The 58,489-nt window shown below is 31.0% G+C and overlaps 8 protein-coding genes across 12 annotated transcripts; 1 reads left to right on the top strand and 7 right to left on the bottom strand.

Annotated features, from left to right (window-relative positions):
* Window positions 1-1,149: 1,149 nt before the first annotated feature.
* Window positions 1,150-3,675, top strand: LOC114423581 (formyltetrahydrofolate deformylase 1, mitochondrial-like). 3 transcript variants are annotated; one of them, XM_028390408.1, is made up of 8 exons: window positions 1,150-1,368; window positions 1,464-1,576; window positions 1,657-1,807; window positions 1,944-1,981; window positions 2,093-2,252; window positions 2,517-2,615; window positions 2,714-2,800; window positions 3,383-3,675. In XM_028390408.1, the coding sequence occupies exons 1-8, from the start codon at window positions 1,204-1,206 to the stop codon at window positions 3,527-3,529; spliced, it is 960 nt and encodes a 319-aa protein (XP_028246209.1). In that variant the 5' UTR covers window positions 1,150-1,203; the 3' UTR covers window positions 3,530-3,675. The 3 variants fall into 3 exon arrangements, 2 of the variants coding, with proteins under 2 accessions (XP_028246209.1, XP_028246201.1); XR_003668862.1 differs by having other exon boundaries at window positions 1,151-1,368; window positions 1,908-1,981; window positions 2,714-2,874; window positions 3,383-3,491; XM_028390400.1 differs by having other exon boundaries at window positions 1,151-1,368; window positions 1,908-1,981.
* Window positions 3,676-4,958: 1,283 nt separating this feature from the next.
* Window positions 4,959-8,151, bottom strand: LOC114423567 (VAN3-binding protein-like). 2 transcript variants are annotated; one of them, XM_028390389.1, is made up of 7 exons: window positions 7,849-8,151; window positions 7,459-7,756; window positions 6,769-7,156; window positions 6,280-6,438; window positions 5,919-5,965; window positions 5,764-5,821; window positions 4,959-5,414 (listed from the first exon to the last, which is right to left on the bottom strand). In XM_028390389.1, exons 2-7 carry the CDS (start codon window positions 7,723-7,725, stop codon window positions 5,176-5,178), a joined length of 1,158 nt encoding a protein of 385 aa, XP_028246190.1. In that variant the 5' UTR covers window positions 7,726-7,756; window positions 7,849-8,151; the 3' UTR covers window positions 4,959-5,175. The 2 variants fall into 2 exon arrangements, with proteins under 2 accessions (XP_028246190.1, XP_028246183.1); XM_028390382.1 differs by having other exon boundaries at window positions 6,280-6,456; window positions 7,849-8,149.
* A 10,215-nt stretch (window positions 8,152-18,366) lies between these two features.
* On the bottom strand, window positions 18,367-24,881 carry LOC114423556 (phosphatidylserine decarboxylase proenzyme 1, mitochondrial). Of its 2 annotated transcripts, none has more exons than XM_028390371.1 (12): window positions 24,621-24,881; window positions 24,215-24,303; window positions 23,641-23,694; window positions 23,465-23,530; window positions 22,988-23,048; window positions 22,717-22,826; window positions 22,384-22,625; window positions 21,532-21,638; window positions 20,327-20,394; window positions 19,538-19,615; window positions 19,030-19,152; window positions 18,367-18,721 (listed from the first exon to the last, which is right to left on the bottom strand). In XM_028390371.1, the coding sequence occupies exons 1-12, from the start codon at window positions 24,769-24,771 to the stop codon at window positions 18,587-18,589; spliced, it is 1,284 nt and encodes a 427-aa protein (XP_028246172.1). In that variant the 5' UTR covers window positions 24,772-24,881; the 3' UTR covers window positions 18,367-18,586. The 2 variants fall into 2 exon arrangements, with proteins under 2 accessions (XP_028246172.1, XP_028246164.1); XM_028390363.1 differs by having other exon boundaries at window positions 18,367-18,725; window positions 24,621-24,877.
* Window positions 24,882-26,391: 1,510 nt separating this feature from the next.
* On the bottom strand, window positions 26,392-28,527 carry LOC114423547 (60S ribosomal protein L15-1-like). The gene is made up of 4 exons (XM_028390350.1): window positions 28,391-28,527; window positions 27,369-27,535; window positions 26,890-27,087; window positions 26,392-26,803 (listed from the first exon to the last, which is right to left on the bottom strand). The coding sequence occupies exons 1-4, from the start codon at window positions 28,392-28,394 to the stop codon at window positions 26,558-26,560; spliced, it is 615 nt and encodes a 204-aa protein (XP_028246151.1). The 5' UTR covers window positions 28,395-28,527; the 3' UTR covers window positions 26,392-26,557.
* Window positions 28,528-33,327: 4,800 nt separating this feature from the next.
* Window positions 33,328-34,323, bottom strand: LOC114397167 (transcription factor MYB32-like). Its single transcript, XM_028359299.1, has 3 exons — window positions 34,185-34,323; window positions 33,939-34,068; window positions 33,328-33,780 (listed from the first exon to the last, which is right to left on the bottom strand). The coding sequence occupies exons 1-3, from the start codon at window positions 34,321-34,323 to the stop codon at window positions 33,501-33,503; spliced, it is 549 nt and encodes a 182-aa protein (XP_028215100.1). The 3' UTR covers window positions 33,328-33,500.
* Window positions 34,324-39,609: 5,286 nt separating this feature from the next.
* LOC114423539 (peroxisomal acyl-coenzyme A oxidase 1-like) lies at window positions 39,610-46,493 on the bottom strand. The gene is made up of 14 exons (XM_028390340.1): window positions 46,164-46,493; window positions 45,557-45,665; window positions 45,372-45,433; window positions 44,896-45,105; window positions 44,622-44,709; window positions 44,381-44,543; window positions 43,300-43,498; window positions 42,938-43,135; window positions 41,952-42,083; window positions 41,422-41,542; window positions 41,163-41,273; window positions 40,647-40,716; window positions 40,102-40,285; window positions 39,610-40,006 (listed from the first exon to the last, which is right to left on the bottom strand). Exons 1-14 carry the CDS (start codon window positions 46,302-46,304, stop codon window positions 39,797-39,799), a joined length of 1,998 nt encoding a protein of 665 aa, XP_028246141.1. The 5' UTR covers window positions 46,305-46,493; the 3' UTR covers window positions 39,610-39,796.
* Window positions 46,494-48,532: 2,039 nt separating this feature from the next.
* Window positions 48,533-54,927, bottom strand: LOC114423520 (E3 ubiquitin-protein ligase HOS1-like). The gene is made up of 10 exons (XM_028390316.1): window positions 54,633-54,927; window positions 53,497-53,887; window positions 53,118-53,252; window positions 52,844-53,019; window positions 52,006-52,407; window positions 51,740-51,898; window positions 50,756-51,253; window positions 50,121-50,258; window positions 49,190-49,890; window positions 48,533-49,012 (listed from the first exon to the last, which is right to left on the bottom strand). The coding sequence occupies exons 1-10, from the start codon at window positions 54,741-54,743 to the stop codon at window positions 48,838-48,840; spliced, it is 2,886 nt and encodes a 961-aa protein (XP_028246117.1). The 5' UTR covers window positions 54,744-54,927; the 3' UTR covers window positions 48,533-48,837.
* A 1,026-nt stretch (window positions 54,928-55,953) lies between these two features.
* Window positions 55,954-57,799, bottom strand: LOC114423529 (homeobox-leucine zipper protein HAT4-like). Its single transcript, XM_028390328.1, has 4 exons — window positions 57,514-57,799; window positions 56,980-57,269; window positions 56,638-56,717; window positions 55,954-56,571 (listed from the first exon to the last, which is right to left on the bottom strand). The coding sequence occupies exons 1-4, from the start codon at window positions 57,635-57,637 to the stop codon at window positions 56,259-56,261; spliced, it is 807 nt and encodes a 268-aa protein (XP_028246129.1). The 5' UTR covers window positions 57,638-57,799; the 3' UTR covers window positions 55,954-56,258.
* Between the last annotated feature and the right edge of the window lie 690 nt (window positions 57,800-58,489).

The following is a 58,489-nucleotide window of genomic DNA, read 5'->3' as shown; positions in this document are numbered from 1 at the left end:
GCTAACAGATAATGTAATTTTGATCCCCTTATTTTATTCATTTTGCAATTTTTGTTTCTCCATTTTCAAATAGAGGCATTTAGTCCTCTTATTTTAGAAATTTTATAATTATAGTTAAATCGTCAATTTTGCCTATGATTTATTTCTTTTATTTTGATACTGTTGAACCTTAGACATAACATATTTGTTTAAGGTATCATAAAAAATGATTTAATTAATTATAATGTAAGAAATAAAACATAGATTAAATCAAAATTATAAATTTTTTAAAATATAGGAGCCAAAATTGTAAATTTTCTAAAATAGAAAAACCAAATGTTTGTATTTTAAAATGAAAAGACTAAAATTGTGGATTGAAAAAAAAATCAAAATTATATTTCAACCTATTCAAAATTTTGTATAAAATATTTTTAAGAATTTCATATTGACGGACAATTAGTTTTTTTTATTACTTGCATACGTTAATAAACAACTAGTTTAATAATAATAAGTATAATACGTAATCAATAAAAAGTATAATTATCATAAATAATTGTTAATTATTTTCATTATTATAATTATAATTATAAAAAAACATGGTTGTAATCAATTATCATAGTTACATTCTAATTATCATAAATTTATAATAGTTTTTTTAAAAAAATAAAATCAAATCAATTTATTGGTTAAAAGTCTTGAGAATATTATGTGTAAGCATTCCTGCTGAAAAATATTTTCGTATATACTATTATAGATAGATATAATGAAAAAGGGTAGTTTGGGATGATAAAAATTTAAAAGCACATGGGATGAGAATAACAATTCCCTCTGCTCTTTTGTCTTAGCAGATAATATATGAGAGTACTAACTACCAAGGATATGTCTAGCTGCACTAAGCATCTTCTGTTAGCGGATGCCCTTCTTTAAGATTGTAATCCTTTTTGAGTTTACGCTTTTATTTTGTTGAGAGATTCAACCCCTAAAGAAGTTAAACTCGGCTGTATATATGTATTAATCCAATTGTTTTAGACCACACATGTATAGATTTAGGTAAATAAAATTTCAATTGTTTTAGACCACGTATATAGCCTATTGAAGTCCTTTTCTATAGTTTTAGACCACGTATATGTTTTCCCATTATTCTTTGGTACAAATAAAGCCAATACATGCGTAGTGTGAGGACAAACACATACCCACCAAATAGATTAATTTTGAGATAGCCAAATGAAAATGGGCATCGTCCAAAGACTGTGTTCTAGTTGGAGTAACGTTTTCAGATTGGGCAACAGGAACAGTTACAGTTCTTTTAATAAATCTGTTGATCCCACAAACCCATCATGTTCCAGTTCTTCCTTCCTCACGCATGGAATCCACGTGTTTCAATGCCCCGTAAGCCACAGATGTTTCTAATATTTCTACGTTAATTAATTTTTATACTATTATCCCCATACAATTCCAGTTGAATTGGTTTTATCTTATGATAGGATGCGGTTGGAATTGTAGCCAATCTATCGGATTGCATTGCTTCTCGGGGTGGCAACATTCTCTCTGCTGATGTTTTTGTACCTCAAAATAAACGAGTCTTCTACTCCAGAAAGTACTCTAAATATACTCTTTTATATGCATCTATTGTGTGCACACACAATCCAATTTATTTATCTTGTTCAACATCTGCAGTGTTTTTGTTTTTGATCCTGTCATGTGGCCTCGAATGCAAATGGAGGAGGATTTCCTAAGGATCTCTAAAACATTCAATGCCATGAGATCTGTTATAAGGGTGCCAGCTCTGGATCCTAAATATAAGATTGCTATTCTCGTAGCTCAGCAGGTATACATTATTGTTTCTTCTCTTGTTATCTTTTTAATATACACATATTTATGTAACGTAATGTTTGTGTTAAAATAAAGGTTTCTTTCTATTGTTGCAGGACCACTGTCTGATTGATTTGTTACATGGATGGCAGGATGGAAGACTCTCAGTGGATATCACTTGTGTAATTAGGTGGAATTTCAGAAACTATGTTGCTAAATTAATTTATGTCTCTTTATTTTATTTGATTTTTAATCTATTTCAATATTTAGTTATTATTGGCTTATGTGATAAATTTAACAGTAACCATTATCGAAGTCCAGAAAATGAGGTGATTCGTTTTCTTGACATGCACGGTGTTCCTTATCATTATTTGAGAACAACAGCAGAGAATAAAAGAGAAGAGGAGATCTTGGAGCTGGTTCAAAATACTGATTTTTTAGTACTTGCGAGGTCTATGCGGGTAAATAACTTGATGAAATTATGTTTATTACTGTTCCAATATATAACTGATTGTGGCAATTGGTTTTAACTCTTGAAGTTAGGAGGCTCTTTCTCAAAGCTCTTCTCTGCGCCTATAAGTTGGGAAAATATGAGTTTTACTTGTGATTATCATCTATAGTATATGTTATATTACTGTTTGATTGTATTGGTGCTGAGGATTAAATTGAAGAGGAACATCAGTTGTTTATGTTTCCTTATCCTTTTTATTGATTTATTTGTGCAGATACTATCCAGCTTCTTTTTAAGGAGTTATGGGAAGGATATAATTAACATCCACCATGGCCTGTTACCATCATTTAGCGGTAGCAATCCATCTAAACAGGTGGCCTTTTATCGCCAATTCTAATAATTTGTTGTGTGCTGGTCATGCTTCCTTCCTAATCGTGTTAAATGTTTAATATGATTTGGTTTTCTTGGCAGGCCGTTGATGCAGGTGTGAAATTAATTGGTGCAACAAGTCACTTTGTGACTGAGGGACTTGATGCTGGACCTATTATTGAACAAATGGTGAACATAAATGCCATTACCTAGAAATTATGACAGTCTATAAGATGGAATCAACAGATTATTAGCTGCCACTGGTGTGATATATGATCTGTGCCAGTTGAATTTGATTCTAGCACATTATGACTATGAGTCTCCTTTTACATTTTTTTTCTGTTGTGCGTAAACTGTTTTCATGATTGTATTAGGTTGTGGGGAAAAATATACATTGTACTGGCCAAATCTCAAAGCTGACTTCAGTTTTAATCTCATGCAAATTTTAACTTATGCTCTTTGGGGGTAAATTTCCTTACAGATAGATGTTCATAGAATTTAGTGTTTTCTTATCCTAAAAATAGAAGACATTCGCATTTACTATGCGTTAAGATTCAAGGTTTGCATTGACAACAGAAATAAATACTGATGTACATGAATCTGTATACCATTAACTTTTTGTCCTAAGTCCGTAAAATCTACCTATATCACAATTTATTTGACTATTAGAGGCATAATTTGTTTTATAATTAACTGATAGCCTTAAGTATGCCTTGCCCTGCCCCCCCTTTTTTTTCTTTTTAATGTGAACTGGCTGAATCTGAATTGCAGGTTGAAAGAGTTTCCCATAGAGATAACTTGCAGAGCTATGTGCAGAAATCAGAGAACCTTGAGAAACAATGCCTCACAAGCGCTATCAGGTCTTATTGTGAGCTTCGAGTGTTGCCATATGAAAAAAAGAATACTGTCGTATTTTGAGGACAAACAACAATTATACACTCTGCCAAATGGGGGTATATCTCAATAAGTGCATATGATTATTTACTTCAAAAGCCCACGCTATGCTTATATTTGGATAAACTTATCAATAATTACTTAAAAAAAGTTGTTAAAATGAATTAAAATGGGGCATATCTCTATAAGTGCATATGATTATTTACTTCAAAAACCCATATTATGGTTATATTTGGACAAACTTATCAATAATTACTTAAAAGAAAATAATTAACTTCTCTCATAAGTTACAGTTAATGTACGCATAAGTTAAAAGAAAAAAAAAAATAGTGGGGTTACACGCGCGTGTCGTGGTCTCTATAAAGATAATGTTTTTTTTTCTTTATTAGGTTTTCTTTTCTTTTGCCGAGATTTTTTTATTTATTAGAGAAACATGAAAGGAAAGCTACAATATGACTTGAATCCCATTTAATCGTGAAAGGATTGCAAAGAAATCTGTGAAACTAATTCCGCAACTTCCGAAGTTCGTGACTCCGATTATTGGTCGTTGTGATTACATCCAAACATGTTATCATTATTATTGAATAAAAATAAGGGTTTTAAAAATAGATAGACACTATTACTATAAAAACTTAAACTAACATCGAAACATCTTTTTATATACTAGAAATTTTTAAGGTATTATTATAAAATTTTCTTTAAAAAAAAGTATTATTATAAAAATTAAATTTAAGGTAAGTTAAACAATTTTTCTTACACTCTCTGAAAAAAGAAATAAATACTCTCTAAAATAGGAAATGAATGCAGAAGACACTGACTGCTCCATAGGTTCCTCTCTTCAATCTTCATTGTTCAATCTAATTTCACATTCAATAGAGGAGGCTATTTGTGAAGGGATTTGACTAATGGTGATATGGAATTTATATTGCTTTACTATTTCCTGAATAGTTCTTGAGCCATCACTCATCTAAAAAAATCTTGGTAAATGTTAATCAATGTACTTGGAGCATTGGTCAAAAAATTTAAAAGATCATTTTTTTTGTTAAAATATGTAAAATTATGTTATTCATGATTTTTTTTGCTTTTTTCTATAAATTGTATGATAAATATTTTCTCTTTTTAATTCATTAATCAATGGCCAAAGAACAAGATTAGTAAAACCCTAAAATCTTGGACTTAAAGGAAAAAAAGAAAAAAAAACCCTCAATAGACTGAATGGAGTATACTCCCTTTGGAACTTAATTTGTGGTACTGGAAAGCATTTGCCATTCTAGACATAATAAATATGTATTTATATAAACTATTATCATCATATAATAATGATGATTAAGTGATTTTTCTTTCATAGAGTTATACGGTGGTGTGGTTTTGGACATAGGTTCTATTTTTTTATCTTTTTAAAAAAGTTATAATAAAATAAGCTATTCTAATTAATAATTTAAATAACAAAAGGTTGACGTCGAGAGATGCAGTAACTTTTATATCTTAAACAGGTTTTAACATCTATCAATTGGTATTACCGTATTACTATTAACAAGCATGGTCACAAGCAACCCCTACAGTGAACAGTATTGTTTCTTTGCTTATGTAATGTAGAGGTAGCATTTGTTTGACAAAATTTTTTATGTTTCACTCTTCTAAATCCTATCGGCATATACAATCCAAACAAATCATGTACTGGTACTAATACTTACAAATTCTAGAGAATGCTCTGTTGCTTCAACAGAGTTGACCCTACGAAGTAAAAATTCTATTCCATCAACCCATTTTTGCTTGTGGAGTTTGTTCTGGCACTTAAATTCTAGAAGACCTTGTGCAGTTTTCAGGCCAAAATAAAGCTCTTCTGATGCTTCCCTTTCTTTTCTATATGGCCATGCATTATCTTTATCACAGACTCCATACACCACACCTGTTACAACTTACAACATAATTTACCCGGAATTAGAGAATCTGCCAGCAATTTAGAGCCAAAAGGAAAAAATAAAAAAACGGAACAGAAGCTTCTAAAAGAAAATACTTTGTCAGCGTTTAATTTTTATAACTTTTACAATGACAATTCTTACACTATGAACTAATTAAATAACATCTTAAATACTACCACCTTTAATGGTAATGATCAAAACAATCAATAATTGTCAATAATTTAAAAAATAATTAGATGATATTCCATCACATTGTTCTTATAATTGAAATAAATAAATGCAAATTAAAGGATAGGGGCATGGTTGCTTAGAGTTTTTAATGTTAATAATGCTTACATTTGTTCTTTTTGGAGAAGGCTCCTCCAACGTGCTTGCTTTTGATCTTAACTTTAACCTGAAAAATAAAATAAATGAGATTGTTATCTAAAAGAAATAACTCGCCACCCCATGTAAAAACATACTAGTTTGTAGGCCAGGTTTTAATATGGCACCTGACATTTCTTGATATAAACATGGACATGTCTCCATCGTAAAGCACCTGAAAAAAAATGACCAAGCATTGATTTAAACAATGACAACCAAGTAACTAGTAATACACTGAATTACTCCTTAAAATTAGTAATATCATGAATTTAATTCTTGAAACTAAAACATGTTATTTAATTTTGTAAAATTACCAAGCATTGATTATTCGAGGGATGGAAATGCTTGTCAGGATTAAAATAATATTTTCATAGTTTTAAAAGCTAAATTAACCAGTGTTCATAATTCGAGAGACAAATTTAATATACAGCGAAATAGAATATTATGAACAAATATTAATGTAAGCATAATCTTAATCAATTACAGCACCTTTTTCTGTGAGCTGCAACAAATCCCCCAGGCACGGAGGATAACGTTCCAACATCTGACCGTCAAACGCACGAAGCCATTGCGTTTCCGCTATCACTTTATCATACGGACTTATTGACGCATTTTTCTTTGCTTCTTTTGGCATTCTCGCTGTCAGAGCTGCATCTCCTCGCAAAGCTGATATAATGTTATAATGTAACAATGAATCATCATTCATCAATAATTCAATTCAATATATTTTATTCCACAGCACATCTCACAAATTCAAAAACATTTTTCAAGTTAGATCGAACGTAAGTTTGTTTAAATTTTTAAAAAATAATTTTAAAATAAATACTTTTTATATAAATATTTTATTGAAAAACAGATAGAATTTATTTTTTAAAATAAATAAAATTCTTTTTTAAGTACAAATAAATTAAACAAACAAAAATCTACTTATTTTATTAAAATAAATATTTATTTTCACAAATAAATTTAAGTAATTACCTGTTGCAGCTGCAGCAGTGAGAGTCATTAGATCTCCTGGCGTTTGAATATCAACCGCAGACCTAACTGTGGAAGCCACGCGCTGGCGATCCGCGCCAACTATCTCCGCTATTTCAACGCAATAAGAAGCCAAGAGTTGCGTGGCCGAAGCGAGAGCAACGTCCAATTTAGAACGAGAGCCACCGCGAGGGTCCTCTGTTGCCGCCACAGCGGCCACCGCAGAGGCTAGCCCCGCAATGGATAGCGCAGAATGCACGCGCGCGTTTTCCACGCGCGCCCGGTCTTTCTTCTTAACGGAAACGTTCGTATTGCCGTACTGCTTCTGATGTAACCATTTCCCAATCGCACCCATCCTTCGACAATTTCCAGATACTATCATCTTCCCTCCCTGCAAAAACACACTCACAACTTGTTAAAATTATTACAAGCATCATTCATTTAATTTAAGAGACAATTTTGATGGAATCAGATAAAAATATCTTTAAAAGAGATATAACAGAAAAGCTAAAACTAATAAATAATAGTTATCGATAAAATAAAACATAGAATATCTATGGATATTAATTAACAAAACCATAAGAGGACTTAAATTTAAAATCGCTAGTTAAACTAGAACAAATCTGGTATCAGTTGATTGAGATACAATATAATGGTATCTTTGAATTTAAATTTGATTAGTGTGTGACTTACTGCTAATTGAGGAGCGGAAATAGGTTCGGGCAATGTGTCTGGGGCCTTGTTATCGAGGAAAGTTTGCTTTTGTTTCTCTGAGAGAGCCTTTGAGATTTCGGAGGCAGAGAGACTCCATGACCTAGATAAGAACTCCATAGGTTCACGGGGTGTCGGTGGCTCAGCCAAGGGTGGCAGCGATTTCAATTGCTCACTTTCCTTCACGTCCTCTGAAGCTAACTCCTGCCAAGGCCCATTCTTCCAAGGTGTAAAAAAACCACCTTCCATATTTGCTAGCTTCTATAAAAACTTTGATAATCTAAAACAATAAATGAGGAATTAACTCAATTACCACTGCAACAAATTTCTGTCTTCTACTTCCAAAAGAAAGATATGGAGAAATTAATTGACCTTTTTTTCCACTAGCTTGAGTCTCAAATATAAACGAGACAGGACTTGGAAGCAAGCGATGAAGCAAAATGGATTATAATCCAAGTATTGTGCTCCGAATAACCACAATTGAAGTTAATTAAACAATAATCCTAGACAGTCCAATATTTACCAAGCTCGAAAAACAACGTTTGCTGTAAATATTAAGAAAACACAATCCTTGGTTGGTGCACACTGCACAGCTAGCACTGTTGCCGATAACAGAAATATTATTGATAATTTGGGAAAAAGTGGGGGGATAGACTTAGAAGTAATGGTGAAGAATACATATAGATGTGTCATTTTACAACGTGGATTTAAATCATTTAATTGACGCGCTAGCTACGTGTACGTACTTTCGGTTGTTGGAGATTGGAATAAAATGAGTGTTGTGCAAGACTATTAGTAGTGGCTAGTCAATGACGGTGCAGGTCGGTGATGCCTCACTTGCTATCTTTGGCTATCATGTGATGACTATATTAGAGAATTTAAGATTAAGTTGCAACATGATTTTAAATTGTCATTCACAATCGCAACTGTAACCGTAACGCAAGATATTTTGATCTTCTGTAATCGTAATTGTGATCACATTGGACACATATTTTTACAATTATTTGTTATGTAAAAGATGTTCTCGTTTACCGTAACACGACCGTAACCGTAATTTAAAATCATGAGTTACAATTATAATGAGGGCCAAAATCACAACGCAACCTTCTTTAATTCCTTGTATGTCTTATAATGGTACTAATGCGCCAAAAACAAATAAGTCTAGTTTCGCCAATTGCCATTAAGTTTCAGCTTTCAACATTACAACACATGTTTGGTATTTTGGCATATGCAATGGTCAGGAGGCCATGCAAAACGAGCGTAGTATGACCCAACAATTTCCTTTTCAAATGAATGACCACAAATTTAAAGTTTTGAACTATTGATCATATGCGATAGGGATAACACTACTCCAATCCAATGGAGTTTTGGAAGTACTGATAAGGTTCGAATGCAAACATAAATAACTAAACATAATTAAGTGTGTCTCCAGAGTGTACTATCCAATACTAACAACATTGATACGTTTGCACACCAGTCCAATGTGATAATTTGAATGGAAATAACAGCATTTTTTTTAAGCACAATAGCAATACTTGGTTTGCTTCGACCTGTTGCTATCATTCAACTGGGTAATACTATTTAAAACCTAGGATTCCACACACGGATCTAACGTACGCTGAAACAAAAGAGACCACATAGAAGAAGTGTATTTGCATTTTGAAGGTCTCGAGAAAAGCACAGAACAATTATATGATTATACTATCCAATATCCACGTGCTGTCTATGTTATGTATAAACTTGCATTTCTGTGACAGTCAAATGCTGTCTGCTAATTAGTCAACCTCCCAATAGTAATATTAATATCATGAGTTGAAAAGTCATTGCTTAATTTCGAGTTACGCCAGTGTCGCAGCGTATAATGAAGCAGAAATATAGAGAGATGCTAAACAAATGAGAAAAATTGGAAGAGAAAAAATTAATACTCAAATAATAGTTATATATAATATTATTTTTATAAACAACATATATGTTTTATTGGAGACAATTTAGTTATATATATTTGTAAGTCATAATTTAGGCGGCAAAATTCTCTTTTCCATCTAATTATTTATGACAACTACATACTTAATTCGTATTTGATTTCATGATTAATGATTAAGCAAAAATAATTTAATACTAATTGATTTACTGGTTTGATGGTCAATAATGATTAGTAATATATATAATATACAACATTAATAGTGTGAAATATTTCAACGCTACATTCTTTGATGTGATTTGACGTCTCAAGAAGTGTATATAAATAAAGGTTAAATTATAATTTTATTTTTTTTATAATTTTAAATTTATAATTTGATCTCTTTAATTATTTTTAAATCAAAATATTTATTTTCTCTATTTTTTAAAATAAACAATTTTAGTCCTTCTCTCCGTTGACAACAGATCTCAATAGAAGTTAAATTCATGATTTTTCATTTTAATACAAAACAATAAATTCTTAAGTCACTTAGTTAATTTTATAAATATTATTTTATATGTATCACTATTTAAGAGTTATTTTTTTAATTAAAAAAAATTATAAACTAAAATAAAATATTTAAATATATTTAATATTAAATTTTACATGTATTTATTTTTATTATAAAAATTTATTTTAATATAAATTAACAAAAAAATTGTTCTTAATTTATTATAATTTAATAAAAATACGTAAACTAATATATAGATAATTTAAATAAATTATTTTATGTAACTTATACAAATGACATAAATTTAAAATAATATTTAAATGGTATAAAACTAGAAATTTATTAATTTTTATAATTAAAATAATTTTTTATCATTTTTATATAAAAATAAATATACATAATTTTTATAAATTACATAAAATAATTTATATATTAATTTAAGTAATTTTATTTATTTATATAATTGACATTAAAAACTTATTTACTATTAAAATGTAAATATTAACATGTAAGTTTCTTAAATATTAAATATTAAAATCTTATTAATTTATATAATTAGAATAAAAATAGTTTATATATTAAAATAAAGTTACAAAATAATTTAAGAAATTTAATTATAAATTGATAAAATAAAAATAAAAATATGTAAACTATTTAATATATATATGTATGAAATAATATAAAATAAAATTAAAAAAAATTATATGTTAAATATTTTTTAATTTATAAAATTTTATAATTAAAAAAAATAATAACTCTAGACTAATGATACATATATTTATAAAATAAAATAAAATAAATAAATATGTTAGTAGTTTATTATCTTATCTTTAAAACTTTATTTAATTTTTTTTTTTATTTTAATTAACCTCTTGCTACATAAACACTATGTCAATAATCTATAAGGGTTGTGTTAAAATTAATACGTCACATTAAAGTTAATATTGAATTTTAGATAATTAACTTAAAAGTACTTATTTTAAAATATATGAAAATCAAAATTAGCTTAAATAATATTATATGTTTAACTTTAGATGATGGACTGATGGGAGTAATCAAAATCAGTTATTCCGAAAATTTTAAATTACATTTTACCGTAAATAATACAATATTGTTTGAACCTTGTTTAATAAAATAACCTGTCAAGTGTCAATGTCAATATGGATTTTAGAGTTTAGATTCTTATAGTTGTTACATATTTAAAAAAATAAGAACTCTGTCAATTATATATGTCCCCTGTTTACACCAGTATATGTATGAATGAAAGGTTATATAAACTTGAATTTAATTTTTATATGCTATTTGTATAATTATTTTTATACTCTTGATTAATTAAAAAAAATATCTTAAATATAAGTTTGAAGTTAATTATTATAAAAAAATAACAACTTTATTATACATGACCGGATAAAAGTAAAGTATTTAGACTATGAAGACAATTTAATTAAATTGTATAAACTTTTACTTTTGTCGTTTACTTATTTTCAGTTCCTGAATTATTACTCGGAATAGGCAAGTTAATTGGTTATCTTTGATGATCCTGATATTTCATGTTAAAATTCCTACAACAAAGCATACTATTTTATTTTATTCAGTAACTGTGAAGGAATCATGCATGGTAAATATCTTATCTAAATTGTATAATTTTGTAGCGAATAGTGTCTTTTCATTTTCATATATAAAGGTGAGTTTGAATGAACTGTTTTGGTGGCAACAGCAGGCACTCGCTTTCAATGGGCCACTGTGAAAGGTAGTGATCACAAGAATGTGAGAGTTAGGCGCACAAATACATAATTCATGTGACATTGTCCTAAAAGCACAACTGGATGTACGACTTACTTCTGAAAATTACATCTTACCTACTACATCATCATATTCGTCAAGAAATTTCAACTTCATATTTAACTTATATGTACAACATCAAAAGGGTGAAGATGGATTAGATTAATTGTGGCAAGTTTTTTCTCATCTAATTCTCAAATTAAAAGGATTGAGTTTAATCTATTTATTTGTTGATATACAAACCACAATTTCAAATTTATAAGTCTAACCTGAAAACTTATTTAAAAGCCTAATTTATAATAAGATTATCAAATAAATTTACAAACATAATTTTAAACATAAATTAATGAATCTGTACTTGTATATAGACTAATAAATTAAGTCTTTAAATAGACTAACAAATATATAATATCACAATATTGTAATAAAAATTAATATAATCATAATATTCTCGTATTTTTATATTCATTTAAATCAGTTGATTTGTTATGGTTTAATTTTTTTAAATGGTAATAAAAAAAGTTTTTTTAATGGACCAAAATCTAAATTTTTAATTAATTAAACCTTTTAAAAATATTGATTTAATTTATTTAGCAAATAACTCTAACTTATAAGAATTTGACAAGCGGTCCACAATATTAAAATGTTTTAGGTGGCCATATACTTTTCAGGAAAATTCCATTTCAACAACTTTTTCTGTAATTATTTTTATAATTAAGAGAAATATTTATAAAAGATAAAATATGTAAAATAAAATGAGCAATGTGAAGAAAAGAGATTATAAAATTATAAAAATAGTTTAAAAAATGTATCGAAATAATATAATTGTAGTTTTTATGGTAGGACTATATGATACATTCCATTACAATAAAAGGAATTGGCCGCACAGTTTGGCGAATTATATATATAAAAAAACAACTAAAAACCTTATCAGATTAATTCTCCAAAAAATGAAATCATGCGAATCAAACTTAGGTAAAATCATGAAATCGATTCGTTTTTATACAAGTATTGATAAAAAAAATTAAGATGTATTAAAATGATAATAAAGTTGAAATATTTGCAATAAAATTGCTTTTAATTGATTATATTTAATTATATGCTCTATGGTCACTTTTAAATTATTCTTATGAAATGAGTGATGGAATCTTTTGATAAATAAATGAGTGAAGAATTTGAATCTTAAAATTCTTTTTGGATAAGACAGGTCAAGTTAAAAGGATAAGGATACAACTTTTCGTAGAGATCAGTCTTAAGTGAAGGGTTAATTTAATTAATAGTATGTAAGATGATATATTTATTAACTAAAACATCATACTTCATTAATGAAAAATGAAAATGATTCAAATTCATAATTTTTTTTACTGGGTTCAAATTCATAAATAAATATCATATTTCATTAGTGAAAAAATGAAAATGTGTAAAATTAACTCAAATTTTATTTTTACATAAATAAGCATCATTAATTTTTATTTTGTCTTAAGTAATTCTTAACTCTACACCAAAAAAAATAAAAAAAATTAACTACATGCCTACTATTATCTCGACAAATTATTCTGCTAACTCGAAACTAACTCATTATCAATAACTGAGTTTTGACCGTTAATCTATATGTTAAACTCAGCCATTAATTTTTTATTTAACAATTTTTTTATATTCTTTTAGTGTATGAAGAAAAAAAAAAGGTCCTCCTCCACCCGGGTATTCTTGGAAGTTAACTATGAGCTTGAAATCACGTCTAGGTTATTGCTGCACCACCATATAAGAAGTAAGCTGCGAAAATTTAAGACCACGTACTAATTTAAATTAGAAGGAAGACGGGAAAAACGTAATATAGAATAATACATTAAACAATAATTGAATTAGGTGCAGGGCTGAGATGTCCTTGGAATGTATTGACATTGAGAGGGAAGGAGGGAGGAGCGTCAAGGGGTTTTGAGCAGTTAGAAATATGTATATCATTCAACAGATAGGCCCAGCTTGCCCAATCATTAGAGTTAGTCATGTTGGTGAAATTTCTACGACGGAAGGGATTTTGGTGAAGAATTTGGGGCCGCTGCAGAATCTGTGCCTGAAGTTCTGCAGTAGAAGAGAAAACGTTTTTTCTTTTTCTTTTTTATGAACAAGAGATCTTCGGTGTTTTATGACGGTTAGGTCTGAAACTAATTCGGCCCACGGTGTGTGATTATGATTGAATTAAACGTGTTTAATTATCAATGGTACTTGAGCATATGCATTGTATAAAATATTTTTTTTTGTGTGTTAGGAGATTGGGGAATAAAATATTATAGAGATCCTTATTAATGAGACATGACATATCACACAAATAAAATTAATATTATGTTTTAACTTAAAATCTTAAAACATTAAATTTGCATGTCTTTCTATTTATGTTGTTCAAATTATCCATTTTTATCTATAATGGAGCTTCATCTTTATCCTTAAACTCCAACATACATGACATATGATGCACAAACACGTTAAGTGTATATAAAGGGATCACAATGAATTAAACCAATTCAAAAATAGTTCAAAATTTGGTTTGATAATTAGCTCATCAAATTTGGTTCATGAATAAAATAAGTTGAACTTGACTAAAGATTAAACTCATTAAATAAACGAATTGAACTTGAGTTATGTATAATTCAACTTGTTTGGCTCATAAATCAGCCTATAATATATATATATATATATATATATATATAATTGATTGAGTCTTTTATTCTTTTATATACGCAGGGCAGATAATTTTTATCTATGTAAATATTGGTTGTAATTATTTTTTGTCATACTTTGTGGTCCTACAAAACTAATAAAATAAGTTTAATTTTACTTTTTATTTTTTTTAAAAAAATTAAATTAATCATTTTATTTCCTAAAATCTACTAATTGAAAATTTGAAATATATAGGATTTAAAAATTTTGACTTTTGGTTCATGTGATTCAATTTAACAAGCTATTCTCGAGTTTGAAATAAATCCCGTTCAAGTTGAAAAAAAAAAAAGAATTCATGTAAAGATCAAGTCAAATTGCAAGTTGAACTAAACATTAATGAGTTAAGTTGAATTGAATTGAACTCGACTCATTTTCAACGTTTGTATATGAGAGATCATACATGTCCAATACGATAATATAATTATTTTAAAAATATATAAGATAGGATATGTGTAACATACATATTTAAAAATATATAAAAAATTATAAAAGATAATAAATATATAATTACAATTCTACAAATCCAAATTAAAAACATATTTCTTAAACATTACTAAAAATATTTTTTTTTTTATAAAATCTCATTCCTTTCTTGAAATCATTTATAAAGAGAATAATTTTCATTTTTTGTTCACTAAGGAACAAATGTCTCTAAATTATGCATATTACGTGTTTTATGTAGTTGTATTAAAATTTTAGAAAGCTTGGATATATCAAAAACATGTATCGGTGAAGTATCCAAAAGAGTATTAATATAAGATACGCGAAGCAAATTAAATATTCGGTTCTTCCTAGATTTAAACGAATATCTTATATGAATACCTGAATCAAATTGAAGTATGGAAAGATTTAAATTTTTCATGAATTTGCAAAGAGGAACTCGATGCTTATGTTGTGTCTCCTTTCTGCGATAGCGAAGCGGTACACGACATTCGACATTGGAACCATTGGAAAGTTGCGATGCTTAAAATTTTAATTAACGGTTGTAAGCAAATTTTAGTGCAAAACTTGCGAGTTTTTTAACTAGTTCTAGTTTTATCTTGATAGATGTTGCAGTAAAGTTTGCATGCAAATTATTGAGAGAAAAAAATCAAATTGTGACAGAAAAACAACATAAAAAAAAACACTTATAAAAATAGTATCTAAATTTTATTCTGTATACTCTTCACATATTAGAGGCAAATCTGTTTTCTGTTTCCGGCTTTCCTGTATACAATATAGATATTAGATAATGCGTCCAAGTCCTTTTTCGCATTGCAAAGTAGATCGAATAAAGATAAAATTATTTAGTGTTTTCAATTCATCACCATGAATTTTGCTGTCAACATTTGGTGATCAATTTCGAAGTCATGAGTTGCGATGCAGATTAGGACGTTCACAAATGTGGGCCTACCAAGCTCACTTAGTCAAATCTGGGATGAGAATGAGAATGGGAAGGATCCACATAAGATTTTATAGAATCTGATCTTTTCTTACCTGAGCTAAAAACCTATATTTAGACTCATATTTGTGTAAATAATAACTTTAATCCTCATCTTACTCAGTAACTATATACTCATACCTGCATGAGCCATCCATACTTTACTTTACTTATATATAAAGTTAATACATAAACAAAAATATATTAATTCAAAAGTTATTCTAAGTAAATTAGAATTTCACTCTTAAATAATCTAAACATAACATTAAAAACAAACAATCATAATATTAATTTGTCCAAACTTAATTTATAAATAAACAACATTATAAAGATAATCATCTAACATTACAAAGATAAGTCATTAAATAAGTATTATTCATCACTACTAATTGAAAGTATCAAATAATATAAAATATTAGCTCATAAAAGTTCATCTTAAATGAACTTGTCAATAAAATCATAAGTTTATACGTAAAAGCAAATAATAATTTAATATTTTTAAGTAAAATATGAAACAAATTTAATATAAGATATATTAAATTTAGATTCACTAGTCTCCTAAATTGTTATTGTTAATCATCAAATTAGAAAAGCATAATTTTTTTTTTGTAAAAGAGTATATTTATAATATAAATTATTTATTTTAAGTAGCATTTTAATTACATTAATATATAATATAAATGACATATGTGAGGTGGTGCGAGATCAATATTATAATACCCTATCCATTCCATCAAAATATTACGGGTAAATACACTCCATTTCCAGCTCCAACGAGCAAATAATTACTCTCCATCACTTTTATGCTGACTTTTTTTTTTTGGCCTTTGTCCTTTGGACAAAGGAATGAAAAGGCAGAAAAAAAATTGAAATCATCATCTCTTTCATTTTCCTGGTTGGATTGAAGAGACAATAGGTCCAAAATTAGGAATCTTTTACGTATTAGAATATATTGAACGATGCAAAAGTTTGGCCCAGGACTAATCTTGACACTGTGCTGCTATTCCAGGAACAAGGTTTTGATATGCTAAAACGTCGTTATGATATAAAGAGGGCCAGAATTTGTGGATTTGGAATTATTGAAATTTTCATTTAGTTTATAGTGGAAAATGTAAAATTAGTTAAATTGAAAACTACTTTAGTCAACCACAGAGAGTGTGAATCATCTAGTAATGATCTTGAAATTTAATTTTGGATATAAAATTATACTAAATATTTTCAATTTATTTATTATGAAAGTCAACAAACTTATCACTTATTATTTATCATGTATATAATTTGTGATTGAATGAAAATAATATTATACAAACGGAAATAAAATAGTGTCACATCAATATCTCAATATCACGTCAAGTCAGAAGAATTATCTTAAATAGGAAGTGATCGATTTTAAATAAAAGTCTTTTGTCAATTCATTTTGGTCACGATACTAGAAAATGAAATCCTAAAATGTCACCTTATATATCTACATAGCCTAAGGGTATTCATATTATAAATCTTATTAGAACTGCTTAGTTTTCATCAGGAGCTTGTGATTTAATTTTTGATGCAGCAAGTGAGAAAAAACAATTCTTAATTGTTGGTACAAAAAAAAAAGCAGATTCAGTAGCACCGGTGACAATAAGAGCTCGTTGTCATTATGTTAATTGGCGGTATGTTAACAAATTGGTATACTACAAAAACACGACTTCAAAAGTTCAAGGACTTGAGAATGCAACAAAAGACAAGAAGACTCAATAATTTTTTTAAAAGAGATACCGTTGTATTGAAGAGACATTTAGCTCATTTGAAAACATATCTTTGCGGCATTAAATATATGACGAGATTACCTGATATTGTAATAATCGTCGATCAACAAGAAGAATATACAGCTCTTCGAGAATGTATAACTTTTGAAATTCCAACAATTTATTTAATCGATACCATCCGGACCTCGCCAATAACTGGCTTTTATAAAATTGTAAGTGTATGCTTCACGGCAGATGTTTATGTAAGTCATGAAATTCGTGTAACAGTCTGTTTTAATCAAGGCAAACGTTGATGTAAGTCATGATTTTTTCCTTGTTAACACTTCTGTATATATACTAGAGGAGCTTTCAGTTGGGATCATCACGTGTTAAAATAAAATCATTGTTTGTATAAGCTCATGAGTTCTTTCTAAGTCTCTTTCATAATCTCCTCTACTAAAGAACCACTTATGCTTTACACTTGCCGTTACAAAAGATACCGTGTCAGAAAGTTTCTAACTTACTATTCATATAAAAATGATCATCTCTATGTTTGAGAAAACAATTGGTCTGAGTAATAAAAGTTTTACGCCAAAGGAGTGCTTGAATATGACTCGAGGAGAAAGCATTCTCTCAAAGAAAAAAAGGTGAAAGCATATTGTCTTCTTAATTATGAGGGATATAATATTTTCTCTATTAGTATTTGTGTTAATCTTATAGCATTATGATAGTCTATATTGATATTATTTATTTTGAAACATATAGTATAAGATAGATCTTAATTTTATGTTTGTAAATCTACGTCTCGCTATATCATGGGCGTCGATCATACATCTCCACGAAAGTTCTATGCTTTCTGGATGAACAATAAAACATCAACACCGTCAAAAACTCAAAATATCCAATGCACCATTAATATCAATTACTAATCACAGTTTTCAGTTAGAGGTATTAAAGATTCCCTATATAAAATATCGAAAACGCTTTCAAGTTTCACCAACAGTCAGGGGAAGCGTATATTCACAAATATGTCTGTCACGAACTATGCCACCTTCCTAGAGCCTCACCAACACGAATTCTATCCCCACGGCCGACGCAGAACCTGAACTCTTGAGATGAATCGCCCTCAGGGAGTTTTGAAATTGGGGCTTGGAAAACAAGCACAACTGTTGATCCCATGTTGAAAGCACCTAACTGGGATCAACAAGAAGAAAAAAGGAACTAAATTATGCCAAATCTATTTTGTTAGCACATAGTTCAGAAGTAATTTAAGTACAATGAACAAAAAAGAACCCATATTCAACTGCACCTCACTACAGTCTATCTACTAATTCTTAAAAGGAAAAAAAAATTGACACATTTTCCCAAGTATGCTAATTCAAATATTCAATTATGTGCCTCTTAGATAGTTATGTATATTTTGTACTCGGTGTTTACTTTAATTTGTATCAGTGAATTGCCACAGAAGTTTCAACAACAAAAAAACAACACTTCTAACCTCATCCCCTTTCTTGAGCATTCTGCCTACACCTTCACATTCATAAATCCGTTCTTCAGGAGGCTCTGAATGAAGAAACTTCTTCCTTGGCCTGTTTGTATGAAGTTCGGGCTCAATGAAAAGCTGCCATGTTAGAGTTAAGACTAAAGACATTAATGAAACTTCCAGTCAATGACAGGACATTAGCAACTGTAAATACAAAGAAGTCATCCCAAGCCAATGGTTATCTTTAAATATTGGGTCTGATAGCTTTAATTTTTCAATTCTAGTATGAGGTATCATTATTTTTAAAAAGGAAACTTGCCGTTGATCCATGAAAGTTGATACAGACAGGCATAGTTACAGGTTATAGCATGTTTAGTGAACTCAATGGGAAAGAAACGTAAGATTTGCAAAATTAGCAGATATTTTAGTCTTTTCCTAGAGTTGCTAACACTTTATATATCCCTTGTTTTTACTATGGACATTAGAGTACTATAATTATATCCTTAAGGAACAATGGCCATACCTCAATTGACCCAATATTTGTGGCACCAATTGCAGCAAGTGCCATAAACCCTTCCTGCCATAGACCTTCAAGAATAACCTGAACAACTTATAGACTCAATAGTCAGTAGGTAATCATAAATTGAAGACTGAAAGAATTTAATCAGAGTGTCATAAATCAAATCCATTGAGAATTGTAAAAGTAAATAACATCCAAGGCAAAATAAAGGCTATAATTCTAAAACACAAGTGTGATGAAATTGTTTATGAAGTGGTGAACGATAATGATTTTATGATGGAATTCACCACTAGGATAATGGATTCATCATAAATAAGTTCATTAGTTCATCAAGAAATAGTAATTCTCTCCAAAAAAAGAGCAAGACTGGCAGAAGAGAAGATTAGGATATTTCCGAGTTTATATGGAATACCAAGTACACCTAGATAGAATGCCATTCCAACCAAGAACTAAAAATTAAAAATAATTTAATTATTTCCCTAGAAAAATATTCAAATGAGAAGAATAGGTATTTTCAGTGAAAGAGTCCCATGCAGTTAGACAATTAGTTTTACAGCTTCTAGTTTATTTGAGGAAATAAATTTATCTTTAATCTAAAGTTATAGATCAATGTGCCACTAAGCATAACTCAAGCAGTGAAAGTTGGGTAGAATTAAGGTAGAAGTCTTGATGTTCAATCTTAATTACATTGCCAAAAATAAATAGATAAAAAGAAATGTGAGGCATTGAAATGAAAGCTAAAATAAAGGCACAACACAATGACATTGACCAAGGCAATCCGATATAAAGTACCCTCTCGTTCTCAATATAGAGGTTTCTAATTGTTCTTGTAGCACGTTCATTCAAGGGATAAAGACGACCTGCAATATAAACAATATAGACCAAACAGAAAATAAGAATATAGTAAAACTAATTACAAATTGATTCATGTGATGCATATAACCAATATATGCAAAACATGAAAATCTACACTTCTACTTAATTGTTTTCTCCCACACAATTGAACAACTATTTACATGATATGTATAACAAAGAGGTAGATATGCAGAGTTTTATAAAACAATTATCCACCTTAAATCTAAAATCTGCACCTGTACCCCTCAGCAATCAAATGTAAAAGTTTCCCTAGAAGAGGAAAACAAAAAGGAAGAAACAAGGTAAAACAATTTGAAATGAAGAAGCCACAAAAGCAAGTTATGGTGAAGCTTTTCATTGTTTCGTTGCAAGGTATACTCCTTATGATCACTGGCAGAAATTAGTTGGCCCTTTTGGATAAACAGAAGAGAACACAACAAACAATGAATTAGATTTTTTTATTTTATTTTTAACTCAAGCACTAACAAACAAAGAGAATAGCATATATGATGAACTATTACGGAAAGGAATTTTCACCCCATGTTCCTTCAGGAAAGGGTTTCTGTGATTTTTTTTTATCAGTGGGAAATAAGGGAGTTTCTGTTATGATTCTCTTAGATAGTTCTGAGTTGTCAATCTGTTAGTAGAGATTTAATTTGTTACTTAACTGTTGGTATTTGTTAGTTTACTGGACTAAGATAGAAAAGAATTAAGGCTGATTGCTATAAATAAGAGGAGGGGATGGAAAGAGAGGAGTATCTTGTCCTTTGTGAGAAAATTGGGACCTTTGGGCATTGCCGCATTGGGAGGTGCTAACCCTTGAAGTTCTACAAGTTAAGCATCCATTTAGGGTGGTTCCACTCCTTCCCATGTTGCTCCCTTTGTACTGGCTAGCTCTCAATGAAAGCACAAATTACAATAATTCAAGCCCATCCCCCAAAAAATTGTGTATCTGGTTGAGAGAGCCTCAAGAGCTAAGTACTGAGCCTTTATCTTTGCTCAGTAATGGATATAACAATTTTTATTTGCTCATAACAATAAATCATGGGCTAAGTGATATAGTTATACACACAGTTAAAACAGATTAACTGAAGGTGTTATTCTCAATTTGTTACAGCAAAGGCATGCATGAGATGATTTACCAGAAAAATGCCTGCGTGCAAGAATGTTCCAATCAGCTGGGGAGTGTATCCGATGGTAATCTCCAGGCTTCAAGTAAACCACACAGTAAAAAAGGCCTTTCTTTGGGCTGAAATGATTTTTTTTAATGATGTATGGATTGTCAGGCATTACATTCAGCTTTTGGTGGGCCAGAGATCAATATAAAAAAATCATTTGCATTTATCAAGAAAAGGTTACAATTTTGGTAATAAACATAAAATATATCATATGGAATGCATGCTTCCAAACCATGCAAGCAATAGAAGTATTGAAATGAAAAATTTGCTTGTTATGTAGTTCAAATTACTCAAGTTTGCTTTCTAACAGTAAAACAATAATAAAAATCATACTGAAAGAGAAGCAAGGCTCATTTCTTGGAAAGAGGACCCAAAAGATTGTTAATTTTAATTAAAAAGAAAAGGATTTTTCTCATTATAAAGAGTTCACAGAATCCTCAGGCTCCTTATCCTATTAAATCAAACAATCCAGATTTCGATTGCAGCTGCGCCTACAGAAGGCTTGCTAAATCAGAAGTCTCCATTATTTGAAGGCAATAAGCATTGTATGATGGAAACTCAAATAACTTTAACACCTACCTGAAGTACTCAAATGATGATTACAAATATCCATGATAATATGCATCATGAAAAAAATCAACAGTAGATGCATGATGAAGATTTAGGTGTTAATTTGTGAGGATTAGCATATAAATATATCAATCTGTGATTTTCTTCATTAATCGGATCCTTCTTAAATACAAATGCTTACAATCAGATCCAGTAAGCGTAAGACATTGTTAGCATAAGACAAATAGAAATACATCATCACATTACCGTGATGATGTTGGGTTCCACACTTTTGGAGAAGCCAATGAAACTCTCCACCATGACTTCTTGCTCTTCACAGTAGTTGTTATTGATTCACTATGCTCCTCTTGCACATCTGTTGTTGGAAGGAAAGGGCTTGCACCAAGAAGAGAAAAAACTGAATATGAAAACCCTTTAATTTGTTCAATCATTGCTCCAGCTCCCTTCAACTCCCCAAATCTTAAAACTGTACCGTCCACAGGACTAACCTGCAGAAAATAAATATGGTCAAACAGGTTATGCATCAGCTGAAAATGGCACAAAGACATTTGAGATTTCCAAATAGCTGTTACCAGTTACCAGACACTGTGGATCAACATCAATAGGCCTGGAACCTTCTTTCAAAGTGCGAACAAAAAAATCCCTTAAAGAGGCATATTTGTCTAGAGGTAAAGCAGCTTCTTCTAAATCTGAGATGTCAATAAGATTATAAGAATTAGGATCATATTTACACAAATTATAGATCATAGTTTATCATGAACAAATTTTGTCAGTTTCATGAGATGGTGGTTATAGGAGCAAACACAATAAAATGATGAAAATGTTAATGTAACAAAAAAATCTATCATACTTGAATGGAATGCTCGAGCCCACGCTTTATAGATATGGGGCCTTAGCCAAACAGGTATTTCCTGAATTTTTTCATGAACAGATAAAATTATATAAATAACATATAACATGTAGAATCATTTTCAAACTATAGAGTTAGATTTAAATTGATAAACGGAGAGAGAAATATATTATACAAAAATATAATTTAAAAATATGCTGCATCATTTTTATCTTGTACTTCCTTTTCTGATTAGGAGTGCTGCTCTACTTGTCCTCCTTTATTATGTACTTCCCTTTTTTCCTTCTGACCTCCTTTTATTTCTTCATCAGGTCTCTTATGCTTAAATTACTCTGATTATTGTTTCCCTATCTGGATTCTTACTACCAGTAGAAACATAAGCGGGACAACATTGCAAACATAAAATTATAGCTATATATATATATATATATATATATATTAAAAAAAGGATATTCAAATATTACATAGACTTCTTACCATGCTTGTCAAGTATCCCCAACATCTAGAAATTGAACGCAGAGGCAGTAATCTCAAAAATGTAGCCTAGTGTTGACAAAACCAAGGCACATGTCTCAGAATTAAAACAAATGAGTACTGATACACAAAACACAACAATTCAGATGTTCTTTTGTGAACTGATGTAAAAGTTTTACCTTTGCATCAGGTTGGAATTCTATTTCGATTCCCTTCTCCTTCATCTGTTCAGTCTGTCACAAGGGAATTAGTTATGACTTTTGAATGACTCAAGGTTGTGTTTGTTTGTTTTTAATCTTACGTTTGGATGCTTTTAATGTTATAACAAATTTATTCTGTAGACATTATGTAAACCACAAATCATATAAAGCTACAACTCCAAATGAGCAAACAGAAAACATAAACAGCAAATCCTATCAACGGTGTGAAAACATTTCCAGTATCATAACAAAAAACAGTGTAGAACATACAGAAGGGCTCACACATAATAAGTGGTAATCTCTACTGGCAAATAGGAAGCAATTGGACTTTACAAGTTGATAAACCAAAAACAGACACCAAGCACATGAGGCTGGGTTAAGCAGGAAAAGGAGATTTTGGGGGAGATGCAGATCTATCAGAGCTAATATAGGCAAGTGGAGAAAAAGACAATGTGGCTACTGATGTTGCCAAAAGAATCAGTGGTGCAACCAAAACATGCCATTGCCTATTAGTCTAACACAGTATATGCATTAAAAGTTGCAAGAAATGTACCTTCTTGTCCTCGTAGAGTCGGCGGGCATGGAGAACACCAAGCATAAGTATGGTAGCAACTGTTGCTCCAGGTACAACAAAAGAATTCCCTGCACACTCTCATAGCAATAAGCTCAACGTTTCAGAACATGGATAATACATAGTCAATCCCAATATAATAAGACCATGTTCAATATTTTGAAAATCCACAACAATTTCAATCATTATGGCTATCATAGCAAAACATTCTCTTAAAAAAAAAAAAACTACTCATGTAGCCTATCATAGTTCAGCATTCAGCTTCCATCAACGAACAATTTAACAAAACGGAAATTTATTCATCGTGTGTATGGATTTAATAATAATAAAAAAAAAACTCTCTGGCTTGGTTAAGCAATCAGGGGCGTGGAGTGGAGAAGCAGCTGACCTTGAGAATTTCCACTTCCTCCGGCATTGATAGAAGCCCGAGGTTGAGGTGTTTGGAACTTCTTGGCGAAGGAAGTGAAGTAGCGAGTGTGGTTAAAGGGACGAGTGTGGCGAGGAAGCACAGGGAACTTGTGCGAAACCCTATATTTCATTTTCGCAATCCGTCAAGAGGCGTAGACTCGTGTTTTTCTTTTCAGAATAAAGAAGACAGTGCCACGTTGCAAATTGCAATGCTCACTTTTGATTTTAACACACCGGGAGAGAACATAACATAACAGCTATGAATATCATGCGGCACTCCACATGCTTCACTTTTTTTTCTTCTTAATCCTCGAGTTAATTAGGACAGTTTTCATGATTTAATTAAGATCATAATTTTTCAATTTTTACGCAAATTAAGATAAAAAAAAAGATAGTTTTCCAATCATTGACTCAAATCCATTATTGAACCGACATTAAGTAGAATATGGAGATACTAATGATGGAATTGATCAATCTATACTTCCACGATAAAAATGATAGGTGGAATTATCATTAAACGACTTATTAGTAGATTATTGTTCAAATTAAAGCCTCCACTTTGTGACAAAGACCCAAATAGTTCTCGTATCTGCTTATTAATCTAAACCACTTTGATGATTCTAAATTTCTAATTGTAATCACACTAATAATTTAATTCTTTACAAAATTGTAAATAAAAACAATCTCACATGTTACATTTTTATTATTATTATTATTATTATTATTATTATTATTATTATTATTATTATTATATGATTAGAGTAAAATATTTATCAATGTTAATCAGTTAATGACTAATAAACGTTGTTTAAAAATTTGAGTTTATTTTAATCCAGATTAATTAACAACGTTGGTACATATTAATTTTTTAATTATGTTTTGATCTTACTTTTATTAAGATCAATTACATATTAAATTATTTTACTTAGTTTTAAATAGATCTTATAATTTATTTTTTTTAATGAAATTTATATAGTTTTATTTTTTTAAGTGAGTAACTGCTTACTCTAATAATAAACTACTCAACCTTATGCAGCTTTGGTTCATGGGATTGAAGAGTTTAGAAGGTCTGGTGGTGATTTTGTTTGGTCACACACCCTTCGTGAAGACAATCGCGGTTGTTGACGTTCTTTCCAAGTCTGGTCGTTCTTAAACGTTGTTTTGTCATATGTAAAGACTATCGTTTCGTTTTTCCTGGCGGTTTTCCCTTTTATTTTAAAAAAAAAATACTCATCTTTGTTAACAATAAATTACAGACAAAGAAATAAAGCTACTCATCTCCGTTCAATTGAACCAAATCATTTTTCTTGATGTATCTTTTTATCTCATCAATAATATTAGCTTACACATGATAAAAATATATTTTGTATAGAAAGATCTACAATTTTGAATTCCAATTAAAATTAAGTTTAAACATGATAAAAATAATTCAAAGCATCCAAATTATTTATTTACTACATACAAAATTTAACTTAATACCAAGAATTTAACTGAGAATATGTTATCCAATTACGAGTTAAAATTAATGTTTTTATAAGTTAAATTTTAGAAAAATTACAATAAAAGGGCATATCAATATCAAACAAGACTATCTCAACTTTTTTATTAATTGATGGGTGTTAATTCGAAATGTGTAATTTAATTAAACTGACAAAATTGAAACAAAGTTTTCGACCATATAAAATAATATTGTAAAGGTAACCAGTGAAATGACAGGTCCAGCTTTCCAATTCCACGAGCTAAATAACAAATAATATCAAGTATGAACTTTGAATTTAACAATAGAAAAACTCGTCAATTTATAGAAAAAGATGATTAAATCATTCAAAACTCGAATTTCAAAGTCAAAACATCAAATGCTGTGTGTTCTCAAAATAGTATTTCAGAAAATGAAGCAAAAATAAGATGACAGCGAAATTAACGGTAGCGGCGGAGAGACAGGGTGTTGTTTCTCTTCCAGGTTGCCCTGCGGGATGGACGTGCTTTGTGATATAGATGTCCTCTGCCACGTAAACCCCTGTTGCTTTTCCCAGCAGAGGTAAGCCCACGCAGCTCTCTGTGCTTGTGCACTGGATTGGCGAGCCAATTGATTCTGGGATCATTTCTAATAGCAGCATGAGCAACATCCACCAGAATTACCTCAAAGTATTTATAAGTAGAGTCCTGAAACACCATGACAAGCTTTTACCAAACCAACACATGATTCACAACCAAATTTCAATTTCAACAGAAGTAATACAATAACAAACCTCATTCACCCAGTAAGAATTGAGGACCCTAAGTCCACCCAGCTTCCGTCCAGCTCGCTCCTCGGCAACTGACCTCTTGCTTCGCTGAAATTTCAGTTGGGTAACTCCCTGGTTTGTGGGCTTCCCATAAACAATACCTTTGGGAACTGGTCTCTTTCGGCCACCCCTCCTAACACGAACACGGTAAATCACATAGCCCTGCATTGTCATAATCACAATCAACATTGTACTGAAACAAACAAGGGAATGTGCAACAGCTTTACAAGGACAGACACACTTGGCACAATAATACAATACTGAGTAAAATGAAGTAATATAACTAATGCATTTCCCCAATTGAATTAAGTGAATGAAATGAACCAATTAATGCATTATCCTCACAACTCACAAAGTATACAGTAATTTGAAAAAGAAATGAATGCTAGTAAATTAGTATTCAGTAACAATAAGATTGTGAGAAAGAAAAACAAATTGTTAACCTGCTTAGCCTTGAAGCCCAAGCGACGAGCCTTGTCAGGGCGGGTAGACCTTGTCAAACGAACAATGGAAGGTTGCTGCCTATACTCCCAGCACCTCACCCGCTGCAAGAAGCGCATGACATCAGACTGCTTCTTGCGCCATAGCTCTGAAACATACTTGTAGGCACCTATTGCCAATCACACCAACATAAACAACACGTTTTATCAATTACACTTCCAACACAGGTACCACACATAATTCCATCAGAATAACCAAAAGCTATATATACCAAATTGTCCAACCTAATGACTAATAGTTTGATATTAATTGACACCAATGAGTTGTTAGACCTAAATTGATGATAACACTAAGAGGCCAAGACTGTACAGTATTTAATTTAATTAACATCTGGTTGGTGCATGTGAGATAAGACAATTGGATTACACCACAAAAACCAATTATGAAATCAAATGCATGCAGCTTGCCAAAACAAGTCTCTCTCGTTCCAAAAGACCAACTATATTTAAAATCACTTAGATCTGACTATCAACTTCAAAAACCATACGGGATCGAAGTAAGCATGCTCACAGATCCTACAATACTAACTAAACAAGCAGAAACTTATATAACCAAAAACATTTACAGCAAGAAAACCATATACAAGACGTAGAACGAATATGAGAAACATAGATAAGAACCAATGGCCATTTCATAAAAGAAAAATGGCAAGCAAAAAAAAAAAGCACGACCATGGACCAAATATAAAGCCTAGATTCAAATATAGAGTCATGAAGCAAAATGGAAACAAAAAAATGGGGGCACAGTAGCAAACATCCATGCTAGTTCAAGTTAGCGAAGAGATGATGTTCTTTCTCCTGTTTTGGCTTTGGCGTTAAAACCCCAAACCCTCTTAAGAAAGCTCCAGCAGAACAATTAAACCAAATAATCGTTCAATTCAGGCATCAGATCTAATGAAAACAAAAACAAATTACAAACGAACAAAAAAACATAAGCAGAATAGCAAAGAAGGTAGAGGCAGTACCCATCGCAGAGTCACCACAGTGGAAGGGTTCTACCTCACCCGCGCCAACTGAAAGCTAGGGTTTCTGAATGAGTTTAAACATTTTATAGAGGCATCGCTTCTAGTATGGGCCTCCCGGTTTCATAATTCGGCTTCTCTTCTTTACTTTTGGGCCAGGCCTGTTACGCCGATTAAACTTTATCAGGCATTTGGTTCGAAACCTTTTTTTCCCTTTTGGTAAATGACTCCTTTTTTTGTTAATCTAGAATAATATTTGGATTACCTACTATTTTATTTTAAGATAAAGAATTAAAATAATGCATTTATCTTATTTTTCTACCATCGTAGTAATACGCAAATAAAAAAAAATTCACTTAATGTTGAATATGCTTTTACTAACTTTTACCGTAGTGGATCAATCGGTAAGCCTTTCTGAATATCTAAAAAAAATTAAACACTTTTTTTGTATCTAATGATCTAAAACATGAGTTATAATTTTGTAAAAATATTTATACGTTCTCTTAAAAATTTCTATTAGGGAAAGAGATAAGTTTTTGTCTACACAATGAAATCCTCTATTAGATCGATTGCTATACTAAGTAATATATAAAAATGTGAAAATGTATACTATGAAGTAATGAATAAAGAAGTAAAAAATCATATATCAGTGCCGAATAAGCTTTCGTTAAAAAATCACTTAACCAAACAAAATGCCAATTGTATTTTGAATAATTGATGTACTTTTAAGTATTATGAAAGAATTACTGATTTGTGTATTAGTTTGTTATTTATTTTAAAAAATATTTTTAATAAGTATCCATGGATACTCAAACTATAAATCAAAGGATTGTTGGAGTTTTTGTTACATCCTTTTACAAACAATTTTAAATATTTTTATCAGTCATTGTCACAATATACTTTAATTTTGAATAACTATTACTGAATTATTGATAAATAAACATATGAAATAAATAAGTGAGTATTGGTAATATCTTTAAAAAATATTTAAGATTTTCACTTTAATAATTAGGAGAATTAAAAGATTGTAGAAATATAAATTAAATGCATTCTTAATTGAGAATGCATGTTGACTATGGTTCAAAGTCTCCTACTTAAATGTAATCAATTAAAATCAACAAGGTCCAACATAATAATTAGTAGATGGTTGAATTTTTTAAACATATTATTATGATTCAATTACTAACCATGTGTATAAAGAAAAATTTATTGGAAGAAATAAAACTTACTTAAGTAATCCCTTTACCTTAAAAGAAATTAATTTTTGACTATCAATTTAAAGATATCTATGTGCAAAAAAAAATGTGATTGAATTTAAAATACACTACAAGTACAAGAACCAGATTAACGATATGCCACATATATAAAGACTGAATTAAGAAAATAATGATTGATAGATAACGGCCAGAATCAAATTAGTAACATGTGTATATATAAGGACTAATTTAATAAATTTTTACATATAAGGATGAAATTAAAAATCCACGAGACATATAGGGATCAATTTATATATTTAACCAATTTAAAAGGTGTTTGTAGTTTTCACCTTCAATAATGTTTTTATATCAATAAAGGTTAGTTGTTAACAATTAATTTTCAATAATAAAAAAGATTTAAACTCGAAACTTTTTTTTTCTTTATCATTAAATTAATCTTATAGTCCTATATCTACATTTAAGTATATTTTGTGTAACACAAGTGCCCAAGGACTTGGAGAATGGAGATGATATATAGTTCCTATACTATCTCAATGAAAAGAACATAATGTTATAATATCATCTCCATATTTATAAGATTTGAATTGATTAAAGGCAAGATATAGCGAAGAAAACATAACAATATCTAAAATTTGTAAAAAGATATATAAACATATGTACTCTTTTGCCATCATATGCATGCCATGATGCAGTTTCTCTGCAGCAATTAATCCGGAGATTAAATTACGGATTTTCATTCGAGGGTCACAAGTTGTCCCTAGAACCCCATGAATAGAAGTAACCGTGTCTTTCCAATGTAAGCATTAGACTGAAAATTTAAATGATGAGTATTGTAGCTACATGCATCCGTTGCAGAAGCTTTTGGATCAATGTTTGTTGGTGCAGCATCTTGTATCACGTCACTGCCACAAAGAGCGTGTTGATGGCCAGGAACTCTTCTACTCCTTTTTTAAAATAATGTTTCTTCGTAAAGAAAAAAGTAAAAGTTAATTTTATGCTTGCACGCGACGCAGCAGAATGTACCAGCAAAATCAAAATGCACTTACTAACTAGTTCGGCTTCGATATTGCCTCTTTATTCAATAATATTGCCAAAAAAAGCACTTCTTTAAGAATTCAAAAATGAAAGATATTGATTAAAAAATAAAGCTTAATAAAAGGGTTAAGACTAACATAATTATTTTGTCAGACTTCTTACTAATTAACAAGTCACTTATTGCAAACGTTATTATTATGTCAAGGTTGTTATTTAACAATAGAGATTAAAATAAAAAATATTAAATCTTATCGAGTCTAAAATAAAATAAAAAATTAAAGGACAAAATCAAAATGATTCTATTTTTAAGATAACAAAAACATATTTAAATTTTAAAAAATAATATCTTAGACAAAAAAGTTATTTTAATTCTATAAAATAACATTTTTAAGTTTTCATTCATTTTGCATTAAATACTTAACGATCATAAACATAAGACAGTTGCTGCATTTTACAACATCATGTATATATACAATCTCCATGATTGTGTTTGAGTGTTCTCCACCTTTTGCCTGGAAAAAGCAAAGTTGAAACTCAATCCACACACACTTTAATTATCTGGCAATGAACAATGCAGCTTCTCATGACTTGTGCTGTGGAACCCACGATGTTATGATATGGAATATAAATCCGAGACAAATACAACCCGCGCAATACAACAACTTAACAGTACAACGAATGCCGAAATAATAGGTTCGAGACAGTAAATCTGACAGTCAGATATCTGTGAAATTAAAGCTCTTCGAGAAGGGTACGTACTCTTATATATCCAGTCACAAATCACAATAGCTAGTAAACGAGGCAATCCTGCAACCCAAAGCCTCATTATGATATATACGTACAATGCAATGCTTCTTCACATGCATAATCTGATTTTCCAAAGGAAAATTAGTGTATCTTGAAAGTCATATTTCGGAAAACAAATAATTTTCTCTTTGATTTTCAGTACTATCATGCATTTTTTAGATGTATATATATATACAAAAAAAAAAAACAATTAGTAAAAATAAAGATAATTTAACATGTTGCTGTCAAATTTTCGTCATTCAAATAATAGAGTTATTTCTGAAATTCCTAACTAAACAATGCAATGATATTCATGAAGCCAAATATGTCAAGTTACGATAAATTATGATTGAGAAGGGAGACTCAATTAATCTTAAGAGATATTAATCCTTAACAAAACTAGTAAATATTTTACTTTAATGTTATAATGAAAAAAAAATTCTTTTTTTTAAGAGAGAGTGGAATAAAAAAAGTATTAATTTCAGCTTAATGAATCATGGTTTTTCCCTTGAAACTTTAAAGCACAAGATAAATTGAACCCAAGCATTCAAGGGCAACAGTCAGAGCACCATGATCATTAATCGAACAATGCATCACATTTGAAATTCTTAAATCTAAAGCCTTTAAAAAAGAAGGATGAATTAAAAAAAAGTCACATGATTTTCTAAAAAACTTATATATATATATATATGAGAGTAAATTAAATTAATCAAAAAGTAACTTTTACTTTTAAAATAAGTTGAACTCTTCTCTTTCATATATATGTGTCATGTCGTTTGTTTTCATATCTTCCTAGTTTTTCTTGAAAAGGTACTATGTAAGACTTCATTTTTTAAGCACATCTAAGAATATACTTGTAAATATAAATTAAAAAAAAACAAGTAGAATTCCAATTATTTTAGGTAAAAAAAATCCTTTTGATCCCGTCAGTATTTTGTGATTGATCTTCTTCTTTTCTTCCAAGTTCCAACCCTAAACTCCACATGTATTATCTAACAACTCTTCTATTATACCGTTTTTTGAACTCAAACATTCTTTTTCCTCTTATCGCAAGCAATAACACTCAACTTAATTTAATTTATGGAAATTTCTCAATTCTGTTAAATCTTAGAGATGTTGGCTAAAAAGTGACTGGAACAACGAGAGAGATCATTTTACCTAAAATATTTGAGAAATCACACGTCATATTTTTCTGCCATATATTGCTTTGCTTATTCTTTTTTACACATATAATAATAATAATAATAATAATAATAATAATAATAATAATAATAATAATAATAATAATAATAATAATAATAATAATAATAATAATAATAATAATAATAATAATAATAACTACTAGATATATACCTACAAATAACATGTGCTAATAACTCATATCTTCCTTCATTTGACGCACTTCCCATTTCATGGTATTTTAGTTTGTGCACCACACAAAATAAATATTTATTTTATATATCTAAAATGTATAGTAAATAAATACTTTTAAATATATAAATTATATTAAAATTAAAATTTGTGATAAATAAATATTTTAAACATTTAAATTATATTTTAGATCATCATAATAATTTATATTATAATGCAATGTTATTTTTAATTATTGATAATTTTTTTAAAAAAATACTAAAATTTTAGAAATGACAGGTTGAAAGAAATAAGAGGTTAAAAATTCTTAAAAATACTATGGATGCATGTTAGGAATATATTTAAATTTCGAATTAAATTAAGAGAATAAAGTTCATCATTAATTTCACGAAAGAAAAATATTCAAATGATAGTAAATGTAAAGAAGGAAATTTTATTAGGTTACCAACAATTTAATTTGTTATGAGCACGGAAAAAATGAACTACTAACACACTTTATTCACTACTCTCATAATTAAAACATTACTGTTACACTTAATGATATATATGTAAGTTCCACTAAATACAATGATGAGAGTTCAAATTATTTAATGGAACTCACGCATGTATTGCTAGGACTCAATTATAATGACCACATAACAAGTATATAAACACAAGCTCAAAACTAAGAAATTAAGAGACACACAACAAGTCCTCATCAAGTTCTAGATCATCCAATCTAACGCAAAGGGTCCTTCAATGGAGAAGTTGAAGAATTCGTTCACATCAAAGTTAACTTCTGAGTCCCCACTCCCATCATCAATGCGCTCTTTATTCTCTACCGCTGCTCTTTCCTCAGTACTCCGAGTCGTATGTGTTGCTTGTGCTGTTGAAGTTTCAGGCTTCACCTTTGTGCGATTAAGTTTTTTGCACAAACAAGTATTCCAGTAGTTCTTAATTTCGTTGTCGGTTCGTCCTGGAAGCCTCTTAGCTATCAATGACCACCTTAATTAATTAACACAAAAATGTGGATATTATATGTACAGTAATATTCACAACGCGTACATGTTCATAATATATATATATATATATATATATATATATATATATATATATATAATACTAATATTCTTGTCTTAGTTTTGAATACAACAAATAAAAACCTGTTTCCCAGCAGTTTGTGAAGCCTAATAATCAAATCCTCTTCTTCAACTGATATGTTGCCCCTCTTGATATTGGGTCTCAGATAGTTTAACCATCTTAGCCTACAACTTTTTCCACATCTGTTTAGACCTGTCACCATATATATAGAAACATGTGAAGAAGAATTTTATATATATATATATATATATATATATATATATATATATATATTGGAAATTAGCATTGCAAGCTAATTATATATAAACCTGATTTAATTGCAACAGTTTTCCATCTCTTTGCACCGTGAATTTCAATGCACTGGGCTAGCTTCTGATCTTCCTCCGCGGTCCATGCTCCTCTGTTGTTTGTTTTCTTAGCAGTTTCATCATTCTTGGTGGGTGCCATGCATAAATGAGAGGGAGAGAGACACTTCAACTATGATGTTGAGAAAGAGTTTGGTTCTGGCATTATTTATGGGGGAGTCAGCACGTGTATTGTGGCTTGGCGGAACTGTCATTCATTGTAGTTGTAGGCCTTGAAACTTGAAATTAAAGGTCAATGGGCTCATCATTATATTGTTGGTCATTCATTCAGCGGTAATTTAAGATGAAAGAGTGCTTCAAGTAGAGATGCACCACTCACCACTACTATCGTCCGTTCAAGAATGGAAAGTACAATAATGTCTTTTGATTCTCCACTTCAAACTATAGTCTTCTCACCAAATCAATTGTGTTTTTTCCTTCCTTTCTTTTGTTTGTGGTCTACTGGTCTCACATTAACAAACCCTTTTCATGAGTCAAGTGCATATATTAAAAACTTGAATTTTAAGATAGTATTAAAATTTATGATAATAATTACTCGCAAATGTTCAGTGCTATTAATTTTATGATCGAAAGAAATCTTAAGTTGGAAATCTCACGTTGACCAGCAATATAATTAAACAGTGAAGATAAAAAAAGGGAAAAACCTTATTTTGTAATCTAAGGTTTGAGAGTTAACTCGTTCAAATTCTAAGTTTATTTTAAGTAGTTATAAGTTCGATGAAAAATAACTTTGACGGGGCTGACACGTTTTTAATTTCTCATCATCCCTATTTTGATCTTCTCTTCTGTTTATAGGCTATATTTGTCAAATACATGTTGAATGTTTTCCCATATTCGTCCCACATAACAATAATTCGTGACTTTGTATACAGTGGGGGAGTGGGAATCCGACAACATACATGTCAGCAGCTTTAAACAGACTTTAGTTGGAACACAATTTTCTATATAAAAAGGGATGTGTACTTGCCAGGTTCTATTGGCTTCGAATGCCCTGATCGGGTCTCGTTTGAATTCTTCTCTTCCCCACTTCCTCCTCTCCTCAAGACATTTTAAACAATAAAAATTAGATTAAATTGTAATTTTAGTTTTTTTATAATATTAAATTAATAATTTTTATTCATTTATTTTTAAATCAAAATATTTAATTTTATTATTTTTTAGAATAAGTTATTTTAGTCTTTATATCTATTGTTGACCGTTAAATGATAATTTCTGATGTGATGTATTAATACTGATATGACATTTATATATATTATCAACACAAAGGTTAAATAAAATAAAAAATTTATAAAAATTATTTAATAGGAATTGAATTCATAATATTTTTATTAAAAGAAAAAATAATAAATCATTAAAACATTTTTTTGTTTAATTAATTTTATAATAGAATATTTTACATGTATCATTAGTTAAAAGTTATTAAATTTTTTCAAATTATAAAAATTTATAAATTAAAATAAAATATTTAATATTTAACTTTATAAAATATTTAATATAAATTAATAAATTATTATATATAAAATTTGTTCTTACTTTATTATAATTTTTAAAAAATATATAAAATGATATAAAATAAAATTAAAAAGATTTATATATTAAATATTTTTTAATTTATAAATTTTTATAATTTAAAAAAATTAATAACTCTTAACTAATAATATATATAAAATAGTGTTTATAAAATATGTAAATAATATAAGTGTTTTAAAGATTTATTACCTTATTTCTGAATAAAAAATTATGAGTTTAACTCTTAACTAATAATATATATAAAATAGTGTTTCTAAAATATGTAAATAATATAAGTATTTTAAAGATTTATTACGTTATTTCTGAATGAAAAATTATGAGTTTAATTTTTATATATAAATTTTTGTCATATAAGATCGAAATTTTTTATTTTAAAAAATATGAAAATTAAATATCTTAATTTAAAAATGAAAAGATTAAAATTATGAATTTAAAATCAAAAGGAAATCAAAATTATAATTTAGTCTAAAAATTAATGTTTAGGTTAATATATTAATAATATTTTTTAATCATTCATAACATGTTTTTTTTTCCTTTTTTTGCACGATAATCCTAAAAGGCTAAAACTAGTATTAGGCTTGTGACAACTTTTTCTATTATTACAAAATAATTATTTAATACTTTAGGTATCATATTAATTCTCACTTAAAAATTGAAATCTGAAATCTAAACATTAAAGGTAAAATCCGTACACCTTTTTAACGCTTGCAATTTATTCTCTGTTTATATAACTTTCAAGTTTCTTCTATTCATTCAATTAAAAAATGACACAAAAAGATGGGAAATGCTTGTTTGTGCGAAAGCGTTTTCGTAAAAACTGCACGAACGTGTATTTGCGCTAAGACTTATCTTTTATTTTAATATTATTTAATTAATATTTATTTTGAAAAAAAAAAAAAAGAAACTGACCCACATAACTGATTCGTGCGATTCATGCAAGGAGCGCTTTCGTATAAAATAGCATTACTCATCTTTTAAATAGGAAAATTTCCTCTTGCTTTTTCTTAACTAAAATTTCGTTGTTTCAATTATTTATAGAAAATGTTTAAAAATATATATCAGTGATTTCATTTCCTTTTCAATTCACTTTGTAAAAAAGTGAATTTCATGTGCCTCACTGATACCACAATATTAAATATATCCTTTCTAATTATTAACTGATTTTTTCTGTTAGTCGGTGTTTTACGAAATTAAAATCTTTATATGGGATGAGTTGAGTGAATAACTGAATACCATTCAACCCATTTCTGTACTTGTAATTCTTAACTATGCTCAAAATGAATATGTCTTAGCTTTCTTGATGGGTTTGAACCAGTCTTTTGCAAAATCAGGGCTCAGATTATTTTAATAGACCCTATCCGTCCCATAAACAGTTTTTCCATTGATTGTTCCAGAGAAAAAACAACGTGCGCGCAATCGAATTACTCACTACACCATCTGAAATGCAATTAAGTGGTGCCAAGAAAGTTGATTAGAAGCCTAAAATTGCTAAGAAATATAGCCTCTTGTGTGCCTATCTTGGAAAATTATTTTAAAGAATAAATCGAAGAAAAGGAGAGAAAGGTGAAAAAAAAATTATTTTAAATTATTAACAGCGTCAATCTTAATTAGACTAAAGGACTAAACTAAAAAAATAAAATAAAGAATTAAATTAAAAAAATAAAATCAAGGATTAAATAATTTTTTTTAAAAAATAAAAGATAAATTAAGCAAACAAATAAGACGAATGACCAAATTAAACTTTTAAAAAGTAAATGACCAAATTAAAAAAAGAAAATAAACAACCAAACAAATCATTTAACCTTGTGTATGGGATTAAGGTGCTTCTTCTCATATCAATCTCTTTATAGAAAAAAAAAAATTTCTTTCTTGCACAGTTGTCTGTCACAAACAAATTTGTTTCATTGCCCAATAACGTAAATATTCCAATAACAATTATTGGTACTATCCAACTTAATAACTCTTGTTGCTTCAAGGTGTTCTTTTTGTGCCTCAATTTCAATTCAACATATTATCTACCAGTGCTTTATTGAAATATAACTCTTTGCATTGTTCTTTTTCATGACCATTTTGTTATTCAGGAGCTACCCGCATCCAAGTTGCTGATATGCTTATATAGGCTCGAATAATCCCACCGAAATATCATAAATACAATAACATTATGGTTATGCAAATAGTTCATGACAGAAAACCACCTAATTGGATAATAACCTCAACAAACCACAGGTTTAGTTTAACCAGTTACCAGTGTTCTAGAGGAAAATATTGAATTTGTTACAGCTTGTTCAAGGGAAACCTTCTGGTGTTCTAATGGTGGCAAAAGCCTTGTGACATCAGGATTGAAATGGGCACCAGAGAAGTGACTAACACAGAAAGCAAATATATGAAGGAATATGTGTCCACTATCTCAGCTAGCAACTGTATCCATTAAAAAACAAAACCATGTTGTCGTTTCTAACCAATTTTTCAAGTTCAAAAAGAGACAACAGTTTATTATACAGTATTCCATAAGTCCATAACAACAAAAATTTTAAATTCTTGCAGAGATACCAATTCATTTCATCAAATCAAATCGCATGTGTTTATTAACAGAGCATTCGATGCAGTGTCAAAATTAGAAGGAAAAATAAAAGGTAAAAGACAGACTATACCACATCACAGCATTATCTTTCTCCATTAGCATTTACTCAGTATATGTCGCGGTACTTTATACCATTTACTCATCGTTAAGTATCAAGTTATCAACTATTCAACTATCACAGAATAAATATCTATATTGAAAAATAAGACAAAAAAATGCCAATAAACACTAAATCACCAACGAAAGCAGGAACAACCAGAATATTTATTTCCTCTAAACCAAACGAAACATTGTAAAAAATAGTGACAAAACTGATAAAATAATGCAGAATTTCTGCAGTAGTAATCATACTAAAATGGGTGACAAGAATAAAAGCATGCGAGTGATTCACATTTATGCCACCTGATAGGAACAAGGTGACAAGGAAATCTGGTTTCGAGCACCAGGGCCTTCAGAATAGAAGAGAAGAGAAGGAAAGGTAATTGCTAATTTCATGTAGATGTTGTTATTACATAGTAGTTTATATACTAAATTTTATTTAATAGAATTTGTCCTTTTGTGTCATAGAATATCAGAATTAGTTATTCTTGTCTCCCATCCTCATGTTTTTTTAGTCGTAAATGAAGTCGTGAGTGTATGTAGGACTTCTCAATTTAATTTTTTTTTTTTTTTAAAAAACACACATTTGAAAGTGAAGAACTTCATTCTAAAGTTAATGTGTTTACAGGTTTTTATAGTGAACAATATTTATTGATAAAATATAAAAAAATAATATGTTAATAATAAAGTGATAAAATATTTGAAGTTGTGAGACTTTATAATTGTTTTTAAAAAAAAATTGTCTTGTAGACTTAACTGTTAAATCTATAACCAAATCCGTTTCTATTTCCACACGTCAAGGGAAGAAGGTATGGACGGAAAATAAAGTAACAATATATTCTTTAAAATTATCTGTTTATTATTTATTATTAAATAAATTTTATGAGTCTCAAAATAAAATATTTTCTATGGATTAAATTTTTTTATTCATGCCATTTTATTTGAACAAGCATGAACATTATAATTATAGTTTAAGTGAGAAAAGAAAAGGAAAATTCTGCTAATACATTGATGAACTACGCTTAAATATACAAAATCTGACCAGTCGTATGTCCATCAGAAGTAACGGAATTTTTATAGTACCTTGTTGGAAAATTGGAAATAAGAGTTAGTGTGAAGAAAACCCACATTAAAAATTAGAAATGCCCAGAAATAATAGACACGAAATTAGACATCAAGTATCGTTAATGTAATAAATAAATGAGTTTGTTCCAGTTCCAGTTCCAGATACACCTAATTGCGATGGTAATTACTAGCTGGCAAACACAACTTTATTAAGAGTTGTAAATCAGAATAGTCTGGGTAAATTTCTTAGATGCCAAAAGCATCATAGCCACAAAATTAACTACAGCCTAGCATTACGTAGTTGCTGCTTAAGCATCGGTTGAATATACTCTTTAAAGCCATCAGGAACAACTGAATCATTCAAAGGATCCTTCCATGCCTCCTCGTACAACTTCGGATACACATTTCCATCGTAACGTCCAAGAATTGAACCAAGGTAGTGATCAGTGTAGTTAAATGCATCAACAAGCGCAATTGCATTAGGACGAACCTAACCACACATAAAATCATTAGCCTTCATATTAATGAATTAAAATATAAACACCAGAAGATGCTAATATTGACTTGAAATCGTTTAGGACAAACCTGTGAATACAAGTTTCTCAGCTGCTCACTGGCAAGTGATCCTTGTTTTGGGTTAATGCAGCCAGTGGAAAGAAAATCACCCAGATGCTTATGAAGTAGAAACAAAGCATAAATGCTGCAAAGAACTTCTAATTGCTTTTTTACTCCCTTTCCAGGGATATCTTGCTGCAACTTCTCAATAAATCTAAAAAACGAAGAGTTTGATCAACTTAAGTGTAGAATATTCAAGCAAATCCTAGTAACAAGTAAAGAATTTTAATCTTTTAAAATAACAGAAAAATTGTATATTTTCTTTGGACTCCTTCAGTCTGGTGCTCTTCAACTGAGAGAAAGTCCATCACACTATATTTCCAGTATAAAACATTAACATAAAAAAAGATATTGGAGGAGGGAGGACTACTATTATCTTATTATTTATGTGTTTCATTCTCTAGGATATATTCAACTCACTTTCCTGAGACAATGCAGTATTATTGTAAATCTAGAGACGCAATCATGGAGTTTATAACAAAACAACCAACATGTAAAATATGAAAGAAGCTCACTTGGAAACAACGATTAACTGGCAATGAGCAACTGCCGCATCAACTAAATCAGCAGCTAGTTCTTGAAAACCTGCTGCCAGAAAAGCCATTAGCAAATTACAAAATACTAATATCCAACCATGTTGCATAAATTACAACAATAAATCAACATTCAGATATAAGAAATTTTTACATCTTGAGGTGATCTATGTATATTTTTTATGATAACGACTTCATTTTATTTTTTTTTTAATTTCTGAGCCTTTAAAATGTGTCATTTTATTATTAGTATTAGTATAACTTTTACATTTGCCTGTCATCTGTACAAACAAAATGAACAAAAAAAGATGCAATTTTTAATTGCATCTTCAATCAATTCTTCCAACATGTAAGCAAAAGCATCATATAGATCAGTCAACAGTCAACACAAACCACTCCCCACCTCCAATCTCCACCATCACATGCCAAGAAAACAAAATCAACCACAAAGGACAATTGCATATAGCTTGAAACTTAAAATAAGATTGAAGCATTTACCCTCCTCAGGATTAGTGAACTTGCTAAGATTTTGAGCACAAGCAACTGACATCCTAGCAGCCCTAGCTTCAAATGCTTCCAACACTACATTAGGCTTCAACCAGTCCTCAGCTGCAGGCAATAAAAACAAGTATAATATTACAACTCATAAAGGACACAGGCATGGTTAGTATTAGCAGTATTAACTGAAACCATATTTGATTTGGATATCGTGAAACTAATGTGATTAGAGTTGCCATAATCTCCAATTTCACTATACCCTTTTCAACATCAGAGTGATATTGCATCAGTTGTTCCACTCGAGCCATATAAGCTGTAGTACCAACAGGCTTATTTCCAGAGCCCAGCTGAGAAACAGTCTTCATGAGATACCTTGCCACCTACATCGGATTTTCTAGAAGTTGTCAAAACAACCTAATTATTCCTAAAACACCGAATCACAATTTTCAAGTATTTCATCCTTTTAGAACTTTCTTACTTTTCTAACATGCTACAAATTTGACAATCCCAAAATCCTTTTTTTTGTTTGAGAAAAAAAATAGTATCACTTTGTATATTAAAGCTTCCAAAACCAACAAGCATAGGGGCTTTACCCCTAAAAGTAGGTGTTTTAAAAAATGTATGAAAGCATGTCGAATACAAACAAAAACCTAGTTCTCAACAAAAAAAGTAGGTTAGTTGTCATGCTGCACATTAAATCCTGTTAACATCTGTGGAAGGACTTAGTAAAGACTGAATTAAATAATGATTAACAAAATGATTGTATAAGATTTTTAACTTTTAACAAACCTGTAAAAGAAGCACAATATTGTCTCCTTCATACGTGCAGGCAGGAACATAAACAGCAAATAACTCAGGGAGACCACTGCTACAAAGGTAACCATGACCGCCACATAGTTTACGGCATTCTTCAATTCCATCCTGGAAATTGAAGTTAATTTAACTTTAACTGAACATAAAAAGTTCAGAGTTACAAAGGATAATAGCACAACCACAACAGAAATACTTCATCCAGTTAAATGCAAGTATTACTCATCCAGTCAATTATCCCACACACACACTGATGACATGGACAATAAATTAATGGCAATATATTACAGTACTGCAATTCAGGAATTTTAAGCTCTTTTTTCAATCTGAAGCCGGAAATTTAAAATAAATATGATGTATAATTGAGCATGCAAAATACATAAACCTTAATGAGCTGCTCTAGTGTTATTTTTCATTTTAAACTGACAACTAGCAGGATGCAGGATTGTAATGCTTGAAGAGTCACAATTGTGAGGACCTGTTTGTTTGTGTTAATATAAAGCACTTTATTAAATTAAAAAATGTTTTTCTCACAACAATTAGATTAATTTTTTAAAAAAAAAATTCTAGAACAAGCTCTTTTTGCAACACTTAATGCAAATGCACTCTAAAATCTGCACCCAGTTCATTGGAAAGGTTTTAGTTTTGATGTTCAGTTACACCCATCAATTCTTCATAATAATGACATATTTCAAACAACAAAATGAAATGTATAAGGCGTACACCAAAGAAATGAGAGAAAATGAGTTTCAACATATGGAGAGAAGTAAAGGGAGGAGGACCTATCAGTATCTGTTGTGGAATCTCAGTATAGGACACACATAATATAAAGAAAGAAAAATTCCCCAGATGAAGCCATAGCAAAAACCATATTTTAAATGCTATCTAAAGCCGCTAAGTAACTAATTAAATTAAACTAAGTCTAAGACCAATGAGTAGAGAAATGAACAGAAGTAATAACATACAGCAGTTGCCGTAGTAGTCAAGGATTTCAACCCAGCAGTGCATGCATGAGCCTCAGGTAATGTTGAAAAATCATTAGCTTGCAATCTTTTTGTCACATCCATATAAAGCCATTTCAGCCACTCGCCCACAAATCTGAAAGCATAAGCAGAAGCCAGCAATGGGAAGAGCCTAGCCTGCTGTGTTTTGTAATCAATCACCTAAATGGAAAAACCGCACAATAAGCACGCTACACTTAGAATGAAACTAATTAAAACCAATTTTTTTATTTTGACCAGTCAATAGATCTAAATACGGAATTCAACATCATACAATTATATTTAATAAACCAGATGAGGAGGGATCTTATCACACCTCCCATTACCTGTGTTTCTAGACCTCCATTATGTGATCCAAACTGTCTTCTAACAGCACTATATCTTGTAGCAATGCAAACTGCTCGAGACAAAGCAACCGATGCATCAGCTACAATTTTTTGTCTCACATTTACCATAGTACCATAAACTAATTGTCTTGGAACATTGGAGTGTACATATTTTCCTTCTCTGGTAACCTGTGAAACCCTGGTGGATTAAAAGAACCGAGCAATCACCCCATGAACCAGTTGGCAAAAGAGCAATGCTAGAAACACTCTCTTTGACACATTCATTTTAACACATTCTTTATCTCTATTATGGGATAAATTTCATGAGAGTTGCACCAAAAGCCTAGGCCCACTCTCTTTAGTGGGGCTAAAATGAAATTCACCCAATTAATAGAGTGCTGGAAAGAAAAGTGTGTCAAAGGGTTAGTTGCTAGTATTTTCCATTGGGAAAAACTAACAAGCTCATTGTGACATTTAAAAACTATTATAAAAAGTCATGATACTGTATGCTCATTTTGTCATAGATCCTCCACTTTCCCTCACCCTCAACAAGTACCGATGAGTTCAACACAGGATCAGCACAACCCTTTATTCCTGTTTCTATTTTGTTAATGGCAGTTCGCTATTCTTAACCATCTTTTCTATCTAGTTACCTATGTAAACAATCTAAAAGGAAACATTTAACAATTGTATTTAACAGGAAATATGGCAAACAAAGATGTTGCAGTTTCAAGATTTGATTGTCAAGGTTTTTTATTCCTGAGCATTTAACAGTTTGTTTCTTCTTAAAAGTAAAATGCAGGTGGCAGAACAATGCTCTCGATTCATGGACAAAATAACTTTAAAAATTCGCTGAAGATAATAATAGTATGACGTTAAAAGCTTTTTTTGTTCAGTTCTTCTTATTATTAGAGTTAGATAGAGTTTACCCCTGTGGATTCACCCAATTTTAATGTACTGCCCTGTGCTCTAATTTTTTGTTATTTTACCCCCACAGATCATTAATGTATTATGCATTATTAGCACCATAAAACCCATTATGGTGAGGCTAGAGAAGGGACAATATGTAAAATAGAAATACCTCATTAACATTTGATTCCTTGGAATTCGTACATGGTCAAATCTTAGAACTCCATTGTCCATGGTGTTATATGCTGCATTTCCAAATTTCATCCCAATATCACCAATAGTTATGCCTGAAAGAGGCAAGTGATCATCCAAGCTCCGCAGCTGGACAATGAAACCTTCAAATAGGCAAATAATTAGTTAACTTGCCTCTGAATCTAACACCAGAAACTTAGATGACTAAATTTGGCAATTACCATGCACTCCATGGTCTTCACCACCAATAATTAGACGGGCATAAACAACAGCATGGGTGGATATTTTACCCAATCCACCGGGCCACCACTGTTTAAATCAATGTCAGAAGCATGATATAAATCCAAAATACACTTCATAAAAAGTAAAAACAGTGTTTTCTCTTAATGTACTTGTTAAAGCACCAGGTAACATTGTAAGATGTAGAATCTTAAACGGTTAAAAATAGTAAAAGACCAATAAAGGCTCACAGGAATAATCACCCATTTAACTCACTTTGCTGGAAGTCAATGTGGGGTTATGGATAACAAATTCGTCTGTTTTGGGATCAAATGTTGCAGTTGTTTCTAGCCCTTGAACATTGGACCCATGACCAAGTTCAGTTTGGGCATAGCAACCGATTATTTGCATCCTATAAGCTAGAGGCAACCACTTCTGCTGCTGTTCGTCAGTGCCTTGTCCTTGGATAGCAGGCACAAACATTCCCTGCAAAAGAATATAAATAACTAAAATTTAGTACACAAAGCAATGCTACCCCCTCCCAAAAATATATACCATAGAAAGTGAAAATACCTGGACAATATTCATGCGCGCACACACACACACACCTTTGAAGTCCTTAAACTAGTATTGAACCCATTCATGATTCTAACATATATTTCTTTCTTTTATGTTATCGATATATTTCTTCAATATAGATAAGTAAGACATGGAAGATGAGAATGCAATCAGGAAAAGAAATTGAATTATACCCAATGAAGATCCGTAAAAGCAGGTTGATCCACAAAGGATCTGAGCTTATAAGCTTCCTGTTCTGTAAGAATAATAGAGAACAATTAATATTAATGTAATAGACAACTAAATGCGTCCATAGGAAAAAAAAAAAAAAAGATCTGAACACAAATGCAAAGTATACCAAGAAGAACAGAAAACTCACCATTAAGACGGAGCTCGTTGATCCTTTTCCATGCATAAGCTGCTTTTCTCAAGGTGTTTTTAAACAACTCCTTCCTACCAAGCGTGGTTCTGTCATCCTTTCTGAAGGCCTACAAATGAAATGATAGTCAACAAGTCTAGGTTTCAGATTTTGAAAGAAGCCAATAATCATCACGTATCAGTATCACCAAACTAATAGAAAAGGCGAAGGAAACAATAACGAGCTACTTCACATGCTGGAGTTGAAGTGTTGAACAGTTATTTGTGAAACATTAACTACCTGCTGACAGCACGTAACACTTAACAGGGTTCTGTATGGATAAACTTCTCAACAAGCACTTAGAAAAGAATAAGGTAAAATTAAGCTTCACCCATAATTATGCATAAACTAATTTACTAAAGCTCTCACAATTAACTTCTCCGAGGTTAATTCATTTTTATCTTCTTATTATTTTTCTTCTATTAGTACTGTTTATTGAGAAATTTATCCAAACATAGCCTATGTAAAAAAATCTTGTTTTTTTTATAGATAAATTTAGAGTAACAGGAGACTAAGGTCACTTCAACAAAGGGATTGAGAAATTGAAGAAGGAAAGAGGAGAATTCACCGGATCGCTGGCAACAAGGCGAGAAATCCGATCGGAAAGCTCAAAGTCTTGACGAGAACCCGCCCAAACGATCTTCATCTCGTCAACATCGAACTGCGCCTTGTTCCTCTCGAAAGCCAAGTGGTCAATACTGTCTTCCATTCTCGCCAATGTCTTTCTGATGTCGCAGCTTGTGGCTTTGGTTTCAGTGATGAATGAAGATTGTGTTGTGTTACAGTAACAGCAATTAGAATAGAATAGTGGATGCTTTATGTGGTTAAGTTGTGTTTTCAACGTGCCAAAAGAAGAAAACGTGATAACATTGGAATCGGAACTGAATATTTCATATTTCATATTTCTTTCTTCTTTTCTTTTCCTCCTCTCATCTTCCACACGTGATTCATTTCTCACTACTTTTCCTTTCACGTTCATTTTCATCATCTGTATACTTTTTTTCATATTTTATTTGAATTAAGAGTGAAATAAAGAAGAGAAAATAGAAAAAAAAAATAAATTGAAAAAATGTTGTTGAAGGAACTAAAGTATAAACGAAAAATATATAAAAAAAAATCTCTCCATTTAATTAAATGAGTAAAATAAACTTTTAATCTTTTATTTTTCTTGGTATGATTATTTTTTATTTTTTTTTAAAAAAATTATGTTACAAATAATTTGTTTAATTTTCCATCCAAAATCATATTCTTCTTTTCGGTCCAAATCATAATCACTTGTTTCTTGAGAGAAAAAAAATCATAATCACTTGTTTGATGTTATAAGGAACACCTTATATGCACTTTCCTTTTTCGTCCAAAATCATAGTTACCTTGAGAGGAAACATAACATAACATACTGAAAGTGAAATCCACATGTTTTTACTCTCCTTCTCAATTTTCCTCCAAAGAAATAAAGGAAATATTTAATATTGAATAACGGCTTGTCTAGTGTCTGGGTGAAATTGTTTTTTTTATTTGCTTTGCTTATATAGTTAATGAGCATTAAAAGACCAGGTGTCATCGATTAGGGGAAAATAAGTGGAATCGAACCGCATACTAGATATTTTGATTTGTCTTCTGAAAAAAAAAAAAAAATCAATAAGGCAAACTTGACTTATTTATTTAAACAAGTCTAATTAAAAATTTGAGTTTGACTTGTTTTGAAAAATTAAAGAATAAGTTTGATTTGTTTAATTCATTTATATATTGATTATTTTTTAATTTGTAAAAAAATCCTTAAATTATTTTTTAACTTTATCAATTTTGTATTTAATAAAATATTTTAATACTATATAATAATCGACAAATAAAAATGTGTTAAATATGTGGTATGATCATAAATAATCAGATTTTATGATAAAAGTTAATTATCAACAAGACGGAAGTAAGTTCTCATTGCCAATATGATAAAAAAAAAAAGACTAACGATGCAAAGATAAACACAATCAGCAAAGAATAAAGATTTCCGCAATTAACACAAATTAGTAAATATATTAACCCAATGTCGAGCCAAGGCGCCAAAAAAATTGATCATTAAACAATTCAATATATAACTCTGGAATGCGTCAATTTACGTCCAACGTTGGAATTATCCAGAAGAAACGAACGCCATCATTGTACAAGAATATAATGATACGCTATCATTCACGGACATTCAAGCAAATAATTAATGTAATGTATAAAGAGCGTGAATGTTAAGAAAATATAGGGATAAAAAAATGAAAAGTATTGAAAGAAATTTGACGAAACTTCAAGAATGTCGATATAATTTATTCTAATATTTTAAAAGTTAGCATTTAAGGTTTCACTACCCAAAAAAAAAAGACGGAGTTCAAAGTTCAAACTCCCCCTGTACCCGAATAATAGTATTATAACCACTGAGTTAATAAATTTCTTTAATATATTAAGGAAAAATATACATTTTTTTATAGATATTAAAATTATATATATATATTTTATTATAAAATAAATAATACAACATTATAAAGTCAAATATAATATATATTTTTAAATTTAGTCATTCTTTCAACTTTGTAACAATAAAAAAACTGTCACTATATGTTTAGTTTAAACATGAGGAAAGACCAGATTCATATATTTTCAAAAATTGAAAGAATAAATTCATAAATTTGAAAGTTCGAGAGCCAACTTTGTAACATCATTCAACTTTCATATCGTCCGTATAAATCATGGATCAAATTGTATTTATTTCTCTCCTGATAAACATTACATAATTCAACTTTTATATCTCTCTTAATATTAAATTAAATAAACTATAGATAATATAAAATTTAGACATGGCCTTATCATGTTAAAAACTTAAAATTGAACATATGATCCATTCCCATGTGAACTCGACCTCCCAGATAGATCATTTACTAGGACGAAATTGAAAGATACTGCCAAATGAAACAACCTTTGAATTTGCTCAAAAAAATCATTTTAAATGAATCATTCTCCAAAACTAGAAAATATTAAAAACTTTGGACTAACATTGATTCATTGAAGGAAAAGGATACAAAAATGCACCTTTAACATTAAAATTTTCTTCATTGAATATTAGCTGCACAACAGACACCGGCGTTAAAACTCCCGAGTTTCAAAAAAGCGAAGCTCTCATTTCAAAAACAACCCTTTAACATACGTATTTTCTTGTTTCTTCACATAAATTTCCAGAAACCTTTCACCAAAAAGTTGAGTTTTCATCTCCTGGAAACTCTGCTTCGTCTTGTCATCTGAGTTGGAGGAGTTGAATAATAAGCTATATCCATTGCTCTTCCCACATCCCGATCATCTTCCTCATCACTCGCATCATCAGATCTCCATCTAGGTGCACCCTTGATGTTTTCTTCAGTATTTAATTTATTATCTACAAGGCTATAAAGAAATGAAGTACACAAAAGGATTCAGTTTACAAAAATATTATACCCTTTTTGGTGAACATTAAGAAGCATTAAATCAAGGCACATGGATATTCTTATACACGAAAATTATACAAAACAGGTAATATGAACAAAAGCAATGAGCGAAAGAAATGGGTTATTAGATTCTTACCTCCGAGAAACATCCATTGGATCATTAGTGGACCCCATGTTCCAACTTCTTTCATCTTTATGTGATTGGACATTCTTACTAGATACATTTGAGAGATCATTTGCAAATTCTTTAGGATAGCTAAGTGTGGATCTAGTAACAGGGTTAACTGTAGCCTTCCAGGATTCCATAGGACTGGTAGTTTGATTATTTTGTTCAACTCCAGGCGAGATTTTGTCCGGCCTATTCTCCTGGGAATTGCTTGGTGATGTCCTGGTAAATCCCTTCAGGGGTGAACCATTCATGAAACGGATCCTATGATTCCTAGGAGTTGGAGAGTTATCATTTCTTAGATTTTTACCAATTTTACGTTGATGACTTGGAACCCTCTCATTATTTGTAAATAACCCATCATGATGGTATGATAAGGAACCAAAATTACCTAGCTCAGTGCCAGTAGTAGGGAAAGACATGCCTATTTTGGCTGATGTTCCTAAAGTCAATGAACTCAACAAGCCAGTTGGATGATCTTTATGCAACATCAAGGAAGAATTTACAGATGAAGGAATCAATAAACTGGTTGACAAGAAATCCTGAATCTGAGGAACGTCAAATTTGTCAGGAGTTTCAACTTCTTCACAAGAAGTAACAACACCTTCAGTCAAGTTTCCGCTCCTCAGTTGCTGCTGCTCAACTTCTGGCAACAATTCCAAGCATCTATTCTGTTTTATTCAAACATAAATCGTCCACAAATTCAGTCTAAGACCAACAGTGTTCTCCAAACATGTTAAATAATAAATAAGAGTCCATTTAATTTATTTTAAAAAATTAGCATTGGAAACTTTGCAACTGCTAGACATCATAAAAGTAACTAATGCCTGTCATGATCCAAGGATAAAATGTTTGTGGAACAAAACATTTGCTTCAAAATTAAAGATTTTAAATCACTTACAATCAAATTGGCTCTGAAGTGAATAGCCTTCTCTAATACTGGCAGATTTTGTTGACTTACGGAACCTTTTGAAATGCAATCTTGCTCCGCCTTTTCAAGTTTAATATGAACTTGATATGCTTCAGAGTATCTGTGGCGCTGAAACCCAGATAAATATATTAGCCAGAAATTTTTTCACATTTTCCTCAAAATGAAATACTATCATCAAGGATATGCTAAATTACCGTGACACATTTTAAGAAGCAAAATAAAGTTCATATCAATTTACAACGGAAATGGTAACCGAATAGGAAAGTGAGGTATGTATATATATTCACATTGATATTAGGATCTAGTATCTACTAAGCTTTGGAAACAAAATATCACATCAGTATGCAAGCAAAGATATGAAGATGGTAGATGTTAAGATAGATGAAGGAGGAATTGTTTGCTATCAAAGATAAGCTAAGTAAAATAGGTGATGGTGGTGTATCATATGCATTATATGGAACAGAATTCAACTTTGGGTAGCAAATTAACATATTTACAAGATTCCAAAGTATAAACTGAAAAGACTGTAAGACTAATTGACTAACAAGATCAATAAAACATGAGAATCAATGTCAGACATGGAACCAGCTATTGAAATTAAGTACCTGAAAATAATACACAACAAGTAGATTTCCTGTTGTCCTTAAAGGGTCTTCAATAGCATAATCCAAAAGACATTTATGTATATACTTCTCTTCCTCAGAATTCCATGGCAATTCTAGCATTCGATCCACCAAGTTCCTCCTAATACAGAGGCAACAAATCTCAGTCACCAGGACCTCCATCCACTCCACCCACTTATTACATTGACCTTTTTGCTTCTCAGAAGTATTCCCAGATGCTGTTTTATTGAAATTCTTTTCCTTCACTTTGGTGCAGAGCATTCTCTGATGCATAAATGCTTCAGTCAGAAGCCCACACTCAACCCTCACCCGCACTGCAGTGACAGCATCTCTGAGTGAAGTCACGTGAGGTCCACCATCCCGCCCAGCCCACCTCAAAACCATGAGAGCTGTATCAGGGCTACCCCTTTCTAATAGTACTTCAGCAATTTTAGGATGTGATGTTGAGCCAGTTATTTCAGGAAGAAGGCGACAAGCTTCCTAACAGAATAATAAATAAAGAAATAAATATTACTCTAAAAGGAACAGGTTCACATTAATAACATCAAATACTAACATGAAACAAAACAAGATCATGTGCCTTATATGGGGAAGAGGAGACTCTTGATGTAATTATTAAATGTCACTTTTTACTTTCAGTGAAAACAAGAAAACACACCTTATAAATAGAAGAGATGAAAGAAAGACCCAAATAACACCTAAAACTAAAGCCCAATTACATCTTTACTGCTTTATTTTCAGGATCACATAAGATTCCAATATAATTATAACCAAATAGTCCTGATATTTTTTCCTAGTTGAATATAATGCTTATCATCAGTCAGCTGTAAAAGGAAAATCAGTAAAGCAACCTTTTTTTAGCAGCATCAGTAAAGCAAACATGATACAAATGGATTTAAAAAAAATTAAGATCAGGGTAAACAAGCTCCTCAAGACGCATTGGGCATAATATTTTGTTGGCGGTACCTGTAAAGCCTCCTCTGTGTGATCATCCAGAAGGTAAAAAGTCAAAGATTCAAGTAATGAGTGCCTGCTAATACTAAATGTAGCAGCAAAGTCCTCAAGTATGTATCTCCATTCTTCTTCAGGAATTGTCCAGTGGCGATCATATAAATAATACAGAAACTACAGATGTTAAAGAATGAAAGAAGTATTGCTTCAACTTAATAACTATTATTGACAGAACAAACACAGTTCTACACTGACAATAAAAAATAGGAGTAAAAGGATACAATGGCCTGTTTTGCAATCACCATATCAGAGCCTCCACGTAAAAAGAGCAAGTCAACAGCAGAACGAAGATTTTTGAAGGGATAGTAACCCAGAATCTGATCAGTATTTGACCCCAAAAATGATTCACTGTCCTTCTGCAAGGATGCAATTTCCAATCCCTCTACAATTTCATTCCTAAACCCCTCCTCCAGATCAAGATTATTCATTGCATCTTCAATAAATAGAGACCCATCATGTCCTGATGACTCCACAGATTGATTTATTGGATCAGGCCAAGCACGTCTAATTGCTTCTGATTTCCTTGTCCGAACAACTGATGACCATGACGAACTATCAGTAAAACGTGATCTCACATCTTCCAAAAATTGATGTCTCGTACACCAAATAATAACATCCATATGCTGGGTAAAACAACAAAAATTAAACACCAGGATGAAGATTGCAATGAGCTACTCTAATTTTGGAGCTACATACAGACAGATAGAGGAAGACTAAATCCAGCAAACCACTCTTTATAAGCAATATTAATTAAAGTGCAAGGCCAAATAACAGTCATTTCTACAAACGTCCCTCTTATATACTTCATCATAGTGAACTACAACAACAAAGGTTACCCATTGTCATCAACACTTTTGAAGATTAGGTATAAAGCCCCTTCCAACAAAAATCACACAGAATCATTTAAAAAATAGATAATATGTACGAATTTATTGTGATGACTTGACACTTGGCAGCACATCAGCCAAGCAAGAAATGTGTCAAAAATCAAATATTAATGCAAAAATCATAACGGTTAAGCAATGACTCCATTGAACATGAATTCTTGCAAAACCAAACCTGCTTTGTCTTCATGATGCTCTCTTGGAGATTCTGCAAATCGTGAAGTTGTGCTGAAAGAGTACCCTTAAAAGATGACTCCAAAATGTCTAGCACATTTGATATGCCCTTCAAGTATAATGAAAATTTCAGAAGTAAACTCAATCTCTCTTTCAAGCCTAAAATGTCCATATTATCTAGTGAAAATTGTTAGCGAGAACAAATATAATTATGGAAAAAGGTCATACTAATAATTAGCTTTAGATATCAACAAAAAAACAAGGTTTAAGGATACAAATTCCCTGCAGTTCAGCAATGATGTTTTTGAATGTCCTCTTGCACCAATCCTTCACTACCACTTCATCCAACAAAAATGCAATGACAGGATCACTGGAAACAGCAGTTTCATCCATACATACATCTGTGATGTCTGTAAAATTTCAGGTCAAGAAAATACAAAAGTGGAGACAAGGGGGCAATAGGACAAATAAGAAAAATGGGAGGATAAAGAAGAAAAACCAACTTAATTTTCTCAGGTGATAACATTACTGAGACAAAGCCTTATCATATAACTTTACTTACCAATTGACAAGTATTTATATTTAAAATTTTAATAAGTAAATTAATAATAAAATAAAATATGCCAAGAAAATGACTGATGTAGAAAAGGATACAGTGGCAAATTAAAGAAACCAAGTTATTCTCAAGTGCAACGTCAAACAGAGAATAAAGGCGCTGTACGTCAGCAGTTAGTTGTTTGTCCCCATCTTCTATTTCTTGAAACCTCTCATCACACCTTTTCGAAATAAGGCCTGCTTCTATGCATTCATAATAAAGTCGAAGATGCACTTTAGCACCACTTTTTGAAATTGGGATTCTACAAATTGGGCAGATATCACACCGTTGGCTACATTCTTCACATAAAGAGGCATGTCCGCATGAATTCAAGACATGGTGGACATAGCGACCACAGCTTCTCAAGTCTCGAGTTGCTCGGCAGCGCTCAACTTTGGCTTCTTTGCACAACTCAATCAGATCAATGGATGCCAAGTGTTCCAATGCTTCCTGAAATCAAATGTCACAAACCATTTCTTTCCTATTATTTTAGCAATACAGTAGTTATAAATTTCACAAATATGAAATGCTAACTTCTAGCCTGCATCAGTAACATGAAAATTAACTCATTTAGAGAACAAATTCAATCTTTTAATTTTCCAGCATCAGACTGAAATACCAACCAAATGAAGCCTTTGACATAAATAACTAGGATGCATGATTCATAAAATCAAAATTATGAATCAGAACAGCAAATGCCGAGCATTCACTTTATCAGATTAACTCACAGGTCATTATCTCACCATAACAAGTTCCCACACCACAAACCCACAACAAATAATTCATTTTTAAACTTACCAGTCCAGCATAAATTCAATTTTGCATAGACTGAAATGCCAACCAAACAAACTAGCAAAGAAATTGACATAACTAGGATGCATGATTCATAAAACCAAAATTATGAGTAAGTCCAGCACATGACAAACACTCACTTTATGAGGTTAATTCACAGATCATTATCTCGCTTAACAAATTCCCACGCCACAAAACCCACGATTACAATGAAAAAACCCAAACTAGTGATAAGAATTAGACTCAAACACACAATGCACATATTGAAGCAAACATGACGCAAGCAGCAAACCATTTAAATATAAAAGTTTCAACCAAACACTGCGTTAGTGACAGGCAGCTAGGGTTTATGAAGTAGCTCAGCAAGTGCGGAACTTAAAATTGAGAGGATGAGTGAGTGTACCTGAACTAATCGGCTACTGTAGTTTGGTTGAAGCGTAGGAGAAGATCGTCCCACGGCGGAGCCGCCGTTAGAGCTGGACGAAACGGTGGGTCCATTGAGCCTCTTATCCATTTCTCAGAGATAATAACCAAACGGAGAACTGAGAGAGATTTTCTCAAACACTGAGAAATTAGGTGCGAGATTTTCAAACGGTTCAGATTTATTTGTACTCAGTGAAGGGACGCGTCCCTGCTTGGAACGACTCTGTCTCGTAGAGGGGAAAACTCCTTACAGAATGGAATTGGAGGGTTTTTGAAACGCTTTTTTTGTTTTTGTTTGTTTTTTCATTCTATTTGCTTAGTATGGGTCGGGTTACGGTCCCAATTTTTGGCCGCTAAGCCCGCGTTTCAAACTTTTTGTTTTCTTTTGGGTTGGGTTTAATTCTTTTTGGGCTTATAAGACTTTGGACTGGGTTTGTGAAATGTAATTTTACTAGTGGATGCCGACGTGCAAAATTGTTCTATATTTTGTTTGGAGCAACAAATTACGTGCATAGGAGGAAGTAAAAAAAGTTCAAATTAGTCCGAAGGTCTCTTTAGGTTTTTCATTTTTTATTTTTTCAAGATGTTTCTTGAACTTGTATTTATTTTTTAATTGGACCTCTATCAAATTGTTGTTATGGAAAATCTACTTCCTAAGTCAGTTATGCGAGTTTTCAATAAGATTCCTATAAAATAAAATATGACATGACAATGACTAGAATGTAAAAAAATACTTAAATTGAGTAGACCTGCATAATTAAAAATAATGGTTGAAGAACATAGTTGATAATATTGAACTTTGAACCTACTTTTGTAAAAATACTAACATAGAACGTGAGAAATCTGACTTGAGGAGATGAGAACATTAACTTGGAAAAATGATAGTACTTAACGCAAACTTACAAAGGTGACATTGTGACAATCCTAGATTCAAGCTTTGTATTAGGATAGCCCTGTGGGGGAGGGAGAGGGCAATTTTAGTAAACAAGCATGCACAACTTAGAAATCTGCCAATGCTCACATAATCCATTGAAATAAGGTTCTCTCCCCTTCTACAACTAGAAGGCATCATCAATTGGGACCCATAATGACCCAAATTTGTTGAACCATTGTTTGGTCGTATAGGGCAAAACTCCTTTTAAAATGTTTAATATTATTTTTATTATGTCAAATTCGTATCCAAAACCCGTAGTTAGTCAAGTCCCCACGAATTCCCGCATCTTGGAAATTAACTAAGGATCTTTTGAAAATGTAAACATAAGATCGCAATCAATTTGACTTTGAGGTATAAGAACAAAATCTGCTCACACAAGAAAGCTATATATAATACTATTAATTAAGACCAGTAAACTTTACAGAAAGTCTCGGATTTAATCATGAGAAACGAGAGTAACGCAGTAAGTATTATAAAACTAAAAAACCTAACTAGTAACTAGACCAGGTCATGCCCCGAAATCCAAAAGAAAGACGAAGGGTCAAACTAGTACAAAACATTAGAGACCCACAAAATCAGTTTTCCTAACAACCATATCTTAGACCACACTTTGAACACATAATTCATGGCTTCCTATCTTTTTTTCAATTTTGTCATTTTGTTTCCGCAAGTCTAAGATCTGGGACGGAGGGCATCGAAGGGCCTGGCCCATGGGCCAATGGGGAAGGCCCGGGGGTGAGATGGAGGCACGTGATGGTGACGCGTGGCAGGATCAACGGCAGAGGAGGGGGGAACCGCGACACGCTCACACGAGGGGCACATGGTGAGGGTGGTGGGTGGGGTCATGTGCATGTAGAACTGCGGGGAAAGTTTCAGTGCTCTAAGCTCTTGCACTTCCTTCTGCAACCTCCTGTTTTCCTCCGTCAGATTCTCGCAGCACCTTTTCAAAAACTCGCAGTCAACCTCCGTTTGCTTCAGCTTCGTCCTGAAAATTAATTTCAGTAAAACTCTTAAAGATCACACAACAAAAATGTTGGCGAAATGAACCCACCTTGCCCTTCTGTTCTGGAACCACACCTCCACTTGTCTCGCTCGAAGACCCAGCTGTTTCGCCAGTGCCAACTTTTGCTTCTGCAAACAACACAACAACATATTCACGCACAAAACAAAAAACAAATTAATTGAACAGTATAATGTCCCACTACATCCTTGTGAATGAAAATAATCTATTTAGCAACAGTCTATATTTGATTCACATTGTGTACAAAATTTTCTATGATCAATCGCACCTATACATCGTGAGTGAGATTAATATATGATCCAGTAGATCAGAGGATACTATGTCTCTGATACAGGACAAAAAAAATTAATTGGCATGTGTACGTTTACTTACGGGGTTAAGAGTGTTGTGTTCTTTGAAGCTCTCTTCCAGGACAATTGACTGATCTTTGGAGAGTCTAAGTTTCTTTCTAGAGGTTTCAGCATCTTCTTCGTCGCTGATGATGCCTCTGGAACAAGCTCTGTCTGTGTCGTTTTCTTCTCCATTGGTTTCCCTCTCGCTGCGCTTTCCACTGACGCTAGAAACCGTGCTGTTTGGAGATGAAACACCTGCTTCCTCTTCGCAATCAACCACAGAAGGTAAACGGTTCACATCGATTCCGCGGAGGAATGATCCAGCTTCACCTGCATGCAAAACACACCGTTTAGCATGTAGCAACCAACACTGGGAATTAGAAATTAAAAAAAAAAAAAAATGTTGGATGCTAAAGTATGGAGTAAAAAGAGGGTTGGGGAAAATTAGGAAGCTTTGAAAGTGCTTGAAGGGAGTGAAAAGAAGTGAAAATGATTGTTAAATAGGAAAAGGTGTGGAAATGAAAAAGCAAGAAGGAAAAGAGAAAAAGAAAAGATTGAGAATCTTAAGACAGACCTGAAGAAGTGAAAATAGGGTCGTTCCAAGAGGGTTTCTGAGGGTTGTGGCTGGAAGGAGAAGAGGAGAGGAGAGGGAAGCTCAAACTTAGACTCAAGCCCAAATCTTCCTTTTGAACCGTCATCTCTAGTTGTGACTATGAAGTGGAGAAGTGCGTGTGGAAGGGATTATATAGAAAGGAGTGGAGAGTTCAATCATGCCTTTATGTCAGCAAGCCCCAATTATCTGAATCATGGCTTTTACCCCACAAATAATACAACTTGCTTTCGCTTTCTCTATCCTATTCTCATCTCATGCCTCCGATTCTAACCATTTTATAGCCCCCCCCCCCCCCCCCCCGTGCCTTTTTTACCATCTGGTAAACAGATACTACCTTTCACAAACTTCAAATACTTTACTGATGCTATTTCATATACATTCTTCTTTTTACACTATTGCTTGTTTTCATACGTAATTTTAATTTTCAATAGGTCGGGTTCATTTACGTTATTAAACTTATAAAATGATTCTTTAGAGTGTACTTCTTATAAATAAAAAAATTTAGAACACAACCTACTTTATGTGTTTAGAAAATACTATTAAAATGCCGGTGAAACCTTTGAACTATTCATCATCATATAAAAAGTAAATATTAAAATCTGTATATATATATATATATTATAAATTTGATTTCTTGTTATTAAACAAAAATAAATAAATAAATGTATTTTTATTCTCATTTAATTATTTTTTCATATTATTTCCCCATTTTTTGTTACTTTTTTATTTTTTTCCATTTTAAATTATTTGTCATTTTAAAAGCAATTTTTTATGAAAAATAAGTTCTATGCATTTTATTATAACTTTCAATGTATATTCATTGTAACTTTTTAAACAAAAAGTGTTATTAGTTCATTTTTTTATGCATTAAGGAGAATATTGATTAGTAATTGTTAATACGACACTAACTAAATTTGTATGAAATTCACAATTATAA

This window comes from Glycine soja, chromosome 1, assembly GCF_004193775.1.
Source record: "Glycine soja cultivar W05 chromosome 1, ASM419377v2, whole genome shotgun sequence".
Taxonomy (NCBI): domain Eukaryota; kingdom Viridiplantae; phylum Streptophyta; class Magnoliopsida; order Fabales; family Fabaceae; genus Glycine; species Glycine soja.
This window is presented reverse-complemented; position numbering and strand designations above follow the sequence as displayed.

What these genes read in the sequence shown, in the direction of transcription:
- LOC114423581 (XM_028390400.1), top strand. Translation starts at nt 1,204, where the DNA reads ATGAAAATGGGCATCGTCCAAAGACTGTGTTCTAGTTGGAGTAACGTT. An exon ending in CTATTCTCGTAGCTCAGCAG is followed by an intron (nt 1,808 to 1,907) that starts GTATACATTATT and finishes CTATTGTTGCAG; the next exon opens with GACCACTGTCTGATTGATTT. An exon ending in GATATCACTTGTGTAATTAG is followed by an intron (nt 1,982 to 2,092) that starts GTGGAATTTCAG and finishes TAAATTTAACAG; the next exon opens with TAACCATTATCGAAGTCCAG.
- LOC114423567 (XM_028390382.1), bottom strand. Translation starts at nt 7,725, where the DNA reads ATGGAAGGTGGTTTTTTTACACCTTGGAAGAATGGGCCTTGGCAGGAG. An exon ending in GTTGCAGCTCACAGAAAAAG is followed by an intron (nt 5,966 to 6,279) that starts GTGCTGTAATTG and finishes ATTTTTTTTCAG; the next exon opens with GTGCTTTACGATGGAGACAT. An exon ending in CTTCTCCAAAAAGAACAAAT is followed by an intron (nt 5,415 to 5,763) that starts GTAAGCATTATT and finishes AAGTTGTAACAG; the next exon opens with GTGTGGTGTATGGAGTCTGT.
- LOC114423556 (XM_028390363.1), bottom strand. Translation starts at nt 24,771, where the DNA reads ATGAAATATAGGGTTTCGCACAAGTTCCCTGTGCTTCCTCGCCACACT. An exon ending in AATTCCAACCTGATGCAAAG is followed by an intron (nt 23,531 to 23,640) that starts GTAAAACTTTTA and finishes TGTCAACACTAG; the next exon opens with GCTACATTTTTGAGATTACT. An exon ending in CAAATATTGGGTCAATTGAG is followed by an intron (nt 19,153 to 19,537) that starts GTATGGCCATTG and finishes CTAACATGGCAG; the next exon opens with CTTTTCATTGAGCCCGAACT.
- LOC114423547 (XM_028390350.1), bottom strand. An exon ending in TGGGCTTCAAGGCTAAGCAG is followed by an intron (nt 27,088 to 27,368) that starts GTTAACAATTTG and finishes ATGACAATGCAG; the next exon opens with GGCTATGTGATTTACCGTGT. An exon ending in ATTCTTACTGGGTGAATGAG is followed by an intron (nt 26,804 to 26,889) that starts GTTTGTTATTGT and finishes ATGGTGTTTCAG; the next exon opens with GACTCTACTTATAAATACTT.
- LOC114397167 (XM_028359299.1), bottom strand. Translation starts at nt 34,323, where the DNA reads ATGGCACCCACCAAGAATGATGAAACTGCTAAGAAAACAAACAACAGA. An exon ending in AACTGTTGCAATTAAATCAG is followed by an intron (nt 34,069 to 34,184) that starts GTTTATATATAA and finishes ATATGGTGACAG; the next exon opens with GTCTAAACAGATGTGGAAAA. An exon ending in CACAAACTGCTGGGAAACAG is followed by an intron (nt 33,781 to 33,938) that starts GTTTTTATTTGT and finishes TAATTAATTAAG; the next exon opens with GTGGTCATTGATAGCTAAGA.
- LOC114423539 (XM_028390340.1), bottom strand. Translation starts at nt 46,304, where the DNA reads ATGGAAGACAGTATTGACCACTTGGCTTTCGAGAGGAACAAGGCGCAG. An exon ending in TGAAGACCATGGAGTGCATG is followed by an intron (nt 44,544 to 44,621) that starts GTAATTGCCAAA and finishes GCCTATTTGAAG; the next exon opens with GTTTCATTGTCCAGCTGCGG. An exon ending in ATATTGTGCTTCTTTTACAG is followed by an intron (nt 41,543 to 41,951) that starts GTTTGTTAAAAG and finishes AATCCGATGTAG; the next exon opens with GTGGCAAGGTATCTCATGAA.
- LOC114423520 (XM_028390316.1), bottom strand. Translation starts at nt 54,743, where the DNA reads ATGGATAAGAGGCTCAATGGACCCACCGTTTCGTCCAGCTCTAACGGC. An exon ending in GCATCATGAAGACAAAGCAG is followed by an intron (nt 52,408 to 52,843) that starts GTTTGGTTTTGC and finishes TGTTTTACCCAG; the next exon opens with CATATGGATGTTATTATTTG. An exon ending in ACACAGAGGAGGCTTTACAG is followed by an intron (nt 51,254 to 51,739) that starts GTACCGCCAACA and finishes TTATTCTGTTAG; the next exon opens with GAAGCTTGTCGCCTTCTTCC.
- LOC114423529 (XM_028390328.1), bottom strand. Translation starts at nt 57,637, where the DNA reads ATGACGGTTCAAAAGGAAGATTTGGGCTTGAGTCTAAGTTTGAGCTTC. An exon ending in CCCTATTTTCACTTCTTCAG is followed by an intron (nt 57,270 to 57,513) that starts GTCTGTCTTAAG and finishes TTTTGCATGCAG; the next exon opens with GTGAAGCTGGATCATTCCTC. An exon ending in AACACAACACTCTTAACCCC is followed by an intron (nt 56,718 to 56,979) that starts GTAAGTAAACGT and finishes TGTTGTTTGCAG; the next exon opens with AAGCAAAAGTTGGCACTGGC.